Source organism: Eschscholzia californica, unplaced genomic scaffold (assembly GCF_041429995.1).
Source record: "Eschscholzia californica isolate CP2 unplaced genomic scaffold, dmEscCali1.0.p SCAF_1, whole genome shotgun sequence".
In the NCBI taxonomy this organism is placed as follows: domain Eukaryota; kingdom Viridiplantae; phylum Streptophyta; class Magnoliopsida; order Ranunculales; family Papaveraceae; genus Eschscholzia; species Eschscholzia californica.
In genome coordinates this window covers 36,275,920-36,347,239 of record NW_028238198.1, presented here as the reverse complement: position 1 = coordinate 36,347,239, position 71,320 = coordinate 36,275,920, and the positions used below count along the sequence as shown (strand labels likewise).

The following is a 71,320-nucleotide window of genomic DNA, read 5'->3' as shown; positions in this document are numbered from 1 at the left end:
ACGCACCGATTCTACTTAAGTTTAAAGTGGCTGGCCAAGTGTTACAAACCATTACTAGATACGAGGTTTTTTGGTCCAAACATACAAATTACACTGAAACTTTTCGTAAAAGTTGGGAAGAAAGTGCAGGCCCCTTCCGTAAAAGAGTCGGTCAAGTAAAAACCAATCTAGTTATTTGGAGTAAATCAGCATTTGGGGTCCTTAAAGATAGACTACGTATTCTACGTAAGAGACTCCAAGACATTCAATCCCAATCCCCAACCCCTATTTCTCTTTTGATCGAAAGTGATATACAAGAACAACTTCTTTTTTTGGAAGAAGTTTATAGAACCAAAATGGAGCAGCGCTCCTGATGGGCCTAGAAAGGTTACCCTAAATAGGTCTACACCCGCAAGTGCACGGGTGTCAAGTTGTAATATTTCCGGTAAGACCGGTTCGTTCCTCAGAGACTAAGTTAAACTAAATTCTAACCTTAAAACTATAAAGATTTAAAAATTCGATTTTTGATTTTTTAACGATTAAATAGCAAATTATTAAAATAACGTAAATAAGTAATAACGGAGAACGGATGAATGGAGGAAAAGTCTAGGGTTTTGAATCTATTTTAATCATGCATAAACATCGATTTAATTCTATTACCTTTTGGTGACTAAACTAATAATCAATTCTTAAGGATTCTAACTATTATTTATCAACTATCAAGTATCCAATATTAAAGAATTTAATCTAAATATAATGGATCAAGACTAACGAAGTATAAATAATGAAAGACTTAAAAAGAAGTTGAAATATATCTAAGCACCTAAGTTGTCGAAATAATCATAATAATCATGCATAACACAAAAATGTCATCAAAACCCTAAACTAGATGTTTAGCTACTTATCATAATCATGATGGAAGAGATAAAAAATTAATAAAATAAAGGAGAGATAAGGAATCGGCAAAGAAACAACCTTTTTCTCGCAATTTTCCCTCTGCGCAGCCAAACAGACCCTTAGGAAAGGGATTTTCCTTCTGAATTTGCTGAATTCTGCCAAACAGAACCTTAGGGAAAATTATTTTCTCGTCTTCCCGGAATCGGTTTCCTGGTGAGAAAATAATTTTCCTCCTCTGGTTTTTCTCTCTCTCTACTGTTTTCTCCTTCTTTCTTCCCCTAGACTTTCTCTTTATCTTTCTTTAACAATAATAAACTATCTCTTTCTCTCTTTAATCGAACCAGCAAAGGGAGAAGAAGATAAAGAGATGTAAAAATTGATTTTTTTATTAATAAGAAATCTCTCTCTCTCTCTTTACAGTATCTCTCCTGACTCTCTCTTTCTAATCTTATCTCTCTCACAAAGATAATAATCAGAAGAAGAAGAGGAAAAAGAAATAAAACTTCAACTCCCACAAACTCTCTTTCTCTCTCTAGCTCTAGTTCTCGGTTTCTCTCTCTCTAAACTTCCTTGTCTATTCTGTTTTTTTTGTCGAGATGAGATGTCCTCGTTCATGAAGCTTTTTTTTTGTTTCTTATAGCCGAGATAGTTGTACCAAAACCTCTTTTGATTTCTTTCCTTCTTCTCTCTTCTTTCTGTTTATATAAAAAAAACTTCCACAAACTCTTTCTCTCTTTCCAAAATAATATGAGAAGGTGGGAAGTTGCCATTCCCGTGTTGCTGTGTTGGGTGGAGAGATTGGGTGGTCGTCGGTTTGTACCTGTTGCTCGGTTTAAACTCGCGAGCTGCTTGTGTTGGCTGGGAAGATGAGGTGGCCGTCAGATTCCAAGAGGATAGATCTGGACGGTGGACGAGTTGGGGTGCAAGTTATAAACTTGCACACGGGTACATGGGGTCATGCGCTCTGTTGTACTAGGTTAGTGATACGCGGGAAACCCCTACGTACCACCACTGATGACCGAACGTTAGCCCGAAAATCCAGATTACCTGTTAGGTTGGCGCCACGTGTCAACAAGCTGACTTGGTCAAATCGGATTTACTCCCAACTTTGACTTGCTCTAGTTTTGTCGTCTGGACTCCGATTTGACTTCCGTCTTCGCCGTTGGACTCGTCTTGAACTCTACTTTCATCCGAGCATCAAAGTCGACCAGGATCACCAGAACCAACAAATGACCAAAATGCCCTTAGCATGCCTTTCTCCCGATTTTAATCGTTTTTCACACCGAACTCCGTAAATGAGTCCTGAGAAAGAAAACAAACAATTCATCAGAGTAACGGCTCGAACTGGACTAACTAGTCTAAGTTAAAAGACTCAAATGGGACATTTTCATGTCTCATCAGCTCCAAATTAAAATGGACACATAATGGTGATCGGAATTCTAAGGCCTTTCATGTGGCCATGACTCAACGTAAACAGAAAAATAAAATACAACAACTTACTAGCAATTCTGGGTGTTCAATAACTGACGAAAAAGAAATTGCTAACGAATTGGTTTTGTTTTTTCAGAATTTATTCAGTCCAGAGCCTATAGGCCAAGCCCCAATTGAGATCATGGAAGCATATAAATTGATACCGGACACAGAAATGGGCTACATCTCAAGGGTTCCTACTTCGGAAGAGATAAAAGAGGTGGTTATGGAAATGGGTTCTACCAAAAGCCCAGGACCGGATGGCCTTCCATGTCATTTCTATCAACACAACTGGGAAGTAATTGGTTCGGATCTTATCTCTTACATTCAAAATGTTTTTGTAACTGGCAAGATAGACCCTATTATCAATAACACCACTATAGCCCTTATCCCTAAAGTGAGAAACCCGAGTATGACCTCTGATTTCAGGCCAATATCACTATGCACCTCAATTTATAAATTCATCACTAAAATAGTGGCGAATCGAATTCGACCTTATTTGGACCAATGTATCATGTGGACTCAAAGTGCCTTTGTCCCTTCGCGTCAAATCATGGACAATATTATAATTACACAAGAAATCATTCATACCATGACTAAGTCTAAATCCAAAAAAGGAGGATTTTCGCTTAAAATCGATATGGCCAAGGCCTACGATAGGGTCAGTTGGGACTTTTTAACTAGGGTCTTGAGAGCCACAGGGTTTTCAGGTCTTATTTTAGACCTTATAATATCTTGTATCACTACTTCTACTTTCAGTTTACAGATAAATGGTCAACTATATGGGAATATTGTGGCTACTCGAGGTCTCAGGCAGGGGTGTCCTCTATCCCCCTACCTTTTCCTATTAATCTCTCAATCTCTCTCGCTCCTCATGAATCATTATGAAGCAAAAGGTTTGTACAATGGATATCAGATAACTCCATCTAGCCCTAGTATTTCCCATCTTCTTTTCGCGGATGATCTCATCTTGTTTGGGTCGGCTACCATTTCAAATCTCACTGCCATCATAAATATTATTGAAACCTATTCTAACTTCTCTGGCCAACTTGTTAATTTTGATAAATCCTCCATATCTTTTGGTAAAAGAGTACCTTCAGACATCCAAACCCGCTTTTCAGACACACTCCAAGCTCCGAGAATGAATAATCAAGCAAAATATTTGGGCTCCTTTCTCCTTAAACCAGGTAACAGAATTGATAGTTTTTCCTGGTTAACAGACAAATTTCATAAAACTTTAGCAGGATGGAAAAACAAATTCACGTCTCAAGCAGGAAGAACTGTTCTTATTCAAGCTGTTCTTGGTGCCTATTGCACTTACTCATTCAGCTTTCAACAAATACCAAAGCAAGTGATTCAGCAATTGGAAAAAGCAGAGAGATGTTTCTGGTGGGGCCATACAACTTCGGAGAAAAAAATTCATTTCATAAATTGGGATATCATCTGTTCATCTAAAAACCATGGTGGACTAGGAATTAGAGCATTATCAGAAGTCAACAGTTCTCTCATTGGTAAGATGACTTGGAGGTATTTAACTCAACCAAACTCAACATGGGTCAAGCTATTAAATTCAAAATACATTAAGTCTGGCAATTTTTGGAGTGTAAACTCCCCTTCCAATGCTACTCCTTTCTGGAGAGCAATTCTTAAAAGTAGAACCACATTTGAATCCAATATTATTTGGAAGGTGGGTGATGGTAAAAGCATTCGGATCTTGGAAGATCCTTGGTTAGCAGATCAACTAAACTGCAGGCCCACTATCATTGAACCCATTCCTTCTAATATTAAGTTTGTAGCAGACCTAATGAATCATGATAATAATAGTTGGGATCAAGAGATAATTAGTAAGTATTTTGATCATGATACAACAGAAGCTATCAAGTCAATTACCATCAACCATTCATCAGAGTCAGATAAACTCATTTGGAAACCTACTGTCAATGGTAATTTTACCTCCAAATCTTATTATCAGGAGATTAGGGTCAGACCTATCTTAAATCAGAGGGTATTTGATTTCCCTTGGAAAAAGATGTGGAAGCAAACTTCCATTAACCCGAAGGTTCAACTTTTTATATGGAAAATCCTTCATGATGGACTAGCAACTTTTGGTAATTTGTCTAAGTTTATCTCCACAGTGCAACCAACATGTAGGTTATGTGACACAGGCGAGATTGAATCTATCGATCACCTATTTGGGTCTTGCCCTAAATTCAGAGAACTTATCAATATTACGAACAATAATGGTCTAATAAGTTTATGCGAGGATCCCATCCAGAACATGCGTGATATACTAATGAAAGGTAAGAATGGTGAAGAAGAATGGAGAATTTTTACTTATCTTTTATGGTGTTGGTGGAAGGAAAGAAATGCATGGATTTTTCGATCTACAAAACCGGACCCGATTCGTTGCTGGTGGTTAACCAAGAGAGAGGTACAAACACTTCACCCTTTAACTAATATCTCTTCTGATCTGATTGTTGAACAGGATACTCACTGGCTGCCTCCACCTTCTTCAAAAATCAAAATAAATGTCGACGGTGCTTTCAATCCACCGCAAGGAGCTGCTGGAGCTATAGCTAGAAATCACTTGGGAGAAATTTTAGGGACAAAGACGATAAGTTTTCCATCAGTCTCGCCACTTCATAGCGAAATGAAGGCTTTTGAACTAGGGTTTTTGTTAGGTCAAGAACTGAGAATCCGAGCTTATATACTCGAAGGAGACAGCAAATCAATGGTTGAGATGCTTACATATCCATTTGGTCTACCCCCGTGGCGTTTATCTGGTGACATAGAAAAGATACGTGGTCAAGTAACAACGGCGGAGATTGATCTACAACACTGCCCCCGAACTTCTAATATGGAGGCACATAATCTGGCGAAATCTTGCATTACCCCCTGACTAGAGCTTATTTAGCTTCCTGGTCCTTTCAGTTCACTTTTCATCCTAGATTAGTTATATTATTTTTTTATCATTTCGAAATGTAACTAACTTTGGGTTGATTTATCTATTTGAAAGCCTTATTCAAAAAAAAAAAAAAAAAAGATTCGTGTATTTATATTTCATATACTGCTGACTCAATTCTTGATATTTTCTATTTCCTATACGGCCGCCTAATTTTTGTTATTTTCTACTTAGAGTCCGTTTGATACGTGTGCAAACTGTTTTTTTTTTCTGATGGGAAAGAAAACCATTTTTTTTCTAAAAGGAAAGAAAACCAGAAGTTTCATTTTATAGTGTTTGACATGCAATGAGAAAATAAAAGGAGGGTGTCTAAAGGCACAAAAGAGTATTACGATTGACACCTTCTTTTACACTTAAAACGAGCGCCGGTTATGTTAAGGTTGGGCATCTATAGAGAAGATCCCAAAACCCCAAAACTAATCTATCACAAAATCGATTAGATTAACCTCTTCTCCATCCTCCAATTAGGTTTACAGGATGCGAAGACCGATTTCGGTCGATTTTCTTCAACCTAGAAATTGTTTTTTCTAGGATGCGAAGACCGATTTCGGTCGATTTTCTTCAACCTGAAAATTGTTTTTTCTAGGTATTTATCATCTTGGATGAAGGTTATAATTTTTTTCTTTTGTATCTGTTACACCCCAAGAAGAAGATAACAATGAAAAGACAATTTCACTTCTAAAAGAAGGAATACAAATTACTTTCATACATTACTTTCATAAAATTCTGATCCCTTTTCTCATCATGGATAGAATTATTTATAGATACTTATGTAACTGATTTCAAGTATTTGAAATTCAAATTACATAACTACCTTATCTAGATTTAAATACTATAACTACTTGTTACATAACTACCCTAATTATTTTATTTCAAATACATAACTAATATCAAATATTCAAATACATAATTAATATCAAATATCTAGCTGCATAATTGAGGCACGTATCAACTCCCTTCCGCTCAAAAACTTCCTTGTCCTCAAGATCAAATTCAGTAGCGTTCACACAATGTATCATAGAATCCCCATGACCAGTTTTGGTCATTCTTTTTGCATTAATGATACGAACGTTACTATTTGTTGCTCCCCTTAACGTGTGTCTCTGCCCTTTAAATTCAAAGTCTATTTTTAGGTTCTTGAAATCCCAAGTGATGGGACCTAGGGTAGTCAGCCATTCAACGCCCAACCATATCACAACTGCCCAACCTTAATAGTCAAAAATCTGCACTATATGTTGTATTTTGCATCACCCATGAGATTTGTCGACACATTTCTGTACATGTAATTCGTGTTCCATCGGCCACTACAACTGAAAAAGAACTTATTTGCCGAATTAGAAACCCTGAACGTTTGGCTAAGTTGGGGCCGAGAAAGTTATGTGTGCTTCCAGAATCTATTAATATAGTAATCCGTTGTCGTTTTAGGAACCCTTTGATTCTCATAGTTTGATGTGAAACTGATCCAGTTAAAGCATGTACAGAAATAAGGGGTTCTTCTTCCAAGTTATTGGCTTGTTCATTGACAAGATTTTCATTTGCATCATCCTTATCTATATCATCACCCTCTATGAGATAAATATGTCGTTTTTTGCATTTGTGTCCTTGTACATAACGCTCATCACAATAGTAACATAAACCCTTTGCTCTCCGTTCCTCCATTTCTGCATGTGATACCTTTTTAATTGGTGGTATAGGACTACTAGTAGGCTTTGACATGATACCAGATTGCATACCATTATTCTGTATTGGGATTTTGGCTTTTCGAATCATCGGCTCCATAGTTTCTTCTTGTAAACGAGCAAGACCAATTGCTTGCGATAGTGAAGTGGGTGCAAACATCATCACACTGTTGCGAATTTCTTCTTTTAACCCACTAGTAAAACAACTAACAAAAAAGTCATCAGGCAGTCCAACAGTACGACCCATCAAAACTTCAAATTGTTTTTGGTAAATTCTTACTGTACTCAATTGCTTGAGTTTTGTAATTTGTCCAACAACATCAACATATACATCTTGACCGAATCGAACCACAATATCATAAGAAAATTTCTTCCATGTAATATTGCTAATTGATCATATTTAAGGTTAATTGTCGCCAACATTTCCTTAAGTTCGTGAAGAACAGTTGCTTGTGCTGCCGAACTTTCACGCAATTGTTTAATTGCGTCCTCATTACGTCTTCAATCTTGTGATCTAGTTCCCTCCGCCATGTAACTTTGATGTAAGCAGGAAAGGTGCTACGATACCAAATGTTACACCCCAAGAAGAAGATAACAATGAAAAGACAATTTCACTTCTAAAAGAAGGAATACAAATTACTTTCATACATTACTTTCATAAAATTCTGATCCCTTTTCTCGTCATGGATACAATTATTTATGGATACTTATGTAACTGATTTCAAGTATTTGAAATTCAAATTACATAACTACCTTATCTAGATTTAAATACTATAACTACTTGTTACATAACAACCCTAATTATTTTATTTCAAATACATAATTAATATCAAATATTCAAATACATAATTAATATCAAATATCTACCTACATAATTGAGGCACGTATCAGTATCTCAAAATGTTATTTATGGTTTTTAAATGAAGAATGATCAGGTATTGTTTGATTTTCTTCTACAACAAGTTGGAACTCTGGGTTGTTTCAGTTCTTGAAGATAGCATCCTAAATTAAAGGTTTAGACCTAGTTTTGGTGGAAAGGAAATGAGTACAGTTAGAAGAAAGAAGTTGGATTGCAGAAAATGTTATGCATTTACTATTACAAGTCTAGCTAGAAGTCCATTTCAAAATCGACAACAACCCTCCATTCTTCTTTGGTTCAATTTTAAATCTAAGTCAATTGCTCTTCAATTAAGTAGGGATATTCCAATTCACATTCTAAGTTCATAAATTTTGTGTTTGGACAGATCATTTTAGGGTTTGATTTTAGGAATTAGGGTTTGAATGGTTTGATATAGGTAATCTTTGGAGAGAGAGCAACAGAGAAAGAAGAAGCAGTAGCAATTTCAGTCACCATTTTCTTTATTCAATCCCGTTCTTCTCTGGTTCGTTTTGGATTATGAGGGACTGAGTGAGTCGGTTACTTTAGCATGAATGTAGAACTATGATACAACCGAGAAACTAAATCTATGTGGGTTTAGGAGTTTGAATATGGTTTTTGAGAGAGAGAGATGCATGAGAGAAAGAAATTTGTTCATGCTTTACAGAGAGAGAGAGTTGAGAGAGATGAGTGAAAAATCTGTTTGTGGTTTTTAGAGGGAGTGAGGGTCGCGAAAGATGAGAGAGTGGAGTGATGCCGTCATGCGAGAGAAACTTACGGGAGGGGAGAGAGCGTGTTTCCAGGAAAGGGTGGGAAATGGGGTTCCCGCCTTTTTTGTGGTAAAATAAACCAACCTTTTTTCCCACTTTTTTTTTACATCAGAAATCAGTTTTCACACCTTTTTATACGAATCAAACAACGGAAAATTGACTTTCCTACGAAAATGACTTTCTCATCCCTATTTTCCCACGTATCAAACAGACCCTTAGTATTTCCTATATGGTCTGACCCAATTCTTGATATTTTATTTTCTATAAGGCTGGACCAATTCTTCATATTTCTATTTCCTTACGGTCTAAACCAATTCTTGATATTTTTATACGACTAAACCAATTTTTGATATTTTTATTTCTTAGACGACTAAAATGATTCTTCATTTTAGTTTTTAACAAAAAAATGAAAAAAAAATGTGGGTATATCGGGAAACCAGAATAACTTATCTGCATACGAGACTATTTGCGTGGAAAAATCTTGTTCTACAAAATTAATATATTTCTTTGTATTCATTTCAACCCGTGAAGAATACTGCATCTTTTCTTTAAACTTTAAATATAGACTTCCTTAAAAAAATGGTGTTTATAGCAGACCGTGAGGAAAATAGGTTTCTTGTCATGATATTACACGTTTGTTTGAATTCTAACCTAAGTTATATACTTCAGAGATATAGTTTTTTTTGTCTTAGTTGTGTACTTCTATCAAAGCTTCGTCTGTGTGGAACTGAATTCCTAGTTCGAATGTTTTATTCAATTAAATTTAATATATCGCTGACATTGATGCAGGCCACTCAAACTCAAATGCTTCTTGATTACATCAAACAATTGATTTCTAAATCTGTTTCCCCTTTCTCAGTAGCTATACATAATTTAGGCCTGTGAAAAGTGTTTTTTTAGAGCATCTCCAATGCAAAACTCAAAAAAAACTCTAATTGACTTATGTGTCGAGTCTCAATTGAGATTCTCTTTCCTATGTGGCTGACTTGAGTGTCTCTAATTCAAGTCATTCTCCAATGCAACACTCTAAAAAAACTCTAATATATACACATGTCACACATACATTTAATAGGAAAAAGTGGTTGAAAAAGAAAGGCTTTCTATCGGTCCAAATATTAAATTTGATGACTAGGACACTTAAGACTCTCAAAAGAGATCTCAAAAATAGAGTTTGTAATTGAGACATCTCAAAATTAAATGCTTCTACATCATCTTAAGATCTCAACTGAATTTTGCATTGGAGAGCTTTTTCTATCAAAAACTCTAAAGTCCTAGGTAACACTTAAGATTTTAAGATTGAGTCTCGCATTGGAGATGCTCTTAGATTTTGTTGTCATTTACAATTTAAGAGATCTTTGTGTTGAGATATAGTTAGGAAAACTAAATTAAGAGGTTGAACGTTCACTTTGAAAACTTAATAAGCAACATCATAAGCTTGCACCGGTAAAAGTGACAACATATCATTAAAAAAAAATTAAGAGTTAATTTCGTTTTCGCCCCGAATTCGTGAACAACTCATCGTTTTGGCCCGTAATTGTGTCCGACAGTTCGTTTGGACCTTCAATTGTGTCTGCCAGTTCGTTTTGCCCCCAACTTTTGTCAATCATTCCACTTTTGTTCTTGTGGCATTTCTGTAAATTTAGATTTCTTTTATTTCTCTTTTTCTTCTGCTTTATTTTTCCTCTCACCTCTCTTGAACCAACCATTAATGTTTTTTCTCTCATCTTCTCTCTCCTCTTTTACTTCATCACCATCTTCACCCACCACCCCCATCATCTTCACCCGCCACCACCATCATCCGGATCAATGATTAGAGAAGATGATGATTGAGAGTTTCCGAGTTTCACCAACTTTCTAGATCGATGATTAAAGTTTTCGAAGAAGAAAAAACAATTATTTGGATCGTTTTTCGTTATTGGAAAATTTGTTACGCACAGATGATTAGAGTTTTTGGTTAGAGTTTTTTTTCTTTTTTACATTTTCATTATTAGAAATTTTGTTACCATAGATCTGCTCTTGTAATTCTGGTTTCCCCTGATTATATAGGGTTATTTCCCATTTTTGTTTTCACAAATTTTGTTATGAATATATGCAAAGATTTTCGTTTTTGGAATTTTTATGAGTCTATTCCAAAATTGTCGTTACTGGAAAATTTCTCACCGATCAAATCTATCAAAACCGATTTTTAGGGGTTTTTTTTTTTGAGAAAAGGTTTTCCCTTGTTAAAGTCATCCTTTTGACTATATTTTATTGTTCTTGTTCCTTATAGTCAAAAGAAAAATCAAAACAAGAAGGGGTAGGTATCTAACATGGATAACTTAACAATTAATTTCTTGGTTGAAGTGAAGATGATATCATAGATTCAGATATTTGTTCTGGGTGAACAAAAATAGTTTTTTCTAATTTCCGGTGCCCTAATTTGTTTCATTACTTGTGTCCTAATTTGTCTCTTCAAAAAAGTTGTTTTTATTTAATTTTAAGTTTTGAGTTTTCAAAAAATGGAGAAGAAGAACGAACCTCGTTAAATATACTTCCTATCTTGTCCAGTTAATTTGAATCTTGAGAGAGTTGTTTCTTTGAATCATAAACTAAACTTGAATGAGATGAAGAACCGAGTGTGTATCATTTTACGAGAATACAGTATGGTGTGGATCAACCGGAGGAGGTATGCATAAATGTATTTTCCCCAAGGATAAATCCTAGAATTCCTTCGGTTTTTTGGATTTGGAAAAGTGCGGATTTTCAAGAACGGGAATCTTATGATATGTTGGGAATCTCTTATGATAATCATCCACGCCTGAAACGTATTTTGATGCCTGAAAGTTGGATAGGATGGCCCTTACGTAAGGATTATATTGCCCCTAATTTCTATGAATACAAGATGCTCATTGAATGAATGATAAGAAACGAACTTCACTAATGGTCCAATCTTGCTGAGTTTAATTGTAGAGAGAGATAGAAACATTAAAAAAACAGAAGGAATTAGAAAATTAAGAAAAGGAAAGAAAATTTTTTACAAATATACCGTAAGGGAAAAAAATAGATAACTCTAACAATATTGGGGCCAAAACGAGCTGCCGGGCATAATTGGAAACCAAAATGAACTGCCAGAACTTATGAAGATTAAAACAACTCGTTGATCACAAATTAGGGGCCAAAACAGAATTAACCCACAAGTTAAAATGGGCATCAAGAAGAGTCCAAAATGTATGTTGCCCATATTAACACAAGATTGATAACCAACTGCACCCATACACATTAGTTTCTTGGCAGTTTAGAATTATAATACTTTCGTTGCAAAAAAGAAAAGAAAAAGAATTATAGTGCTTTCTTAGAACATAGAAGTCACAACAACATCATTTTTGTTTAATTTAAAGTTGTTATGTCTAAACTTCTCGATGGTAAAATAGAACGGGTTTTTAGGGTGACCATCTATTATGCATTAATATTTGGATCCGTTAGATTGTCATCTCATATTTTAAGACCTCGTGTTGGAATAATTTAACTATTTAATTTAGACACTAAAAGTAATACATATCCGGTCATTCTAAAGATTTTATAATTAATCTAAATATATTTTGTTCATACCTATATTTAATAACTTTTAGATCTGTATTTCTATGAGATCGAACCACTTTTGTGTTCTAGAGTCGGAATCCCACCATTACAAAAAGGGGGGGGGGGGGGGGGGGGGGTGGACTATGACATCGTAATTGACCGAAAGTATCACATTAGTATGGGAATCTAATGGAAGGCAGCTTCGGACACGAATCTTCCACTTCAAATCTTTATAATAGACATTGGCCTATGGTATAGGAAGAACAACTTTAGGTAAAGATAGTGCATTAGATAGGAAAAGCATTCTTTTTAGAATAGGGACAAATAAACACTATTTTCTAAAATATCTTAATTTTAAAATTTGGTCCTTCTCCTCAAACTATTTTCGAACAAAAGATAGAGAAGAGAGAAAAATCATGTTCGACCAAAAATTTGTTCGTCGACCAAAAACAGAGGAGAGATAAACACCCTCAAAACCTGTTCAACCAAAAGAGAGAAAAAACCCTAAACTTGTTTGTTTCGATCAAAGAGAGAGAGATAGAGACGGAAACCTAAACCCTAGATGACTAACACAACCCTCATCTCCATAGAGGGGCTTGTAATTCTTGTTATTGCTTGATTTCTTCATACATTTTGAAGGTTTTAGCACTGATTAAAGTAACTTTTGAAGATTTCAAGTATCAATATTGCAATGAAGAATACAAAGAAAGAAAGGTAAGAGTTCTTCCTCATCTTCTGAACTAATTGATTGTTTTGGTTATAATTTCATCCTGAACAACTAAAAATTTAAACAAATTTCATCCAAAACGGATGAAAAAACAGTATAATTTCAGCTGGCTCGACCGAAATTTATTGTTTTTTTCAGCGGATGCGACCGAAATTTGTTGTCTTTTTCAGCCGGTCCGACCGAAATTTGTTGTTTTTTTCAGTCGACCCAACCGAAAATCCATTACGAAACAAAAACGACCTAAAACCCTAAAACGGTTGTTTAAACATAGAAGAAGACAAGAAAAAGATTTTTCTTTACCTGAGACATATTATCTTCATTATATATGTCTTTGTTTAAGTCAATGTCCTCGTTTAAGTCGATGGTTACATTTAAGTAAAAAGACCCTTCTTTCTTGATGTAGGTTGCTTCCTTCTTCATTAATGGTGGTTCCTCATCCATGAGATCTTGAGGCATCATTAAAAGCTTGAAACTAAGACTAAAGTGATGGTAAACTTTGCAAGTTGTTTGATACTAATGGTGATGTTGATAGTAGTGACGTTGTTTATGTGAGAGAAAACTACAAGTGAATAGAATATTAGATTTATTATTAATTTTTACCAAAGTCTTTATATTTTAACATTATTTATTAAATGATTCTTATAACGCCCTCATTAAACTAATTTGGTAAAGGAAGAGCAAATACATAAATTGACCTTTCTAACGCACTGCCTTTAGGAAACATTGATGTTCTTATTCCAAAGGCCTAGACATTTTAATCAACTAATAATACATGTAATAGTATTTTCCACGTGTAATAAGTGGGTCCCAGTTCCTGCAAAACCCTATTTATTTGCTGTCACCATTGCTTTAAATATTGTCAGTTGCCCCCTGTTGGGTTTCATTTCTAGAGGGAGAAAGATCGTTCAAAAGAGAGAGAGAGAGAGAGAGCGAGTGTTTAATTTCTCCCTTTACATCTTTCATGAATTATTATTAGTAGTAGTAGAGAGATTAGTAGTAATGGAAAGCCAGAGAGTTTGCATCTGTGTTTTTGGGATTTTCTTGAGTAATTTTTCACCTCTTTTTCAACCTTAGAAATCTCTTGTTCTGTTTTTTCTTTCCTCAGATTTCAATTCAATTCCTTTCAGTCTCCTAGAAACTGTGAGACTGTGAAATTGACTCTCAGTTGAATTCTTCTTCTTTAATTTGGACTACATTTTCTCATTTTTAGCTTTTTTTCAGCCCCTCTCTTCTCACCCACCTCATTCACATTTCTGACAATTTGATCTAGTAAAGTATTAGAGCCCATGAGTTTCGAACTGACCGATGAACCTTATTGCTCACTCTCCTGACCTTCGTCATCTCACCATGATAGGACTACAATAGACCTTGGTATTCAGGATGAGGGCTTTATGAGCAAGTTTGGGGATGAAATTATTATGAACTTTCCAATTTTTTACACTTGTGAGGAGGCAGTCTTAGATGCCATATTAGGAAGGAATGGTGTTGTAACCAACTTTGAGGCTCCAGATGCCTTTAAGGACGTCGACGACATAGAAGTTAGCGAGATAATGGATATCTTGTTGGATTATTTACCTAAGGAAACCACGGACCTTGACTTGGTCCCCGAGCATATTGCCTTACCCTTAGAGTTTAGTTCGACCGTACACATGATCTCAGACTCGGTTGTTGACCCCTTCTGGGACACTTCGGACGTCTTTCCTAGCATGTCTAGGGACTTAGTGGATGTTTTATCCACTAAACTTGAGTTTGACCTTTTGTCTTCGACTGACATCTTGACCCTTCACTTATATGTCAATCCTTTTGACGACTTTTTAGTCGTCGTCCCTAGCATTTATGCTAACTTAGTGGACCGTGCATCCACTAAGTTTGGGGATGGCTTCTTTTCATTTTTCGTCTCACTTGCACGTTATAGCTTGTACATACTTGTGAGACGATTAGCTTTTGTATATAGCTTTCTTTGGGTTGACCCCCAAATCTTCTGTCTTTTACTTTTTGATCGTTAGGCCAATTAAGATGGGTCTTGATGTTGGTGGGTAGCATCTCTGGAAACCCTCCGCAAGACATAACTTGTGCTCTTGTGTGAAAACAAGAGAATCAAAGGCTAATTGCATAGCTCAATGCAATCGAGTGATCCCGCGTGAGTGGTCATTTTATATGGTCATGATTCTATGTGCTTCATTCTTATGATATTTTTTGATACTTTAGGACCATTTCTTACGTGTTTTACTTCTAAGGCGTGGTTTGTTCCAAGTTTGGGGATCGCGTAAGCTTGGTATCAACTTGGAACCTCTTTATACATGAGCCTTGGTAGTAAGTATCATCTTTTATCTCCTTAGATTATTGTAATATCTCTCCACTCTTCTCTTTAAATTGATGTGTCTCTTAATCATTCGGTGAGTGTATGCTTAGAACATTGAGGACGATGTTAGTTTTAAGTTTGGGGATGCGGGGATATGACCATAACCAATGCATGACCATGGGGTTCAAAGACAAAAGGGTTCAAATTAGCCAAAATTTGAAAAATTTTGAACATTTTGAGTAGATTTGCATGTGATTATACTGATAGTTTTAAGAATGTTGATGCATATGTGTCGAGTTGATGAGTTTTTTGATTGCTAATGGTCTTTGCATGAAAGTCGAGTCTTTTAGTGTATGTGTTGTACCATAGGAGTGACATCTTAGTGAAGAAGAAACATCTCTAAGAGACCTAGAGTAGTCATTAGTGGAGACTTTACCCATGTGAGAGCTCAAAACCTAAATTGTCCTTCGAGTGTACTCTTCCGCGCTAACTCCGAGTAGAATGAAGAGCTACTCAACCTCGTAACTATTAAAAGAGCTCATTTGATCTCGTGTGCTCAACTTTCTTAGCCACTAGAATTGACATTAGGATAGCGAATTAACCTTGCCCTTGTAGTCCATGAAACCCAATAAGAGTGTCAACTAGAGGGAGGCGGATACTCCATCACCATCCATCATCTTATATCCCGAGAATGAAGACATGAGAAGAAATAATGAAGAATGTCAAAAACAAGTATGAAATAAAAAATTGATTGCAAGAATAGAGTTATGTGTGTTGTATTTTGTTTTGGTTGATTGTATTTTTGATTAAAAAAAAAAGTGATATGAAAAAAAAAAAGTAAAGGAATAAAGTGATTTATATGTATGTTTGAGCATGTGTTAGCTCTTTTGCGTGAGTAATGTGTTTGTACATGTGTTAGTGAATAAGTATTCAAAGCAAGAAACAAAAGTGGAAGTGCTTAAGAGGTTCTATAAAGGAGAAGTCGACATTCTCGAAAATCTTCCATCGTCATCCATCTCTAGTATCCGCTAAACTTTAGAAGACATTTTTAGAGGGTAGAATGGGTGAGAAGGGTGAGTGAGCTTCCCCACTCTGTTTAGTGGTTAATTCCTTTTCGAAGATCTTTCGTTCCAAAATGTTGTCCTCACCCCTTTTTATGTGGTGAGTCCATGTTAGTGATCACACTCACACATACGAGCGAACCATTCTTGAGTGATTTAGTATTTGGAGTGTATGTTTGTGAGGCCGAAGTCGAGGCGAAATTTACTAACTTAAGAACCAAAGTTTTGTGACTTCGAAACATAGATGTTGTTCATTATGGCACGACACTAGCACTTTAGGGTAAGGTCATTAGTGAAGAGGTCTTTAGCTTTTACATGAGCTTATTTACTTGATTCATTATGTGTCGACGTGCTTAAACCCTTTACTATATGAACCTATTTTTAGAGTAGGAGTTGTAAAATGTTGGTTCACAACTAAATGTAGGGTAAATTAATTCGTTCCAATCTCTAAACTTTGTATATTTTTTAGGTCGCCAAGTGATTTTTTCTTACTCCCGCCTTCTAACAATGGTGATGGATTTATTGTCAATGTTTCTGTTCCAATACACATACAACATACCATACTGGACACAAGGCATTACACAACGTATTGATCGTTGTATAATCTACTGCCAGTTTTATAATGTACTGTAAGTTTTGTAGTTGACAACAAAACTTTGTGAAGGGTAAAAACTTGTATAACTTCGACTAAATCATTATGTACAATTTCGACCAAATGACACAATATGTGAAAGGTACACAATTGTTACTTACTATCAAATAACACAATTGTTAGTATTATACTATTTTTAGAGTGGGAGTTGTAAAATGTCTGGTTCACATCTAAATGTAGGGTAAATTAATTCGTTCCTATATCTTAACTTTGTAGCCAAGTGATTTTTTCTTACTCCCGCCTTCTAACCATGGTGATGGATTTATTGTCAATGTTTCTGTTCCAATAAACATACAACATACCATACTGTACATATAGGCATTAACAAACGTACTGCCCGTTTTATAATGTACTGAAAGTTTTACAATGTTCTGTTCCGTAAACTTAACAGTTTACTATAAATAAACACATGTACTGCAAATCATGAAATGTACTCTACATACAACAGTAGACAACAAAAAGAAACTTACATTTTCAAAGGAAGTGCTAACAAAATACTGGGCAGTTGAAGAAGTGCTAACCAAAATCAGATACATAAGTGCTAACCCATCACTATATTGGTTCGTTACAGGATGCACGATTGTGGGTCGTCAGTTGATTACATCTGCCACACACCCTCTGTCCTTTGGAAAAATACCCAGCACTTTCAATTCGAGTGGTGCGAGGTCTACCAGGACGTCTCTTTGTGAGAGGAGGAAGAATCATCGTGTCTGGGTCATATGATTTAGGCTCATCAAACGTAGATACAGGCTTAACGGGATGACTGTACGTCCTACAATAGGCTTCGGTAGTGAAATTAGAATTAAAAAATGATGAGGCATCACCACCGTTCATTTTTATACAAAGAATCGCGTGCTCACATGGTATGCCTTCTACTTTCCACTTGCGACACGAGCAGATCCGTTGGGCCAAGTCAACCGAATGGGTGGGCATAGACAATACCTCGTACTGAGCTTCTCCGGACTGGACGCACGTCTAACTACAGGCCACATTGTAACGCAGTTGCATTTCTTTATCTACCTTCGGGCATAAGAAGGTAGACCAACTAGATGACTCGACTCGCCTCTCGTTCATCATATTCATGATCTTCATGCGCAGCATATCCAACATGACTGTTATCAGCATAACTCTCTCGTCTCGGATCCATGAATTGAAGGACTCAGACAAGGAAGAGCAAATTAAACCGTACCTTTTCCCTTGAAAGAAGGCATCTTCCCAGTAAACAGGGTCGACAGAATTAAAAAAAGGCCGCGGCTTTGGGGAATAAAGAAAATTCTCCGGGGAATAAAGACTTTTCTTAAAACTAGTCAAATAAGATTGACTTTTTATGTTTCTTTTTATTGCTAAGGGGCTTCTAATTTTAGAAGATGCTATAAAAAAGCTCCTCCATCTCATCACCTCTCTCTGCCACTTCATCTTCTCGACACCTCATCATCTTCTCCGGGGAAAGTCGCCGGCCGACCAAATTTCCGGCCGGCGACCTTCAAACATAAAAAAATAAAATAAAATTTTCTCTCTCTCTAAATTTTTTTTTTCTTTTCTCTCTCTCTAGAACAGATCTAGAGAGAGATAGAAGGTCTGTTCGTGAGAACAGACCAGCTCACTGCAGTTTTACAAAAGAAACAATTGCATTAGGGGTCAAATGGTCCAACCCAAATCTCATCTTTTCGATTTATGCATTCCTAGGGTTTTTATTTGTTTTAATTGGCAAATGATGTAAAAACAGTATTTATGCTTAACACTGAATCACTGTGTGGACTAAAATCTCCGCTTATTATCTGATGCCAATTTCTTCATTTTTCTCTTTTTAGGGAAGATTTTGATTAGTGATTTAGGGTTTTGGTGGTTTGATATAGGAAAAGGGCAAGTGATGGAATGATAATCTTATGCTACACACTGAAAATTTCAATGTGGAAATCTATCTCTCTATTAACTTAGAATTATCTGATGCCTTTTGAATTTTGATAAATTTTGATTATAAGAAAGAAGGCTCAATGATGAGAAACAGCGGACGGGCGGTCTGAACTTGATGCCGTGTTGAATGTCTCCAAATCTCTACACTTTTTGTGTGGCCCTGAGGGTTTTCTTCTTCTTCTTCTTTAGAATTAGTATTTCTCTAGTAATTAGTAGTTGAATTGGTTATTAAGAGTGGCAGTGATGAAGTAAGCTAATTAAATATCTATGTCTGGACGTATGAGATTGTCTATGATTTGTTAATGCTTCTAATTCTGAGCTACTAATACTTAATCAATTTAGTTAGTTTTACTTATGTTTAATCATCTTCCTCTTGTAATTAACTAGGGAGTATGAATTTTCAATGGATGGATTGGTGAAAGAAGATGTTGGATGATGAAAGAAAAGACGGATTCCCAATGATTTTTTAATATGATCATTAAAAAAGAGAACATACCTTCTCTCTCTCTCTCTAGAACAGTTCTAGAGAGAGAGAAAAAAAAAAATTAGAGAGAGAGAGAGAGGAGAGAGAAAATTCTATTTTTTTTTTTAATGTTTGAAGGTTGCCAGACGGAAAATTGGCCGGCCGGCGACTTTCGCCGAAGAAGATGATGAGGTGTCGAGAAGATGAAGTGGCAGAGAGAACAGATGAGATGGAGGAGAACTTTCAAAAAAAATGTATTCTATATTCCCCATAAAAATTTATTCCCCGGAGAATTTTCAAAAAAATCTGGATTCCCTCGAGAATTTATTCCCCGGAGAATTTTCTTTATTCCCCAAAGCCGCGGCCTTAAAAAAAGCTTCAGCTTCAGCCCCACCCATTACACAAATCTCCCCAGTGTACTTGGTAAAGTCTGAGGTAGTAATTGCACGACCGCTTTGAACATCAACGACTGGAAATAATCTGACTTCTTGGCACCATTTCTAACTCGTAAATTCAAATTGTTCCGCAAGTGCCACACGCAATAGGAGTGGTTGGCCGATGGGAATACATTCCGAACACCATTTAATATACCATTATGCCTATCAGACATAAAAGTAAGAGATTCACCAATATCTATACATTTCTTCAAATTCCCAAAAAACCAGAGCCAGTTCTGATCGTTCTCTACATCAACAACAGCATAGACAAGAATGAAAAAACCTGCGTACAACACAATGATTGAGTATAAACACTAATGTTTCTTGTAAATATAAATATGTCCCGGGAACTAACAGATGGACAGACAACAATTTAGTTTTCTGCCAATTATATAATGTACGAGGAACAGTTTCAAGGAAAATAATATAATTACCATCGTTTCCATTCTTCGCAACTGCAGCAAGAATACATCCATTATACTTTGTTTTAGCAAACGTACCATCAACAAATATCAGAGGTCTACAATGCTTGTAACCTTCAATGCATGCTCCAAGAGCAATGAAAATTCTTACAAAACGATGCGACTCTTTATCAACTTCCAGATCGATATGACTGTTAGGATTAGATCTTGACAGAGCATCAACATACCAGGAGAGTTTTGCATAGGAATCAGCTTCATCACCAAATCCTATACAAATTGCCGCATTTCGAGCATGATATGAGTAGTAGTAACTCAATTTAATACCATAATCTTTTTTTAAGGAACTAACAATGTCCTTCGTGCTCTTGGTAGGGTTCTCTCTAATGTCCTCTGCAATCAATAAACTAACAGCTTCAGTCAATAGTCGAGGTTTGCGTACACCAGTGATGAAGTCTTCACACGTGTGAACGGGGTTATAGGCTTTCAGGATAAACATAGATCTCGACTTAAGAGGAGCAATCGCGTGTATTTTCCACTTGCATTTTGTACTTTTCTAAACACAGGTTACACGATCGCAGTCATTCTTCACAAACACATAATTGTAACCGTGTTTGATTGAGCATCGACTAAGAGCATGGCGAAATGCAATAACACCGCCAGGAAATTCTTGACCCTCAAGGGTGAATACTTCAGGCCAACTCTCGGACCGGAGAGGTTCTCTTCTGATAAGAGCAGTAGATCCATCACCATGGTTAGAAGGCGGGAGTAAGAAAAAATAACTTGGCGACCTACAAAAATTTACCCTACATTTAGTTGTGAACCAGACATTTTACAACTCCCACTCTAAAAATAGTATAATACACAAATTAATGTACCGATTCAGTTCTTATGAAATCATTGAGGTGTATGATCGAGGCACAATTGACGAATTAGGAATGAAAAAACCACATTCCAACCTGCGTAAGTTAAAGAAAGATATAGATATATAGGGATCGGGAACTGAAAAATGTATAGGGATCGGGAACTAAAAAATGTACTGTAAACTAGTCAACTACGAGGAAATGAACTAACGGATAAAGAACATAAAATTGTACAGTAGAGTTGAACAAGAAAATCGAACATATAAGGAATGAAAATGTACCGATTCGCAGTTAACGTGTTAGGATTAGAGATATAACGTTCCAACCTGCAAAAGTTAACGAAACGAAAAGTATAGACATATTAGAAACGGGAACTGAACAATGTAGTGTCAACCTGTCCACTGTAGGGAAACGGGAGAACAGATGCGAAACACACAAATGTACAGTTAATTTCAAAACGAATAACCGGACGATAGAAGGAATGAAAATGTACCGATTCATTGCTTGTGTACTCATTGAGGGTGATGATCTTGACAAATTTGAAGCATTCGAAGGGAATAATTCAAGTTCAAACCTGAATAATTACATGAATAAGGTGAAGAGGAGAAGGAACATGTACAGAAAACTGACCAAGTACAACACACCTTATATAACTAAGTGGGAACTACAAAATGTACAACCAACTATAAAACAAAACGGGAACGGTATACTGACTAGTAAATATACCGATTCATTGAGGGTGGATTCATTGAGGGTGGTGAACTTGAAGTACTTAATGGGTGGGGACTGAAGAATTCACGTTCTACTTCACCAATCGACTGTGACGCCATTTCTTCTCTGTTCATTCTGCATAAGAGAAGGAATGAACCAGTGTTACAGTAGATAATTTGTTTCGAAGGAGATGTTTAAAGGATCCTAATGTTAAAATATTCATCATTTTGGTGACTTCTGTTGGAAGTATATCCATCATCTTTAAATGATTTCATTCAATGCAAGTAGATGAGTTTAAATGTTTTTGTTTTTGTTTAAGGAGTATTCATGGCAGAAACATGAAAGGGACAGTCAAGCAAAACAAATATGTATGAGTTCTAGAGTCTAACTGTTTGTCTTTAAGGGTCAATCCAACAAAAGAAACATTAAATGATAACATTCAAGGCTAGAAGATGAGTTTTAAGAACATTAAAATGATAACATTAAATGATAACATTCAAGGCTAGAAGATGATTTTTAAATGTTTTTGTTTTTTGTTTAAGGAGCATTTAAGGCAGGAAGATGAGTTTTAAGAACATTAAAATCACTAACCTGAGTTTGAAGAACATTAACATTTTGTCTTTCAGAAGATGATGACCTTTTATCTATAAATAGAGGTAGAAACAGTTGAATAAATTTTGGGCGGGATGGAAAATTTCAACCCAAATTTTTAGACGAAATGTTGGGTGAAAATGGCGCCATTAAAGGAGAGAGAACAGAGGATAGAGAGAGAAAAGAGAAAATCAAGGAGAGATTTGGACGGGAAGATAAGCCAAGGAAATCTGGTTTTTGAGTGATTTTCTCCTCATTTAATGCTAAGATTAGACCCTTTACAGTCATTTAATGCGTCGTCCAATCAACTCATTAAGGCAGGTGAGGGAGAGACGTTAACAAACCAGGCAGGGGCAAAAAGGAAGGAATAAAACGATAATAAGGGAATTGATAGTTTGCTCTGACATTTTGGACCTTAAGCGCAATTCGAAAATGGGCTGGGGCGGAACCTAAATTACCCCCCTTTTTGTGGTCCTCTCCCTCATTTTGGCCTCCAATTGTGTCTGGCAGTTTGTTTTGACTTCCAATTGTGTCTGGCAGTGTTTTGCCCCCAACTTTTGTTAATCATTCTGATTTTGTTCTTATAGCGTTTATGTAAATATCTATTTCTTTTATTTCTCTTTTTCTTCTGCTTTTATTTTTCCTCTCACCTTTCTTGAACCGACCATTAATGTTTTTTTATCTCACATCTTGTCTCTCCTCTTTCGCTTCATCACCATCTTCACCCACCACCGCCATCATATGAATCGATGATTAGAGAAGATGATGATTGAGAGTTTTCGAGTTTCACCAACTTTCTAGATCGATAATTAAAGTTTCCAAAGGAAGAAAAAGAAATTATCTAGATCGTTTTTCGTTATTGGAAAATTTGTTACACACGGATGAATAGAGTTTTTTGTTAGAGTTTTTTTTATATTTTCATTATTGGAAAATTTGTTACCATAAATTTGTTCTGGTAATTCTGACTTCCCCTGATTATATAGGGTTATTTCCCATTTTCGTTTTCGGAATTTTCGTTATGAAATTTTTTTGATCTATGCAAGATTGTCGTTATTGGCAAATTTCTCACCGATCAGATCTATCAAAACTGATTTTTAGGGTTATTTTCTATTTTCCTTTTTTTTTGAGAAAAGGTTTTCCCTTATTATAGTCATGCTTTTGACTATATTTTATTGTTCTTGTTCCACTTTATAGTCAAAAAGAAAAATCAAAACACGAAGGGGTATCTAACAGGGATAGCTTTAACAATTAATTTCTTGGTTGAGGTGAATATGATATCATAGATTCATATATGGTGAACAAGGATAGCTTTTTCTAATTTCCGGTGCCTTAATTTGTTTCATTACTTGTGTCCTAATTTGCCTCTTCAAAAATGTTGTTTTTTCTTCAGCTTTGAGTTTTGAGCTTTCAAAAAATGGAGAAGAAGGACTAACCTTGTTAGATATACTTTGAATCTTGTCCAGTTAATTTGAATCTTGAGGGAGTTGTTCAGTTGAATCATAAGCTAAACTTGAATAAGTTGAAGAACAAAGTTTGCACAAGAAATTGTCCAATCTTGCTGAGTTTAATTGTAGAGATAGAAAGAAACATAAAAAACGGAAGGAATTAGAAAAATAAGAAAAAATATTTACAAAATACTATAAGGGAAAAATAGGTAACTCTAACAAAAATTGAACGTCAAAACGAACTGTCGAACACAATCGAGGACCAAAATGAAAGCATGGGACCAAAACGATCAGTTGGTCATAAATTAAGAACCAAAACAGAATTAACCCAAAAGTTAAAATGAGCAACAAAAAGAGTCCAAAATGTATGTTGCTTGTACCGAGAAATATTAACACAAGATTGATAACCAACTACACCATACACATTTTTCAACAAAAAAAAAAAAAACTACACCATACACATTAGGTTCTTGGCCGTTTAGAATTATAATACTTTTATTGCAACAAGAAAGAAAGAATTATAATACTTTCTTAGAACATGGAAGTCACAACAACATCACTTTTGTTCGATTTGAAGTTATTATCTTTAAACTTTTCTGTGGTAAAATAGAACAGGTTTTTAGGGTGACCATGTTTTTAGGGTGACCATCTGCTTTTTTTTTTTTTGTTGAACAGGTGACCATCTGCTTATCCATTAATATTTTTTTTTTGATGAAATATCCATTAATATTTAAATCCATTAGATTGTCATCTCATATTTTAGGACTCGTGTTGAAATAATTTAACAATCTGATTTAAACTCCAAAAGTAATACATATGAGATTTTGATCTTATAGTTAATCTAAATATACTTTGTTTATAATAAATTTTAGATCTGCATTTCAAAAAAAAAAAAAAAAAACCACATTTGCGCTTTAGAGTCCAGATCCCACCATTACAAAAAGGGGGTGGACTATGACATTGTAATTGACTAAAAGTATCACTAATGTGAGGATCTGGCATGGGAATCTAACGAAAGGTCTCTTCGGACGCGAATCTTCCCCTTTAAATCCTTATAATTGATATTTTAATCAACAAATAATACATGTAATAGTACTAGGCATGACCCGTGCCTCGACACGAGCGATTTTGTATAACTGTCAGAAAATCGTAAAAGAAAAAAAGTAACTCGTGATTATGCTATCAACAACCCTTAGTTGGAGTTGTAAGAGTATTGTTGGTCTTCCACCCTAGAGGATAAGGGTTCGAGGCAAACTGACAATTTCAAAAAAAAAAATTATGATTGTGTCATGCCAAAAGATAATTTCAACAATGAATTGTAGCTCCCATTCGCGTGGTTAGAGTCGATCCACCTTAGTCGTTGTCAGGTAATTTCATTTTTAAGTAAATGGAAGTGATAAAACACAAAACCACAAATCCATCCTACCATAAATAAAAATAATTTGACCTTATTTTAGAATGAGGTTGATTAGCTCAAAATATTACCAACAATTTTATTAGAATATTATTTACATTCACAACAATATAAATATACAAATTTCCTAAAATTTTAACTATATATATGCCTCGATGAATATAAAGTTGAACAACGTAATACTTGAGCGATCAAAAAATGGGATGAAGAAGAGGGGAAAAATCAAGTTGAATATAATACTTGCAAAGAAAGATAGAACCTCACCACCAATTATCTGGTTCGGTTCTAATAATGTTTAGTCCAAACCTAAGACCTTAGCATTTTTTGGAAGTAGTTTCACCAGAAAAGACTGCAAACATACATCTTCTGTTAGAGTGACAAAGATTCCAATTGTTTTTGTCCTTTCAGTTTTTGTTCAAACATCTTGAAACAAAGTGAAAATTGTCAAGTTATGGTCTTTCGAGAAAAGAAAAAATTATATTTTTTAACCTAAATAAGATTGCCCTTGTATTAAAGAGAAATGCAAGTTTCGTCACTAACTTGCCCAAGTTGCTTCTTCCACTTATTTTTCACCTCAATTTTACAATGAGGTTGCGCTTTATTTTCTTTTACTTTTTTCTTTGGTTTTGGTACAACTGATACTTTGATCTTACTTTTGTTTCCAAATTTTATACGTAAGGTTCAAGCTTACGTAAAGACCTGACTTTTGACCTTAATTCTTGTATTGGTTTATCAAGTTTCACGATAATTATGAAAAAGAAAAAATTATACGCTTTAGCAGAAACATAACAAAAATGAAATTCTTATGATATTTAAGACAAAAAGTAAACCTAAATTGTTATTATTAAGTGATAGTCTCACAAAATTGAGCTTTGAAGCAGCTTACCTAAAAGAATCATTTGTCTGTATACAACATTGTAAAAACACCTATTTATCATGAATAAGGCAAGAGGTTAAAAAAAACATAAATGAAATATAGCCATCAAAGAACAATAAAATTTGCAGAAAAAATAACATAGTTGTACTCGTAATAAGATGATCCTCAATAATGTAAGGAGAATAAGGTCCAACTCTTCGGAATAGGTATATATTATTGCGACACTTTTAGATGTGCATTGCTATGTTCCGTAGACGCTTGCATTCTCAATCAACATTAACAACTTCAAGATCATCTTACAACAAATCACGAAGAACTACAGGTACAATGTAGACATGTCTACTTTACTGCATGAACGATATGAGAAGGTTGTTGAGAGAAACTCAATCCAAGGTTGTTGCATGAACGATTCAAATTTTAACCAATTTGGGAATGTCAAGTAATACGATTTCAGAAATTAAATATCCAAATAAAATTTCGTTTTTGCAAAAAAAAATAAGGAAAAATCTTTTTTAACTTCAGAGAATGATCAAAGAAATCGTTCATTATTTGTTGTACCTAAGAAAGAAAAAAAATTATAGAGAGATAGATTGAAGAGAATAAATACGAAATGTTTTGGCATAAGAGGTTTTTTCCTACATCACTTTTTCATGTCGTGTTTAAGAGTGGTCTAGAACAATTAAGAGTGAAGTAGAGAAATTGGACGTTAGGAGAAGAGTTTTTTTTTTTTTTGCTTGTATCACTTTTGCATGCGGTAGTTAAGATAAATTGAGAGTGAATTAGATAAATTGAATGGTCAACATCTATCTAATGTAAAACTAAATGTAAGGTCCAAATTCAGTCTATCTCTTCCTTCTTACTTGTGTGTGATTGTTTAGTTTTATAATTGTTAATTCCCATTTTGTGATTATGTGTTACCATCTTTGAATACTATTAAATCATGGCTCGTTCTTATAACGGTTGGTCATTCGATGTTGATGATGATGAGCTTATTTCGAGGATTCCCCGCACTAACCGACCTGATATGACCTTAAGTGAATACCAACGGATGTGTAGGGATATTTCGATTAGTGAGGGGAATAGACCATTTGAGCCTGACAGATCTCGTATGACCCTAGGAGAATACCGACGGATGTGTAGAGATGGTCGAATTAGTGATGGATATGGTCCGACACTAAATATGTATGAGAGACCTTATAGTCCACATTATTCTGAGACCAATGATTTTCTTTTCTCATTTCCTACGGGATCTTCAACTTCACCATATACAGTCTTTTAATCTTTTACTGATCTTAACTTTATTTATTTACATTAATCAAGTTCTAAAATGAAGGTCACTTTCGCTCTCTACCACATCTATGTGAACAACTACATAGAACATCATCTCTAACTCTCAAAACCCAAAATTTCTCCATGGTTGCATTATAAACCGTCGATATGTGGCAGCAAAAAACTGCAGGATTCCAAAACTGGTAAAACGCACTTGTTATCTTTATTTATTTTGATTGATTCCTTTATAAAGGAGGTCAAATTCTTGGTGTTTGATGTTTCTCCCATATTGAAGTTTTCAATTTTTATTGTTTACTTTCCTACAACACGACTTTCCTTTGTAAAAACCTCTCTAGATTTTTTTAAACTAATCGCAAATTTTGGTTTCCAAGGTTTCTTCGCCTTTAAGGTTTCTACATAGTTTACTTTTCCCCCAATCCATTATTTCTTAACTCTTAGTTTCAAATGAACTATTTTTCTGAACTTTGTTGGTTTCATTGATTGGAGTGAAGAAATCGATGAAGCGAGTAGTCTCCAGTGCTGAAATTGCAAATGGGGGACACAGATGGAGATAATGCGAGGTTGAGAAATACAAATGAAATTGAATAAAATGGGAGATCGGAAACACCATCATCTCCTTGAAAGGGGAGAACTTCGTGTTCGTGATTGAAAATGGTGATAATATGTATTTTGTGAACCATTTCTTTTGAACAAGGTTTCCATTCTTAAACTCTCAAAGTTTAATCTTGATCAAGTTTTAGGTTCTTATTTACGGCAATGGAATTCCATGCAATAAGATATTGTTGATTCTTTTAACTTTATATTTATTTGTTTCATGCCATAAGTTTCTTAATTCATGGCATTTCATAACATATGTTCATTAAAGTTTCAGGATTCCTTTCTTAAAGTTTTAGGGTTCTTTAGTTGAAGTTTAGGGTTGTCTAATTGAAGTTTGATACTATTTAGGTTTTCTTTGTTATTGTAACGAACCCCAATATGATAACATTCATTCTTATACATAGCTGAAATGATTTGATATTTTTTAAAAATTGTCACTCTGATATGTAATTTTTGAAGCTAATAGGAAGTCATCTCAATCTGAACTGGGGGTTGTCGACATTCAAACCTCAGGTGCTAGGATTTTTACTATTTCCTCATTTGACGTTGTTCCCTTCACTATTAATTCCATCTTCACCTATGAAAAGGGTAGCTGGTATAACATTTGGTTATGGATTTGGGTTCTCATTACTTTTCGCAAGGTTAAGTATTGGCATGTCATTGTCATATTTTATTGGTTCATTAAGCATATTTTGTCGTACACCTCTGCATGAATCACAAAACGGTTTGAAAAATATAAAAAACAGGAATGATACATGAAGAATTTCACATTATTCACATGAAATATACGTGTATAAAAAAAATTGTTAATTTTATGAAGACCGAATGATAAATGAACCAATTAAAAAGAAATAACTGGATATGTCTTGATCGAAAAATATTAGAAACAGATGTACTCATATAGATACAACAACTGAAATGTAATTTTACGTAAATCATGTTTGAGAAAATCAAGGGTTTTAATCGCAACATCTACAATTAAGATGACATAACCTAACTAATAAATAGAAATGATAGGAGGAACTTGGTGGAATTAGGATTTAAATTGTTTCATAGGTGGAGAGACAGTAATAGATGTTAAGTTGAATCTTATTATATTTTTGATTGATAATACATGGTTAAAATAAACTACCATATCCCGTCAAACTTTACATACCCAACTCAATGTTTGGGATTATTTTTCATCTCTAGAAGACCTAAAAACTGAGAAACCAAATAGCGTGAAGGGGATACAGAGGAAAACTCATATGATTTGCTCTTCCGAGTTATCTATGTCCATCACTACCTTTTACTTACCTGCATACCGCACATCATTCATTGAACATGAAGCAGTTGAACCAATGAACTGGTTGATAGAAAATAAAGAGAAGTAAGTTTATAGAAAATAAAGAGAACGAAAAGTATGTTTATAGAAAATAAAGAGGAGGAGAAAGATTATACTTGCTTTTTGTCATTATCGAAGAACCCATTATACTGTGGAAGACTGTCTTTGTTCTCAGAGATGAGAACTCGGCCATAGGCCTCTTTAAAATCATCCTTCCACGTAAGTGCTTGGTTTCTTCAATTTTCTTCCTCGCTAGACCTCTCAATCCTACATCCTTCATTTACAAGGAATTTGTATCATGTTATTTGAAGGTACTTGGCAGATAACATAATTCATACCTACAATGTTGAAAAGAATCAAAATTGACCAAGTAATATAAGCTAATCTATAATGCAATGAGTCTATCAAGTTGATTAGTGAGTTAAATTAGTGAGTTAATTATCAAAAACGAAGAGACAAAAGTAACCAAATTTATCAAGTCAGATGAGCTAATCCATAAATGCAAGAAAAAAAATGTAAAGTTCAATTGAAGTTTTGATACGAAATATCAGAACTTACCCCAAGTGCAGTATAGATACTTACACCAAGTGCTTCATATACTACTGCACATCATGAACCGAAAAACTGAAATCAATACAAAAGTAATAACAATACCTTTCTCCACCAATTCCTAGCATTGTTATCATTTAATTTCTAATAATCTTAACACCAGCCCTTCAAAATCAAAACATGGGATAGGAAAGAGGGGAAAAAATCAAATTCAGGATCAAATTTACAAGAAAGACAGAACATAATAAGCAGGCCTCCTAAGCAAATAAGTTTTAAACCAAATCCAAACTTTAGGCCACAAAAATCAAGATCCTCCAAATTCTTAAACCAGTCAGAGACAAAGGTTAAAATTTAAGACTTATAAAGAGACGACAGACAACAACCCTCACTCATGTTAATCCAGAACCCAAGTCAGATTACAGTCCTGACTTAGTATAAAAATCAACTAAAACAAGACTAATCTATATAGATAGTTGATTGATTGCGTGAAATACACAACCATCATATATTAACCTACCACAATTCTTTCAAAACATTAAAGTGCAACCAATATTTGAAATCCCAACTCTGTTATAATAATCCAAACAAAACTTAAGTCTTTTCTCGCTACCAGAACCTATTTTCTCAACAAGTTCAATTACCTGAAGTTTTAGCACTTCACTTCTTCTCTTCCTTCTCGGCCTCAGCGGCTCTCTTCAACCTTGCTCCCACGTGGCACTTGTTGGTACGTTCCAAACGAAGCTTTTGGTAAGCCTTGAGAGACTTCATTTCTTCTGTTACCTTCACAAGCTTGACCTCTAGCTTTTCACAGGTAATGGCCATGAAGTCACCTAGTACTTGAGTAGCTGATGCCAACTCTTCTGCAGTTGAGTCCCCGTTCTGAACAAAACGTGAAGACCCATAAATTAGATGTTGACAAGCTACCTTATATTTCAATTTTTTGAAACGACTAATGAATGCTTTATAAAAGTAAAATCGATCGAATAGATAAAATAGTATGAAAAGAAATTATCATATTCCGACGGAATAATGATTCTGACTATTTTTACCTCGAATTTGCCTGCACGCCTTGGTAAATTGATAAGCTTAGCCTTGTATGTCTTCAGCCTCTGGACATTACCTTAGAGACCTTCCAATGACCAGTTTCTTCTTCTGTTGTCAACAGCAGTACCAATAGTAAGGGCTAGTTTCTTTGGGATCCCAGCTGTCTATAAAATTAAATCATTATAATAAAGAAAGAAATCAAGATCAATTATAACCATAGCCGCAATCTTGGAACACATTGAGCTTCATGAAAACACATTGTGCTGCTTTTCTTTCTTGTTTGTAGTAAAAAACTTTTTCCTGTAGGGTGAATCACAGTTGCAGTGTTAATCCTATATAGAAATATTATTGGTGCAGCTTTTTCATAGACAAAAGAGGAAGATAAATTTCATAGCTAAAACATGAAGATATTAATCATTTAACCATTAGAGATTGAGGTACCGCAAGATGTCGATCGCATTGATTGACGTATAAAAGTAATTGTTGGTGCGTCGAGTGTAATAAATCCACCCTGTACATTAAAATTAGGAAACATGATCAAATATATGCAAGCTAAATTGGACAACCATGAGATCAAAATATCCAAAAATGATATAAACCTAAATCAAATTTAATTGGTTAGGTTCAACCCTTTGATTAGCATATATTCAACAACAAACAAAGTTTCACCAAAATTGAAACCCTTTATATTACCATCAACTAATAACCCCCATGAATCAACAACTCTTTCTCTTTCACACATTTCATCGAACACCATAAACACGAACAATCTGATAACATGGGGCTGGATTTGTAAAATGACTTTTCAAAGAGAAATCCATTAATCAAGAATGAGCAAAACTAACCAAGATGATTATACATGTCCGCCAAAACTTTCCACCCTCAAGAGTCACTACCTTCTCCTTCCTTCCTCACCAACAGTCAATAATTCAGTTCATCTGAATTCACATTAAGTTAGTTATCATGAAGTTAGTTGTCCTGAATTCACAATAATTCTGACGGAAACTGGAGATGATACAGGAATCTCCAAAGATTTGGTAAAGAGGTGATTGTGGGGGGAGATGATACGGGAAAGAACTGAATTTGGTGAAACTTTAATCAAGGCATAAGTTTATGATCTGAATTTACAGATTTGAAAACCTCAGAAGAAAGTCGTAGAGATGGAAGAAAGAAGAAATATCAAATCGAATCCAAACCCAGATGAACATGGGGAAGAAGAAATTGAAGAAAATTGAATTTTTAACCTCCTTTGAGACTGAAGAGTCACCCGAGTGTTAATGAGAGAAGGTGTAAGGTTATGTTCTTGTCAATCGTTAGATCAAAGAATGGAGGGTCAAGAGAAGGTGCCATGTTTCAATCTAGGTGGCATTTTCTTTTTCTTCTTGTCCTAGTCAGCTTGTCCTAGTCACAACTTTTGGGTTTTGTCGTGCCTTCGGCACGGAGCATGTTATTATGAATTGAAGTTTGAAACCGGTATAAAAAGGAAGGAATTTTGGATGAGAATAAGATCAATTTATCTATCATTGAAAAAGGATGTATGTGGCACAAATGTTTGCTTTTTTTTTTTTGTGTAGATACATACGGAGATAGTCTACATAGAGATACTCCTCACCAGTTACCACTCCTTGTGTCAAATTCATTGAAGTGTCAAGAAATAACAACCAAAATCCAACAACTATATTAAAACATCAGTGCTACGAAACTCACAAATTAGTTTTTTTTTTTTTATGGTTTTGGACAACAAACAATAAAATTATTACAATATAGACTCGAGACTATTTAAGAGTAATGATTGAATCATCACTAAACCTTTTTACCCGTCATAATAACTTAACCCCAACAGTTATCCCCTTTCAATTAAAGAAGACTCAAATGGTAGAGATCAAAGAACTCTTGTGTTTGTTGTTGTTGTTGTTAATCTTCTTCTTCTTCCTTTTATTCGTTTGCTTTTGAGATAGTAAACGTATAAGTAGAAAACAATAAGGTGAAAAGCAAAGAGATAGTAAACAATTAAGTTAAAATCAAATTGTCGAATTATTACAAAAGGGGGTTCAAGACAATTTTCAAATTTAAAATCATCAAATACGTTTAGTTCATATTTAAGATATGGGCTCACGATAAATTTCTGTAAGCTACGAATCTTAGCATTCCACGTAAGGGTAAGCCTTCATTTGAGGGTTACATTACAAATAGAATTATATACACTGACACCTAAAATAACCATATCTAACATCATACCTCCACCCTAATCTAACATCATACCTCCACCCTAACGTTGCAAAAAATCAACCTTAATGGTCTTGTTGTCACCACAGGCCACAACACATAGTTGTTTGTTGGGGTGAGAGAATGCAAGATCATTTACCCCACCAGCATGTGCGACAATCTAGAAAGAAAAGGTGAAGTTGGAATTAGGACCATAAAACAGCAAACATGTACATAAAAGAAAATAGTACATTCAATTCATACAAAACTCTACGATATAATCAATATAAGGTAATTAGTAAACGTACCTTCAAGTGTTGTTGGGCATCATCCCCTCCATGATAAGAGTATATCTGCACAATGTGTCTAGAATAGCCACCCCTGCTCAATTGTAAGATACCAAATTAATGAATAATCAGGTGCATTAGAAATAAAATACTGGCGGTCGCAGTTGCTTACCAAATAAAAGGGCTTCAAATATTACGGTTCACAGATACAGTGGGATGCTTAGCAAGAGCTGCCTGAATTTCATCGAATTATATTTTAATTTTGCCTTGACTAAGCGCATGATTAAATTGTCGTTCATTTCTTCTTGAAGAGGAATGAACGACAAAGAGAATTCCAAGTATTTTTTTCGAAGTATAACCCTGTGTGAGGAAGGGAATATACCTGCAGTGTCATTGACCAAGGTCCAAGATCCAAAACCTTGAAGTTTTTCACAAACAATCTCTCGAGAACCAACTTCCCACAATGAATGTCCCCAACATTGGTACCAACTGGAGCATTAATAGCAGATATTAGTCAACTAAAAATTAGAGGGTAATAGCATATTTAAGTTTATCACATCGAATCACTGAACGCTGCAGAAAGGAACATAGAGGGTAAGAGAAACTAACCCAAAAGTAGAGTTTGCTGAGTAGGATGAAAACCCATGCTCTAGGGAGATGAGCCCTGACTAAATGTCATTGCAATAGTCTTGGGTTAATCATACATTACAAGTATTGTAATATACTTCAAATTTAGTTCCAAATCTAAGCAATGAACATATAGAAAAAATATTTCACATCAGCCAAAAATACTTCAATTTTGAGTTGAAAGAACTCCTCCATCTTGGTTTTTTCTTCCCTTCAAATCTTCCATAAGAACTTAAACTGCGAGCTCTAATGGAGGTTGAGTTATCAGGTAATCCCTAAGTAAGGAAACTTGAGATCTTTGTGTTGCTAGAAGAGACAACCCATGGTAGAGAAGATGACCTCTCTCTCTTCAAATCTTCTATTTTACTGAATTCTAAATAGAGATAGACTAAATTATAACTCAACTTAAGAACAGAGTTGAAGAACTTAACAAATCAACATTCAAGTTATCAACAAAATACTAAACCCAAAAAAAACCCTTCAATGAAAGCTGAACCTAATCACAACCCAATTTCCAAAAAGATCTCAAGTAAATGTCTTGTATCCTTGTAACTCTCCCTTGAAAAGAAAATGAAGTGATTATAGCAATTAATATAAACTATAAGGTAATATTACAACTTCAGATTACATTCAAAATCCTAACTTGAGCGTTGAGGAACTTTCTACTTAACAATCTTATCTACTTAAATATCACTAAGTTTAGTTTCAGTTAAGGCAAGAAAGTGAAACTAAAGTTACCAACAATTCTAACCCTAAATTTATTTCAATAATCTGAAGACTGAATTGGATCTCAATATTACTTGGTGAGATTTAGGTGATTCAGAAGAACGTCGAAGAATCTCAATGAGTGGGACAACAAAAGCTAGGGTTTTTTCCGGAACCAGTAGCAACATCAACGAAAACATCTTTGAAGCTGCAAAGAAAAGGTATTGTGGTTTCTTGAACTGGTGTGCAGATTATTAATAAACATCACGAGTTGGATGTCTTCTATCCTTATTTTCAGAGTAGACCTTCACAAAGAACTTACAAGCTACCAAAAGCAGTTCGAGTTTCTTTCTCTCATTCCTTCTTCTTTTTCTCTCTCAGGCTTTATATCAAATACATCATATACGAATTACTAAAAACCAAATAATTTTCTTGCAAATTGATAGTTTCTAATATATAAAAAACAAAAGTTGTTTCTTGCAAGTTGAATGTCTCACAAGTTATTCAATCATTCAAAGATTGCCTGAACTGTTGGCATAAATATTTCAATTTGTTCTTTCAATGTTATTGGTAATTTCTAAACCAAATTCTTTAACCTAACTTAGAATATTATAATGATAGATAACTTTAAGAAGTGATTACCTCTAGTGGAAGATTCAATTTTTCAACCTCGATTCCAAAGATCTGAAAAAACAGATAAACCAAAAGAAGCTAGATTAGCATCAATAACTAATGAAATTGAGACTTCAAATTTACTTACTCATGTGGAAAAATCTTCAATCTATCGGTCACTTACCAAAAAACTCATCACCAAGAAGCTAGATGCATAAAATTGGTTGTTGAATTCAAGTTACCAGATCTTAAGAGAAATTCTAACAGTCGCCATGAAGATTTTTTTTTTCTCAAGTTACCAGATCTTTGATTTATGAAGACCTTATCTGATTTCCTAACTTCTGCTTTGCCCTGGAAGATGAACCAGTTTCTGTAGAGTATTCAGGGTTGAAGTAATCCACTTTTCCATTTAAAAAGTAATTCACTCTTTCTTTTTCATCCTCTGTCGTTTTAAGTTTTGAAGAAGATTAAAGACAGAGAGAGAGAAAAAGAGACACGGGTTTGGAGACGAAGGGTTTGGAGATGAAGGGCTTGTTCATCTTACTCAGTGGTGCCCATAGTCTTATTCAACGGTCCAGTTTAAGTTTTGGGTCATTATTTTGTCCTAATCAGCTTGTCCTAGTCACAACTTTTGTGTTTTTATATATTAGATTGTCCTAGTCAGCTTGTCCTAGTCACAACCTTCCTGTTTTGTTATATAGATTTTCCACGTGTAATAAGTGGGTCCCTGGGCCTGCAAAACCCTACTAATTTGCTGTCATCATTGCTTTAACTATTGTCAGTTGTCTCTCTGTTGGGTTTCACTCCTAGAGAGAGAAAGATCATTCAAAAGAGAGAGTGAGAGCGTGTATGCCCTTGCTTTTCTCCAATCTTGTTTATTATCTCCCTCTACATCTTTCATGAATTATTATGTTAGTAGTAATGGAAACCCACTGAGTCTGATTCTCTTTCTTGGGATTTTCTTGAGTCATTTTTTACCTTAGGAATCAGAATCTCTAGTTCTCTTTTTCTTGTTTTCTCATCAGATTTCAATTCAATTCCTTTCAGTCTCCTAGAAGCAGTGAGACTGATATTGACTCTTTTATTAGTTGAATTCTCTTCTTCTTTAATTTGGACTACATTTTTCAGTCCCTCTCTTCTCACCCACTTCGTCTACATTTCTGACAATTTGATCTAGTAAAGTATTAGACCCCATCAGTTCCGAAATGGGTTTGATGAGAGAGAAACAGATAGATAGAGAGAGGTTTTAAAAACCCTAGGTAGTTTAGAAAAAGTAAAGAAATTTATTATCATCCTCTGCTACTTTCTCTGTTAAAATCACGTGAACTTAACGCCATTTGTCCGTGATGAGAGAGAGAGAAAAAAAAGAACAGTAGTCTCCAACCACCATTAATGATTTACTCTTCAAAGTAGCTTACTTGAAAATCTGGGTTTTTATGAAACTAGGGTTTCCATTTCATTGATTGATCTTCTACTCTACCACCACTGTTTATGAGCTGTCAACAACCAGTGAACAAATCAAGTCGGTTAATTTCTTATGGGTTTTTCTGTTATGAAGATGGTGACATTTTCTTATCAAGTTAATAGTGTTGTTTATGTTTTGTTGAAGAAGCTAAAAAGGAAGTAAAAGAGAATACAGAGAGAAAGAGAATACAGATTTGAAGATTTTCTCTTTTTAAGATCCATGAAATGATGAAGAAAAGGAAGAATTAAAAAGAGAAAAAGTGATAAAGTTTTAAAGATCTCATTTCACTTTGTAAAAGATTGAAATGAAATCCCTAATTTCAATTTCAAGTTCAAGAAGGTATGTTTTAGTATTATTCTACTTTCTCTCTCTACAATTAAATCTTAGTTTAGTAAGATCAGATGATATGAAAGCACTTTTAAATCTCAAATCAAGGATTGATCCTTCAAATAAACTTCAATGGAGTGATAGATCAGATTTCTGTAAATGGGAAGGAATCAGAGAATGTACAGGAGGAAGAGTTACTAAATTAGTTTTAGAACATTTAAACCTAACTGGAACCCTAGATACCAAGAGTTTAAATCAGCTTGATCAACTTCGTGTTTTAAGTTTTAAAGGAAACTCTCTTTCTGGTGAAATCCCTAATCTTTCTGGTTTAGTCAATTTGAAATCCCTCTTCCTAAATGATAATCAATTTACTGGTCATTTTCCCACCTCCATTACTGATCTTCATCGATTAAAAGTCGTAATATTGTCCGGAAACCTAATTTCTGGACTAATTCCTGTTTCTCTGCTCAAACTCCGGCGACTTTATGTTCTTTATTTACAAGATAATCAGTTGGACGGAGAAATTCCACCTCTTAATCAAACAAGTCTTAAATTCTTGAATGTTTCGAATAATCGACTCTCCGGTGAGATTCCCTCGACTCCGGCACTCATGCAATTCAATTCCTCATCATTTTCTAGTAACTTCAATCTATGTGGAGAACAGATTAATAAGGTCTGCAACAATACATTTCCATCAAATAGCCCTAATGGGTCTCCATTTATTGTTCATTCACCTCCATCAAAGCACAAAAGCAAGAGAAAACTTATAATAATTATTGCAGGAAGTGTTGCCGGGTTTGTTTTCGTGTTAATCTGTTTGGTAATCTTGTGGATAGTATATAAGAACACCAAGAAGAAGAAGAGGCCCGTCGACGGATCACGTGATTTGAGGAACAAAGGTGAAACTGCCATTGGAGGAGGTGGTGGAGGTGGAATGGGAGGTGAGGGGTCGGGTACTGGTGGAAACAATGGGGCAAAACAAGGTAAATTTTCATGGGAGAATGAGGGTTTGGGGAGTTTGGTGTTTTGTGGACCTGGTGATCAACAAATGAGTTATAGTTTGGAGGATTTGTTGAAAGCATCAGCAGAAACATTAGGAAGAGGGACAATTGGTAGCACGTATAAAGCCGTAATGGAGTCGGGGTTCATAGTTACAGTGAAAAGGTTGAAAGATTCTATGTATCCGAGGCTTGAGGAATTCAGGAGGCAGATGGATGTGCTAGGGAGACTCAGACACCCTAATTTGGTACCTGTCAGAGCTTATTTTCAAGCTAAGGAAGAACGGCTACTCGTATACGATTACTTCCCTAATGGAAGCTTGTTCTCCCTTATTCACGGTAACATCTCATCCTCCTCAATTCCATTCATTACCATTGTTTATTTTTTTTCGGATTTATAACTTGTATTTGTATTCACCCGTAGATTAGTTAATCATCAACTAAGAGAGGGTCGTGAGGGGTCGCTTATTTTGTCGTGTAGATCATCTTCACAGCAACAAAACACGTAAACTTTTGCTTGAGGATGACATTTAGTTAGTCCTTGACTGATAGATTTGATGAGTAACATATGGGCCCATATGGGCCAATGCATTTTCTTTTGTATAGTAGGCCAATGCATTTGATGTGAATTTTTGAAGATCTCAACCACAAACAGAAATAGAAAAATAATTATTAGTCATATTTTGAGTTTATGACTACCTCATATTTGAAATTGGGTCATTTAATCAGTAGACTTTGTGGGTAGATTGTCCTTGCATGAGGAAACTACAAGATTGAGTCAATTATTTAAATAAAGTGATGTAAAAGGGTCAAGCTTTCTTTAAAGTGAGGAATGTACATGACTAAATATAGCTGTAGCATATATCAAATGTCCTTTGTCTATTCTCATTTGCTTGGGTGCTTCTTTTCTTGCCTTATTGGGAAACCTTTACTAGAGTATTCTATTTGAATTATAATTCCTGATCTCTTTTCCCTCCAAAACCCTAGTTTTTATAGGTAAAACAATAATTCTAGCATGACAGGACACCGGAAATGTGGACAAACTAAAGAATATCTAGCCGATCCTGAATTGAACGCAAGATGATTGAGCCCGCTAGTTGTGATGCTATGACGTGTTGATGCGATCATTTGTATCTTGCTATTTAACCTTGTCAACTTACTCTGCAGGATCAAGAACTTCAGGTGGTGGGAAGCCCCTTCACTGGACATCCTGCTTAAAAATAGCAGAAGATTTGGCAATCGGATTAGTTTACCTCCACCAAACCCCTGGTCTAACCCACGGAAACTTGAAATCATCGAACGTTCTCTTAGGTTCAGATTTTGAGTCCTGTCTTACAGATTATGGCTTAACCTCGTTTCGCGACCCAGACTCACTTGAAGAATCAAGTGCTTCTTCTCTCTTCTATAGAGCTCCTGAATGCAGAGACTTACGGAAGACATTAACACAACAAGCTGATGTTTATAGTTTCGGAGTTCTTCTTTTAGAACTTCTCACTGGTAAGACACCTTTTCAAGACCTTGTTCAAGAGCACGGTGCTGATATTCCTCAGTGGGTCCGATCAGTTCGAGAAGAGGAGAAAGAATTAGGAGAAGATCCCAGCTCAGGTAATGAAGCATCTGAGGAGAAACTTGGATCTCTTTTAAATATTGCAATGGCTTGTGTTTCTCTTTCATCAGAGAGTCGACCAGTTATGAAGGAAGTACTGAGAATGATCAGAGAGGTGAGAGCAGAAGCTCAGGTGTCCTCCAATAGTAGCGATCATTCACCGGGGAGATGGTCGGACACGATTCACAGCTTGCCTAGAGAGGAGCATTTGAGCATCTGAGGTAAGCTCTGAAAGATCAGTATTGAAAGCAACTTGTACCTTTTTTTTTTCTTCTTCCTTTTTTTCCCACTATTTCTTTTTCTTTTATGATTTTTTTTTTATTTGAATCAGAGTTTTTCAATTGGGAGGAGCAGTTCTAATGTCTTAATCTTTTTCGGGGCAGTTGAATGTGTGATTTTTCTTGGTGATAGTTAGGTTGAATTGTTTTCAACAAAAAAAAAAAAAAAAGTTAGGTTGAATTGTTTCACTTGTGTGTATTTGGATGTTGGCCGGATTGGGCTCAGTCCAGCAACCTCACCCGATTTAAACAGATAGAGTTTGGTTCAGAATTTAACTCAGTGTATCTTTTGTTTTCTGTCGAACTGGTAATATTGATTTTGCCAGCTATTTGTAAAGATTTGGTTGTATTTCAAAAAACTAGTAGGTAATTTGCTCTGGACTTTGGTAAGAATGTGAAAGTTAAACAGAAGAAAGCGTTCAGATGGATCAAAAAAGTTTTGAGTTAAAATTTCATGAGTCAGGCCCGCCAGTCAGCTAAACTTTTAGCAAAAAATGTCACAAACATTTTCAGACACTTAACAAAACCTTGATACCAAGTTCAGAATATAAAAATAACATCAATTCAGTCAAATAACTTCAAACACTTAACTAATATCCTTACAGTAAAATAGCACCGATTCTCCGCTTTCGTAACACTTTTTTTTGTTTATTATATAAAAGCACCGAACCCAGGTAACTTTAGGGCCGCCTACATACCAATGAGGGGTCGGACTAAATTGACTTCAACGGGATCAAGTGCAATATAGTTCTTCTAAATACATGAACCCTACTTCTGAACAAACCCTATATCAGTCTTTTATTAATCAGACTTTACATATAATTCTTCAACTGACTACTAAATTAAGAGGACTAGTTTTACACCTAGACTTGCTTTAGTGTTTCGTCCAGCTCCTTCTACATATCAAGATCTTCTGCTTCCTTTTCCTCCTTAGCTTCTTCCATATCAGTATTTTTATTGGCATATTGCTTTAGTGATAATGAGATCTTTGATGAACTATAGTTGTTGATGAGAATTCTGCATACAGCCCATTCATCAAACCAGGAACTAATAGAAAAGTGGCCCCTTGTGGTGGAGGGCCCTGTGCGGGCGCACGGCCCGCACCCCCCACCACACGGCCCTAGAACCAACACCATCCGATTTTTATTTTCATTAATTAATAAATCTATAAAATAAAACAGAAGGGAAAAAACTGATTGTGACAAACATTCTTTTTTAATAAAGGAAATTGTCTAGGAGTCCTTCGCAATTTATATATTTTGAAATGTGAAATCGATGGCTCGGATTACTTTGATATAATATAATAAAACATAGTTGAACTTTAATTTAACGACTCGTATCGTTTTCCTCCCAACTCGTCTTTTTGTTCGACGGGGACTTCTTTCTCATCTTCCTCCTCCTCCTCCTCCGAAACCCTAGTGTCTATCTTGAAGAAGATGCCCGTCGATCAAAGTGGCAATGCACACAATTTGTCGGATAAGACAATCCTTCAATCTAGTTGAAGGGGGGAACCTTGGAACAATTGAGAAGACCAAACCGCTTTCTTTCGAGATCCACTTGTCAATCTATCAATCATCTGGTCTTGAATCTCTTGTCGTACAATCTGATATCGAATCATCTGTCGGCGGCTAAGCAAAAAAAAGATGTTGATGAATTGCTATCGAGACATGCGGCAATTCCTCTTAAGCTGGATCGGCGGCATCGTAGCATCAAGAAGCAGGTTCCCAAAGGAGCTATCTTATCCAAATATTTTCAAAAAAGCCTTCGATGTAGTGATGAAATTGTGATACATAATCAAGCCTATTTGTTTTGTTCATTACAAAAATGAATAGAATCCTATCAAATATTCATATTTTTCCTTTGAATTACTCATATATATCCTATGAATTTCATTTCGCACCGGAAACTATTCTAGGAGAAGTTCGAATCCGTTCCGTTCGGATATTGATCGGTCTTGGTTAGCTACGTCTGACTCATTACCTGATGCCGTGGTCTTCCAGCTCGACAAGGTGGTTTTCTTCCCGTTCTTGCTCCTGTTGTTGACAAAGAAGCGCAGGTCTCAGTCAGGTGGTGCACCAGTTTCGTATACATACGCCCTGGTTGGTAAGGTGATGAGATCGACACACTATATGCGATCTACGTTCATAGGTTCTACCTTGAAGCTCTTCTCAGTGCTCGTACGGCTTGTTTTCATTAAGTAGTTCGCTGGGCGCATAGTTCATAATGAACTTCCCTTCTATGCGATGTGCCGCCGATCTCGATCTGCTAGTTCCACCATATTTTCATTGATCATCAGCCGAGGAGGAGAGAAAGCATTCGTATGGCGGAAAATCTTGTATAGAAGTCAAAGGCAAAGACAGATGGAAAGCGAGTTCCACGAACTACTCTGATCTTAATTATTTGTCCGGTTGTTTCCGTCTTTCAGTGAGGGTAAGCGGTAGATGATAGATTCCCTGTTTCTATCGGCTTTCTGGAGACAAATCCTTGCTTGTTTTTTCTCGTTCCCAATTGAGTAATGGGGAGCTTGAAGTTTGCTTTCGGCGTACAGTTCCAGCTAGAGGGAAGGTCGTATCAAGCCTTGGCCTTGATCAGTTACGGGACTCCAAGGCAAGCGCCTTTGATTAGAGAATCTTAGTCAAGCCTACAAGCGGTAGATCCAAATCTTTCTAGTGACGGGCAAGTAGCTCAGAAAAGAGAGAATCTATTTCCTTCCAAGCAGGTTGTAGTCCATTCATATCTCTTTCATAGCATAGGAGGGTAGTCAATTCATATCTCATAGGCAGTAGGCTCTTTTAAGTAAGCCCTTTCTTGAAACTAAGACCTTCCTTTCCGGGTAGCGAGGTGAAGAAGATCATCAAAGTCCGGACGTTTTAGGAACCGTAATGTTTAGCAAGAAACCAACTGTGATCGTCGAATCATTAGGCGATTCGCGGCTAACTTCGTTCGGATCTTATATCGGTTACACCAAAGAGTGTCGATTTGATCGGAAGATATAACCAGAGGGATGAGACATAAGTATGGGTTAGACCCATGTATATGTCCAAAAGGCCGCAAAGATAGTATAAGCCCAAAAGAAAGGGATAATGGGTCGAGCTTAAGATCTGGCCAAAGGAGGGTTGGCCAAAGCAAAGTCGGCCATACTATGGGGCCGGCCAGGCCCAACCCGAAGGGGTTGATCTGGTCGGCCACCCTATTAGGGTTTCCCTTTTAAAGGATCCCAATCTAAGTGGGACTTAGATGTTTGTTTGTGTGCCCATAGAAGTTTCTTTGTCTAAATGAGATTATAACTTAGGAATTCTATATAAGGGTCTTTATTAGAATAGAAATAAGGGGGAATTACTGAAACCCCCACCTTTTCATAATGCACATTACTGAAACCCCCACCTTTCATTTATAATTACTAAAACCCCCACCTTTTTGTAAATTCCGTTAGATTTCTATCTTTACAACATCAAGAAGAAGGTGTTCTTCGTCTAACTGCTGGGAAGTTCTAGCTAACTTGAAAGGTGGGCGATCAAGTTAATTGCTCGGGTGTCTCAAGTAGAGGAGCTGCAATTGGAGCTCTTAGTCTTCGAGAAAACAATCGTATTAGTCTGTAGGAATTAGCAATTAAGGTAAATCACCAAAAATCTTAGTTCATATTTAGCTTATACATGAGATCCTGGGGATACTACTGTTAGACATTAGATCTTGAGATTCCGCTTAGAACACTAGGAGACACCATAATCCAACATATCTGTCCACCTTTATCCTCAATTTTGTTCAATAAATATTTTAGTTACTAATCTTCTCATTATTCCCTTCATTCAAATCATTATTTCGGCCTTCCAACAACATCCAGAATGGGGACTTCGTCAATCTTTATCATCTGGATCTCGAAGGATACTGATTTTTGTACTTTTTTGTTGTTGTGCACTAAAATTTAAAACAAACCATTATCCGTCCTTAAAATGATGCATGTGCGAGAGTGGTTGTTCCTTATACTAAACTTATTTTAGAGTTACCATTCATCATCAATCATTCGTCTCCAAATTTAGCAAGTCAAGATTTAACAATTATAACAAATTTTTTTAAGGTTACTGGTCATCATGTGAAGAGTGGTCGTTCGTCTTTAACAGATATGGCAAGATTTGAACAGGCAAAGAGCTCAAATCTCATCATCGAGCTAGATATAATGATGTCCTCTAATGAGAGAAAATGAAATCAAAATCTGAGTGTTTTTTTTTCTTGAAACTCTGGTGGTCAAGTGATCTCCCTTGCCTACCTGATTGCGCGGTGTTTCCCCTTTTGATTGTTAGAGCTTCTTCACGAACTGACCTTCTTCGAGCATGATGACGAAGAAGATGATAGCGATATAAATTTGGCGAAGATGATGATGTCGATCACTAACTCAGAGAAAGAAGGAAGAAGCATTGAGAAGAAGAGATCTTTAAATTCCAAGTTTTGAACTTTATATATCAATGCCCATAATACTTTGACAACATTAGTTGATACAAAAACTTACGTTTCTTAATTGTTATGAATAGACCTAAACAACCATTTTCTATAATTTATTTGTTGTTAGAAGAATAAAAGCAAAATTGCAAGTAATAAAAAAACTTAATTATTTTTACCACCAAACTGACTATCTATGGAAGTATGGTATGAGCACTTGCAAAGATTAGAAACTTTCTTCAAACTCAAAAACTTGATCTAAATATATGTTATACTGAACAAGCTTCATGGTGCAATTTTATGACAAAACAGATGGACTGTTATTCTGAACAGGTAGATAAAAATAGTATTTCTGGACGAACAGATAAGAGATTGACCCAACATTCATTATAGATGCGCTTTGCAACTAATTTTTGTTCAGAATTTCACCTCTAACATAATAAACACAAAAAAGAACAACTGAAACCTACTACTATAAACTTCAAAAAGTACGATTTCAAGGAGATAAATAAGAAAAGGAGAGAAAGAGCTTCTTCTAGAAATCTAAGCAGCTGCAGTTTGAGCCTCGTTTGCCGCAGCTTCAAATGTCTCTCCAGCAACAAGCTCAGGAACATCGTCATCGTCATCCTCTTGAGCTACTGCTGCTGTACCTGTACCAGGCATCTGCTTCTGGAACTGCTCCGCGAGCTTCCTCAGGTTGTCCAAGTTATCTGCCCCTGTTCAATAGATAAAATACCAGCTTAACTTACTTTCAAGACTTCCAATTTTTCAACTTAGGATGCAAGCTATTGATAAATTAGATGAAGAAATTGTCAAAAATATGTGGGGAAACAAGTGACAAGAATATCACGTACCCAACTGATTGATGATTCCAGGGAGAATATCTTGCAATTCTGAACCAAATAACAAAATGTTAAACAAAGTGTTTTTTAAATATACAACTATGAGAATACCTCAATGATACATATTAAAATGGCATGCACCAGCCTGAACAAGGTGGTAGTTACCAAGAACACTTTTGACTTCGATTGTAAATAATGCGCTATACTACAATATAAGATAACAAAGTACACATTGTAAATCTTACCAAAGGTATGATATTTACAAATTAGACAACGGCCTACAAACTGAATGGTTACTGACACACTGAAATAGAAAAGATTAGCAGCGGTCTGGGCTATGCTAGCCGTATATAGTAGAAATATGATGCATAATTATAGTGGTGGACGGTTCTTGTTTTTCAAATTCAGGTCAGAAACCTAACTGGAGATCTTAGTAGACAAGTATCAAATTTCAAAATGTTTTTTTTATATCCGACTCGAGCTGATTTGGAGCTATTGAAGTCAAACATAAAATAATTTAATTAAGAGTCTGTTGCTTAAAATAACCTTAAAAGAGTATTGTGCGGCCTCTACCCAAAACAAGATAGACAAATTCAGATCCCAACCAATGAAACTTACGCGAGTCAAATTTGTACAATAAAAAAGAACACCACTTCACAGCATAAAAATGTTTACAACATATAGGAAGGTAATGAAAAACGTACTTTTCGTTTGGGGAGATCCACTAACAACCCAAGTGTTGGCAGCAATTGAAGCTTGAACTGAAACATAAGAACAAGTACCAAATGACTTAGAAAGGGAACAGAACAACCACATCAAGATAGGTCAATCCAAATAAAAGTATACATGTGATGCTTTCCGTGAAGTTTACCTTTTGGGTTTAAGAATTGTATGACTACATCATCCTTAAAGATGTTAACTTCCTCGATGGATGGAATTGCATTCACACCTACTCTCTTAAGAGTGCTTTGGAGTCTTTTGTCATCTGTGGTGGTTGTTTTGTGAACTGCCTTCTTCTTTCTGTCATTAAGAGAATAAGCAAAATACAACTAATGAGCTTAAATGTGGTATAATGAATAGTGGAAATGAAGCATCTTCGAACTAAATGGCTGGAAAAGAAATTTTTAAGCCAACTTTAATTTGCCCCATGAATCTGTAATAAAGAGAAAACTCACTACAATTCCTAAAAAACATAAAATTAAGCAACTTCAGCCTAAAACTAACAAAAAGTACATTTTTCAGAAATTGGAACATATATTGAGGAGAAACTCAGCTAACCTTCTTACACTACCCTTTCCACCAGTGCGAACAGCACCAGCCATCTTTATAAGCTTGTCCCTATTCATCTGTAGTAGTAGAAGCAAAATAGACAATTGCAGATGAAATTAGTTGATAACTGAAACTGCAAACTACATCCCAAGCAAATAGGGATGGACAGTCGAATGTAAAGACTAAGCTGAAATTTTTGATAATATTTATCGAATATTCACTGTCAAAGCTATAATTTGGATCTTGATTTCAGCAAAGATATAAACCAATTTAGATGAGTCCAAAAGAGGTGCCCCATAGCTAACGAAAGCAATGGGTCTACAAATTTGCTCGCCTCGCCTTATTGGAATCACACAATTTATGACAGAACAATGTTCCATTCATGTCAATAGTATCACTCATAAATATATAAAAAATGCACTACACGGGAAAATAAAACCGATACTGTTATCCTCAATTCCCAGATCTAGGTTCTCCTAGACATTGTGAGGTCCATATATTGTTTCATTCATGTCGACATTTTATTGAATGTGAGCAAAAGAAGAAAATGCACAAAAAACACCATTAATAAGAAAAAAATATTAATTTTATTAGAAAGAAGAAAAACCCACAAAAATGCAGTAAAAACAGGTTAGAGTGAAGAAGAAAACCCACCAAAATGGAGTAAAACCAGACAAGATGAAAACCCTATACAGGAATCCTCAGCTAACAAACTAAAATCAGATAACTAGAACCCTAGTAAAACAAAAATCTAATGCTTGAGGTAAATAAAGAAGATTAGATTATTGGGTAACCTAATATGATTTAAAATATTAGAAAAAAGATTGAATAAGGTGTCTTTAATGAGATGAAATGAAAAAACTAGAGTAGGAAGAAATAGAAGGGAATAATACCTTGCTAGGGTTTTCGGAGGGGAGAAGAAGGGGGGTTAGATAGAGATTAGATTATGGACGCCGCAACCGCGCGAGCTTGCTCTGGGAAGGGGTAGTATGGCTCACGAGAATATAAATACCATCTGGCTGTTTCCACAATTACCCTCATAAGGTTGTCAAAATTACAATTTAGACATGGGAAATTTTAAAGGCGCCTTCCATAAGTGTTATTTAAAGCCCCACAATTTGACTTGGTAAATCCAGTTTGACCGAATTTGGTCGTAGGCTCCTCCGGTCGATGTTTTCGGGTCAAATTTTGTTACAAAAATTCGGGTCAAGATCTACCGATGAGTTAAAAATCGGTGGATTTAACCAATTTTTGGTGCAAAATTTTGTTCTAGTTCCACAAAATTCAACTCCAACTTCTTAAAGTTGAAATTTACAGTTGAATTTGACGGTCAGAGCCGAATTTCCTAACAAATTTATCCCAAATCCACCAATTTGAGTTGTATTCAATAGTTATCGACCCCTTTGGGATTGGTGAACTTGAGCGGATTTTGTAACCACATTGCCTCGACTCCAACAAATTAAAATTGAAATAAAAATGGGAGGAGTGCCTAGAGGAATGCTTTTAGCCATTTCTTAAGACATGGGGGCGCCAGTAACTGGAAGGCCCCAATAACATTGACAGGGCCGCCAATTATCCTCGGGAGGTTGTCAAAATTATAATTTAAACACGGGAAATTTAAAGCCGCCTTCCATAAGTGTTACAGGTGCCCCCACTGACAGGGGGGCCAATTACTCCTTTGACTCGGTTAATTTGGTTTGACCGAATTTGGTTGTAGGTGCCTCTAAACCGGTGGTCCCAAACCGAATTTTGTTACCGAAGTCTGTTCAAGATCTATCGAATTTAACTCTAATGTTCTGTGTCAAAATCGGTGGACTTGACTAAATTTTGGTACAAATTCAACTCAAAGTCTACCAAATTCAACTCTCCAAATTCAACTCCAACGTTTAAGTTGATATTACAACTGAATTCGGCGGACTTGAGCCGAATTTCATTACAAATTTAACCCGAGGCCACCAATTTAGTTGTATTCAATGGTTATCGAACCCTTTGGGATTGGTGAACTTGAGTCGAATTCCACTCATTTGAAATTTGGAAAAAAAAATGAAGAGTGTCTATTTTGAGACGAGCCCTTTTAGTCATTTTCTAAGACATGGGGGCACCAGTTACTGGAAGGTCCCGATACATTAGGGATGGGTAGTAATCCTTTTTTTCTGTTGCAAAGATGGGTAGTTAATCCTAGAATGGGTACTATTGTTAATCTTCTAATCTCTCTTTTCCTCAATTTATATCTCTTGCATTGTGATGAAGATTAAAGGCAATTTGTGTTTACAAGGAGAAATTTTTTGTTTTGCCGGCTCTGAGTCCACCCGCTAAGATACTAGTCTCTGAAATAAGTTAACAGGAATGTCTGATCTCAGACCAGAGGGACTTATGAGCGTCCGAATCGGGCGTGATTCCCACCCTTGCGTGTACACCTCAATCAAGAGTACCTTTATGGATGACAAAATGAATGCCGCATCGTTATGTTTCCCGAACTCTTTGCGATATTTACATACAAGCGTACCAAAAATTGCGTATAAACAGTATTAGTTTTTTTTTTCTAATTACATTTATTGTAGGAGATACACTAATGTGTATTTTCCGTCCTCATAAGTTCAATGTGATGTGGCCATATAGAAGTGACAACTTCTTGCCTGCCTACTAAATTCTCTTTCTTCCTCTAGGCTATTTGGCACAAGTCTATTCCTATGGTGGATTTTCTTAGACAAAGAGTACCAATAATAGATGCATTGTTTGTCTTAGTGAGGAAGAATCACCAAATCATATATTTTTTTGGATAGTTTTTGTGTAATTTATCTTTTGTTTTTAGGGATTGTATCTCTGATTTGATAACTCTTTGTCATCCTTCAATGAAATTTCCTTGTTCAAAAAAGTATAAAAATGACAACAATTCCATTATAGATTTGATAACTAGGTATCATTATAGTGTCAGATTACAGTGTCATCTAGAGTTTCAAGTAGTAAATCTCTTATTTTAGCCCCAACCCAACCAATAGAAAAAGGAAATATGAATCTTGCAAAATAGTTTTGATATATTATGACATCTGTAGATAATGATCCGAAAACAACAAAAAATATTATATTAAATTAAAATAATAACGAGAGAAATACGCATATGGTAGGAATGGACACAGAGTCAATAATCAATAATGACCTGCCCGGTGACATAGATCCATGAGAGTCTGCGGGGAAGGGAGTTTTTTCGGCCAGTAACTTGCAAAGCAATCCCTGTCGATACGAAGAAATGACATGCAGCAACTGGACAGACTTACGTATTTACGAGTGAAGAGAGAAATGATCATATTCTTCACGCACTTTGAGACAACAAAACTACCAATTGCCTTTCCGCAACTCCAAAGCCCTTGTGTTGTCGTTGAGGATTTTTCAATGTCTATGATTGCTGCGTTGGAATTTGTCTTGGTTCTGCTAGTTTCTAGACTGGAAGCCGATACCATCGAATTTGAGATTGACACTAGTACTAGTACACATATTGAGAGAGATAGTACATGACCAAACTTTGGTTGCCCACTAAAGAGCCCATTATTTTTCAGTCCCATGATCTTGTTCTTATAGTTATCTATATCTGATAGAAAAGAAGAAGAAGAAGAAGAAGGCTTGGAGATAGAAGAAGTGTATGGTATTTATACAATAACTAGAGTTCTTAAAACATACACTATAAACAAATGTAACAGTCTACAAACGTTTCTTTTAAATTAGATTTTATGAAATAATAATAGCCAGGGAGTGCATGTGTAAGGGCATGCAGTGAGAGCTTAACTGCAATTATTTAATTGCAAGTACATTTATTCTACATTGAACATATATCACTAAATGAAAATAATTCTCCTTTTCGATGATGCGTGTGCAAGTGTATTAAATACTATTAAGGTAGTATGTGATGTATTTGTACAACTAGATTATTACTGTAAAAAACAGGGTTGTGGCTGACAAATTAGGAGTCCAGTACCAAATTTTAGTCGAATCTCTTTTATACGAGGTCAAAAGAAGAAAAAAATATACTCTTATGTTTAGAGTAATAAGAAAAAATTGATGTAATTTAACAATAAAAGATAGTCGGTGACGAATCTAAGTTTAATATATGATGTTATATCGCCTTTCTAATATTTTTTTCCCCTAGTAAAGCTTATATGATCTCTAGAAGCTTTTTAATCCACAAAGTATTACTTTAAAATGAGAGAAAATTAAACTCTTGGGACAAAATATGTTGACCAACGCAGAAAAAAAGAAAGATTTGTGACAGATAGCGATAGAAAAGTTACAGAGATAGAGATTTGTGAGAGAAAGGGATAGAAGAAACGAAGAGAGGAATTTGCATCCTCGATTTCTTGTTTGTTATATACATATTATACCAAATGAGTTGTTAGACTATCAAAATTAACTATTAAAGTATATATATGTACAAGGTAAATACGACTCAGCATACATTGTCGGCTCTTACGAAAAATAAAAGTAGTTAGCCAATAATAAGAATCAAACTTGGGACCATTCACACAAGATCAAGAGAGCCAACCAACTAAGCTGCTATCATTTTGTTGTCATGATTCGACCTTACTCATAATATATTAAATTTAAGTTATTACATTGAGGAACTTCCGAAAGAAAGGTCCCTTGTGGTGGCTCTACATAAAATCAACTACTGGTTTGCTGACATCCTTGTTAGTTCTCTATTCTTGTTTGTTTCGGTTTTAACGGGTGGGGTCAGGGGGTGCGCGGCTCCCCCTTGGATCCGCCCTTGCAACCATGAATGCACACAAGAGACATGACTAAAAGCAATATGATTGAGGGAAGAAGGAAAGAAGTGGACTGACGAATGTAAATTAACAAATGCGTATCACGATAAGTTCTCACCCTCCTTGTTGGAAGAACAAAAACAGTGGAAAGAAAAGTTAACCACAATTCGTATTCAGCAAGCCAAAGATCAAGGATGAGTCCAAAATTGAACCAATTCCCAGTATAGATGCTCCAATGAATGTCCGGTGGAAAATATCCTTGGTATGTTAAATTCTAGCGCTCGAATACAGGACTGACCAGGTGTGAAGTAGCTGGCCAAATAGTCTAATGGCAGAGGTACTTATCCTAGGATATGCATTGGAACTCCAATAGGGAGCTCAAGACAATGGCTGGCCATTTTGGCAAGAAGAGCAAAGTTATTTTGAGATTTTGAAGTTCCAAACCATAAAATGGTACTCTGGTTTACTAAATGTAACTTACGAAGACGAAGTTAATAATGATAGAGAAAGTTTCTATGAAACTTATCAAACGCCCCTCCGCATAGTGAAAGAGAGTTTCAAAGCAGAAGCTAAGTGAATAAGTGACTCAACGTTTGGTCCCTAAAAGGTCGAATCTGTTGGGAAAAACGGGCACTTAGGCGCAGCGGAAATATAAGAGTTTTTCCCTTTGTGCTAGTTACGAGGATAATATAGAAGAATATGTGGGAGCAATAAACAAAGAACTGAAAGTAAATAAGACAACGATTTTTAACGTGGGAAACCTCCTCAACGTGAGAAGTAAAAACCACGGGACTCGTAGTCCAACCAAATCAACTATGATAGCAAAATAGTTACAGACTACGTCCAACCGAGACTCAGACCCTTCCCAAAAGAATCAATCTCAAACACGAAGAAACACGGAGAAACCCTCACAAGAAAGAACAAAACAGTCCAGAAATCTGCAGCCCAAAACGACCCTAAATTCACTAGGATTTCGGCGACCAATCAACGATCCCTCCGTACAAATACTAGATGAATATGTCAAGAACAGTTCTGCCAAATTTCAGCTCAATCGGAGAAGAACTCACCGTCGGATTTTCCGAACAACGAAGACTGCGCGTGCTGAAAAAGTTCTGCCCCGCTCTTCTCGGCAACCTCCTTCTCTCCCTTCTTCTCTTGTGCGTTTCTAATTGTGTTCTCCCCTTTGGTGCTTCACACACACATCTTAATTAGGTTAAGGTAGTATTTATAGACTCCCCCTTAATCCTAATTCCACCGTCATAAGTAACCGACCCAAAGAAACTGACTCGGGTCCGGGTTTGGTTTCCTAATCCAAACCCAACTAGGTTTCCCCACTAGGAGGAAAACCCAACAAACTCCCCCTCCGACTAGGTGGGAGAAACAGCCAGCCCTGTTGTCCCCTTGACAGCCCTGGAAACAGCCAGCTCCGCTTTTCCTCGACAACCCTGAACAACCAGCCCTGCTTCTTCTTGACAGCCCTGGAAACATCCAGCCTTGCTATCCTTGACAATCCTGTAATCAGCCAGCCCTGTTGTTTCTTCCTGAACAACCAGCCCCGCTATCCCTTCCTTGGAAGCAACATTAATGACATCACTCTCGCAAAGAATAAGAAACTCATCTTCAGTAACAGTCACTCTCTCTTTACTATCTTCTTGCTCCTTTCCTTGCTTACTCTCTTTCTGCAACAACCAGCAATTCTTCTTTAAGTGCCCTTTCTTATGACAATAATGACACTCCACATTCGCAAATTTGTTAGATTTGCTCCTGCTCTTGTTCTTCGTGGACTCTCTATTTGAACTTCTCCCCCTCGACTCAGTAACCAACAAATCTGAATGCGAAAAATTAGGATTTGTCTGCCTTCTAGTTTCCTCATTCAAAACACTGTTCTTCACTAAGTCTATTGATATAACTCCTTCGGAAGTAGAGTTACAAAGAGACATCCTGAACACCTCCCAAGAATCTAGTAATGTACCAAGAAGCCATAAACTATGAATTTCCTCATCAAAGTTTATTCCCATATCAGATAGTTTATTGAGTAACCCCTGAAATGTATTCAAGTGATCCGCCATCGGAGTTCCCTCCTGATATCTCAACTCAAGCAATTTTTTCATCATATACATCTTATTGTTTCCTGTCTTTCGAGCAAATAACTGCTCCAGCTTCAACCACAACGAACGAGCATTAGTCTCATTCTTAATATGATGCAACACATTATCATCCACCCATTGCCTCATCAAACCACAAACTTGTCGATGTAACAATTTCCACTGATCATCAGTTTTCTCATCGGGTTTCTTCTCCTGAAACACCGGAACGTGAAGTTCCTTCACAAAGAGCAAGTCTTCCATCTTACTCTTCCATAGATGATAATTAGCACCATTCAAACTTATCATTCTACCCATATTTTCCATCACTAACACAACCAAACCAATAACCGAAGTTATCACAATCCAAAGAACTCTCTAACCTGGAGCTCTGATACCACTTGTTGGGAAAAACGGGCACTTAGGCTATTTCTCTATCCCTCTTTCTCAAAATAAAACCCTAATTCCTTTCTCCAGGTAACCCTAATTCCTGCCTCCTAAGAAAACCCTAATTCCTGCCTCCTTTCTCACTCGTTCTAGCCCTAATTCCTGCCCCCTCTCTCACTCAATCGTTTTCCTTCTCTCTCACTCAATCGTTTTCAAGACAAAGGGCTAAACAATAACTTCAACAACCAGCCAAATATGAAGACAACATATCTCGAACTGAAGAAAAAAAACCATCCATAACCAAAGATTGCTGCTAGTTGAAGACTTTGATGGGCCATCTTCAACCACACAAACAAAATCCCTTACATCTTACTCGAGTCTACTTCTCCGATTGATGGTCTATTATGTGATTGTGGTGGTTGTCTAGGAGGTGGTGGTTCGGTTGGTGGTGGCGTACTCTGAGGTGGTTCGGTTGGTGGTGGTGTCTCTGAGGTGGTTTGGTTGGTGGTGGTGATGTACTGTGGTTTGTGGTGGTTTGGTTGGTGGTGGTGGTGATGTACTGTGGTTTGTGGTGGTGGTGGTGGTGGTGATGTACTGTGATGGTGGCGGTGGTGGTGATGAGCTTTGTTCGGTGGTGGTGGTTGGTTTGCCGATGGTGGTGGTGTCGTCTGTGGGTGGTGGCTTTGGTGGGTTGAGAAAAAAAAAATTCTAAAATGAAGGGGCAGAAATGTCCTTTGACATATTTCAGAAATTATTTCACTTTTTCAGACTTGTTTTGAAGTCTGAAACATTTGAGGGTTTTTTCAGCCAATTCAGACCTTGGTCAAATTCAGACAAATTTTCAGATTTTCTTAAATTCAAAAACAAACATCTGAAATCTGAATTGAGTTCCAATTCAGATTTCAGATCTGAAAAAAGAAAAAAACAAACAGCACCTAAGGCAGTTAAAGAAGTAGCCTGCAAAAATCAAGTGTATCGCCAGCAATTGATCATACTTATTAAATGAATAGTGATTCAAATCTCTATTTGCCTCAATTGTATATCTCTTGCTTTGTAATGAAGAATAAATGGGTGCCGCTCAGTATTTACAAAGTCAAGAAATTTTTTGTTTTGTCTGGCCCGAACCTGCCTCTAAGTCCACGGGTCTTTCAAATAGGCTACTCGGAACGCTTGACCCCAGACTAGTGTACCTATGGATGCTTGAGTACGGCCTGCTTCTAACACCTTCGTGCTTTGTACATTGTTATCCTCAATCAATAGTACCTTTGTGGATGAAGAAGTGAACGACCAATAGTTTGTATTGTTTTTCCATAATCTTTCGTGTTAGGGGTTCTATCTCTGTCTTGATAACTCCTTGTCATCCTTTAACGAAATTACCTTATTCAAAAAATAATAAAAGTAACGGCAATTTCATTATAGATTTGGCAGAAATTAGGTATCATTATCGTATGATGTTCACACTAAATTTATGTGCACAAGAGGGTCAACTAGAGTTTAATTAAAGTAGTATCTCTTATTTCATCCCAAACCAACACAAAGAAAAAGGAAATATGAATCTTGCAGAATATTTTTGATATACTATGACATGGTAGATAATTATCCGTACACACACAAAAAAAAACATTAAAATAAATTAATAACGAGAGTAGCACTCCTAAAGTAGGAATAGACACAAAGTCAACAATCAATGATGAGGTATGTGCTGACATAGTTGGGTGATCGTTTTCGGGTCAGGGAGATGTTTCGGCCAGTAAGTAAAACAATTTTTGTCCAGATGAAGAAAGGTAATGCAGCAATTGTAGTGATTTCCATGACTTCTGACTTGATGAGTTAAAAGATAAACGAGCAAATCCTTCATGCACTTTGAGACAACAAAACTACCAATTGCCTTTCCGCAACTCCAAAGGCCTTGTGTTGTCGTCGAGGATTTTGCAATGCTTATGATTGCGGAATTGGAATCTGTCTTGGTTCTACTTGTTTCTAGACTTGAAGCCGATACCATCGAACTTGAGATTGACACTAGTATTAATGCATATATTGAGAGAGATAGTGCATGACCAAACTTTGGTTTTCCACTAAAAAGCCCATTAGTTTTCAGTCCCATGTTCTTGTTCTACTATTCTATAGTTATCTAGGTCTAATAGAAAAGAAGAATAAGAAGACATGGAGATAGAAGAGGAAGAGTGTATGGTATTTATACATTAACTAGAGTGCTATAAACATATACTATGAACAAATGTAACCGTCTACAAACGTTTCTTTTAAATTAGATTTTATGAAATTAAACGCAATCGTTTAATTTCATGTACATTTATTCTTATATGAACATATATCACTAAATTAAAATAATACTCATTTTTGTGTCTGCATGTGTATTAAATATTATCTAGTACGTTATGTATTTGTACGACCAGATTATAGGTGTAAAAAATGGCATTCGTACCGCATCATTTTACATGAAATCAAACTATTTTTGGATCATCTCTTTAGTGTGGTGGCCTATCGACTGGAAGAACGGATTAAACATAGGGTTTTCCCATGGTAGATGTTTATATTGATAATCACCAATTTTTAATTGGTAATTGAAGGAAGTGCTACAAATTAAATCAATCTAACCAATAAATTACACTTCAGATAGTCTGTGAATCACCATTACAAAAATGAGTAGAAAATGGATCTGATAAATTAGAATGAACAACAAATATTACCAAGGATGGCAGAAGAATCTCTTGAAATCCATCATTGTTGAGGTAATTTCTTCACCTTTCGACCTCGCAACCCATTCCAAAACGCAGTTGCACTCACTGGTTTCTTGCCAGGAAGCTGGAGTTCCAGTACCTGATTCCCGAAATTTGAGAGAGATTTTTGAAAACATATACTACTAAAATAACAAAATCAAATACAAAGATCATACCTCAAGTGTGGAGTTTCCACTGCATGGAAACATCAAAGCACCACCGACGAAACTTACGTCGTCATCCTCCTCACCATGAATATTCTTATGACTGCAAACTCCGGTAGTCAGAACTTTAATCTCTAGAATGCTAGATTGACCATTGTTTGAGTCAACTACATTAATTTTGGCTCGAGTCCCTGGCCAACCTGCAAAAGCCCGAACCTAGGGAGGTTGTTTTTCACTGATTCATCAATAAATGAAGGAAAACAATGCCGCAAACCGGAATACCTTGTTGTGAAGGACAAGAGCTTCTTCATCAAAGGACAGCCAGGATTCCCCTGGTGTCAGCTGCAACAAAAAGGTGGACTCTGTTCGAGTTATTCTACATGTACATCAAAGTTAACTGGCAAATAATTGAATAAAACCTTAACAGTAAGAAGTTCCAACGATGTGCTCTAATGTTTGTGACATTTGCTGAACCATTAGCTTACCATATTCATTATTCATCTTCACATGCCTTAGCCGGGTCGTGCTGCGTGATAGCTTTTACCATAGAGAGGAATAGAGGATTGAGTTATTCAAGGACATACCTTGATGTGCTTGAGTTGCGCATATGGAAACTAAGATACCTTGTGCAAAATGGGATGCTCCTATGCCCAATGTCCGGGTGGTAGCCGAGATGCGTATAGGGTGGAAGCTTGAGACTAAATGACAGTATCCACATAGGGCTTGGTGTGTTTGGCATTATGGTCGGTACCCTTTATGATGCAGTCTATGACTCAAGGAAGCATTGTATGGGACGGCATGAGCGTTACTCGTATGATGGGCACTCAGGTGTCGTGTCGCATTATTGGCAAGGCCAAGATGACTTCAAGGTCGCAAGTAGCTACGAGATGTTCGGGAATGCTGGCTATGTACGTACTAGGAGTGAGTTCATAGGGCCGCATACTTGGTCAAACTAACGGTCCGTGACACTAGGCTATGTGTGCCAACTGCCAAGCCTTAGTTCATGATGAGGCTTAGTGTCTAAGTGAGAACAATATTGTGCATGGGATAGCTTGGAGCTTCACAATTTTTCTAAGAATTCATGTAAAAAAGCAATGCAAGTGATCCACTAACAAACCCGTCGATATGATATCAGCACATGAAATGAAAATAATACCTTATGAGCATGAGTTGCTTTAGAATCATCCTGTGCTTGAGCTTTTAGCTTAGCCGACCCATCAAATATTGAGGGAAGTTCATGGAGTAGAAGCTCAGATCCTATGGAACCCATGAAAATCTTTCATTATAAATAAAGTCTGAACAAAGAAGAGAAAAAAGTTTAACATGGAAACACTTCGCATTTTGTTACAAGGACATTTGCGAAGAAATACAAAATGATGGTGAGCCGAATAAGGCGTCGGTAAAATGAAGTAAGCAATGACTCAACTATACTCTATTATCTTCTTAATTATCTCGGTATGTCAGTCATATTGATTATGCTCCTTGGCTGATATGACCCGGCATTCAATATCAACTACGACGTGTCAATTATTTGACGATATTAGTAAACAAGGTAAAGTGATGATCGTGATCGTCTATGAATGCAATTTGATGAAAGATTTTCCCAAGGTTCGACTTCTTAGGAATACCAAATGTATTTCAATGCTCCGGCCTACTTGTAGGAATTATATTATATACTTCTCGTCCATAAAAGACACAGATAGGGTATATATGTAGCTGCGGTCGTTTGTCTTTATGTGGATATATGTGTGGACTAAGTTCTATTTCTGCCATTTTTAGATAGAACCAAAATATAATTCCTCAGAAAACTCCGACTTCAAAGCATGAAGATATAAAGCAAGTAGTTGAGTCAAAGACATTATACTCGAACCTCGGAGAAATAGTACTGAAATTAACTCCGGCGCCTGCATATAAATCAAGCATAAACATAAATTAATTTGCAAACAATTATATCAATGATCACAAAAATATATCACCATCAAATAGGTTCTTAGATTTTGGGCCACTTAGCACTAGAATTATTGTAAACATGATATAATATCGGGTAAACTTTCTTCAAGACTTAGCAAGTAATTTAACTATATAAGTAACACGAAACAACATGTAACAAGATATTGCAATTAGTATGGCACGTGGAATGAAGATTAGCAGAATTTTGGTAGTCCCTTGTCTGATTAGACAAAGCATGAGTTGAGGAAAATATAGCGTAGGAGTTCATGACAAGTATCAGCTAAGTATTTAGAGAAAAATATCAAGGTTGATTAGTAGCTAGACGTGCAAAGTAGTATATCAAGTCCCATGCTTGTTGAGCCAAGGCCATGGTGAGCAATCGCATACCTCGCATACCGTCAAAAAGATTAGTAAGGATCTAAGCCGGCAAACTCAGGCTTGGCTTACAACCGGCCAATGGCATACCCCAAGTCGCGCCGATTAACTCTGCGAGTCAACCCTCCCTCATCTATATATTAGTAGTTTACTTAGTATGTATTAGTTTTGCCTTCTGAAGTTTTTTAACCTTTTTAAGTAATAGTTGACTACAAAGATGTTGTAAAGTTACAGGACGATCAAACTTTCGTTCAAGGGGAAGAAATAGCTTTACAGCTGTTTAATAGCTGCCTATTCCTTTAAATGATTAACGTTCCTTTTAAATTTAATAAAGACAAATAAAAATAGGAAAAAAGCTGATGAAATAAGAGGAAAGGTTGAAACTAGAAGAAGATGAAGAAGGAAAAAAACAACGTACAGTCATCCTTGTTGGACGAGAAGAGAGACGAAAAATGGAGAACATATCCTATTTTCTCTCTCAACAAAAATAATCCACCAGTGAACATCTTCAAAGAAAAAACTACTGAAGGTGAAGATAATTTGAAACTTAATCAACTTAATGGATTATGAACTAGATGAGTCATTTTCACCTCAATCTTCCCTTTCTTCTAACAAATTCTCTTTTTTCAAAACCAAACCTATTTCTGAAAGAAACCGAGTCACTTACTCACTGGCCAAGTCAGTAGGGCTTGGGACCTTAGAGGACTCAGCCGAGTTACTGGGCGAAACCCTAGACTCGGGACTCCGCCAGGATTGGCTCTGGTTACCCCAAATTCCGAATTGAGTTCGACTGACTCGGTCGAGTCAGCCGAATCAGATTTCTGAGGTAAATATCTAGTTTAGAAGTTACAGACAATACATTCTCTTTCACATAGCTAATTAGCTTGTTAGAACCTTCTCTAATTTCAATTTGATAAAATAACGAATACTTTGTATTCTCAATAAATAGGACTAGAAAATGTACTACATGATTTTTCATTATATTTCAGTATACTGTTTATTTAAAATAGTTAATACGTAATACTTTCAATTAGTTAGAAACTAAGAATACATCTTCACAACGAGATGGTGTACTTTATGTTAGTGTCTTGTATCTCAGTAAAAATAGTATTATATGGATTATTCCAACCAAAATATAAAGATGCATCATGCATAATAACACAAGAAGACCACGGCCATTGTTTCCAGTTCACGCTGAATATGAACTTAAGAGCAAGAGAATCATGCTATAGTCACCACATTATGAATAGTATCCAAATAAGGTAATCGTTATATACCTTAATATGATCATCCACTTTTAACTTTTCACAGGCAATAACTGGTCCAGCGTCAAGTGCACGAACTGTGTATGCAAGTGAAACTCCTGTTTCTTTAACGCCATCCTAGTCGAAAAATTGGACAATTACACAAAAGCACAGAAATATACTATTTGCTAGAAAAAAGAAATTTAATTGAACCTGCAGTGCCCTTTGAACAGGGGCAGCACCACGATACAGAGGCAGCAAACTAGGATGTATATTGACTGTCCCTGAAAATTACCATTTGAATAAGAAAATTTTCAATAATCCAATATGAGAACTATAGGTAGTTAATAATATCAAAAACTTACAGCAGACAATTTAGTGAACTTGAACATTTCCTTGACTTTATCAATAAGGACACAATCAATGTAGTCTAATCAGATCATAGATGCATTTATAGTGAAAGGAAATAGTGGAAAGGCAGCACTCACACAGATGTCCCGTCTTACCTTCTTCATAAGGAAAGTGAGACTGACAACAAAAATTAAACAGTATAAAGCAAACTAGAGTAGGTGAGTAACCTAAATACATAATTACGTAAACTAAGATAAACTTATACTTCCAATCTTTATTCTTCTTAAGCTGTTCATGGTTTTTATGCTCTGACTAGAAAAAATCATCATATGATACTAGAAAATCTGGCTGAATAGGTGACCGAGTCTTCTACATAGAACAATAAAATATGATTTGCAGCGCTTGAAACAATTACTAGCAAGCACATCATTTAGGAACCCACTTACTCCACAGTTTAAACTTGAAAGAACTGTGATGTTAAGGTGTTGGGAAGACACGTGTACATTTTATAGGTGAGTAGATGCCTTAGGTGACAAAAGAATCCTCACTTAAGTTGAGGATATTGTAATGAAAAAAGGGCACATATTAAGACACAAATTATTTTCCTCTTGAAGTTAGAAAACTTGGGATCGATACAGTCAGTGAGAGAATGTGAACTTTGGACTTATCGTGTGGCCTCAGGGCACATGGTACAAGGACCCATTAAGAAAAACTTAATAGCTTTTTTGCTTTATCTTCTTAAGGTACGAAGCAATAAAACACTTACCTACCTAATTTTGGAATTTTTAGAAACTTGCTGGGCAAAATATTTCCATATGCAGCTGTAATACACAGCTCAGGCTGCAAACCTCTCAAGTCAGACAAGAAAGTTTCCTGCATGACAAGTAAAGCACATTAATGATGGATCTTCATTATAAAATCTCTTCAGTAACCGCCATTTCACGATGCTAGAAATTAATACGCCATTTCCTCTTTCATATTCCAACTCCACCTTGAATGACTTTATGGAAGTTGTTGGGCAAGCGATGTAAAACTAAAACAGAGGAGAAAATCAAGTGTTTTGACTTGGTTAAATAAAAGCATTTTTCACCATGTAAATACAAAACTGAAAGGTTAAAGTAAACCAAGTGTTTTATCTCAATCAACGCACTGCATAGCTATTGGGGTTTGCAAGATTCAACCTTTGCAGAGAGTCTGTGCTACTCACAAACTACAATCCAAATCATCGGTTATTGGTGTTATGATCAGATAATGTACAAAAGTAGCATTCTTGATACATAACTATGAAACATGCCAATACAGAATTGTGTTTTATGTCGTGTTGCTAATGATTTGGACAAACAGTGAAATTATGTGAAAGAAAAGTTCTAACCCTAGTCCCAAACGATGAAATTTAACGCCTACCACCTTTGGTATGCAAAATTGCTAGAGACTTAACTATTTATTATAACTAAGCAATATGATAGACCAATATGTGAACACATAGTCAATATTACTTTACATAACGATCATATCAGATAAGATAACTGGGTCAACAATTACTATTATTGGCTATTACCTAAATTTTTTTATAGTAGATCCATTGGCACGAGTACCCAGACAAACCCTGATAACAGTCCAAGCAAAATGAATACCAAGAAAGTATATGACAGCGGAACAAGGCTGCCTTAAAAAATTAAATGAGTTGCTTAAGTGACAACTAAGATAATCATTGCTGAGAAAATTGATTCCTATTATACATTAGACAATAGAGAGAAAAATCGTCCACATTATGTAACTAAAGCAAGAGGTAAACCTAAAATATTAGATCTCAATACCTCCCCGGCTTTTTCAGGCGTGAAGATGAGATCAGGGGGGAAACCACTATCTATAGCATGTTGCGCAACTGGAGAAGGCATCACCTTTCTCCCTCTATCTCTTCCGGAAGGAGGTTGTGTGACAATTGCTGCAACCTGAAGCACATGAAGTAGTAGCCAACTCTTACTCTCTCATGGTGACATTAAAGCTTACAAATTTACAAGGAAATATAAAAATGAAAAAACCACTACTACAACTGAAAAACCTTAAATAGAATATCTCAACTTCGAAGTCTAATGTTTTGCAACCATAACCTACATAACACAGACGGCCCCTTGATGGGCAATGTGAGTACGCGTAAATGTGCCAAGAGAGTGCTACAATCACTTAAATTCTGAGAGTTTTACTCAATGCACTGATGTCACAATATGTACCTTTGGTTTTTATTTATTAAGATTTTCAAATTTATTGGATGAAAGTATGAGGTCAAGAAGATGCTACATCAGCTTCAGAGCCAAACTCAGAGAAAGACTCTAAGGGAAATAAGCATTTCTCACAAGTTCAGAATTCTAGCTCTTGGAGGAGTATTCTTTTTCATAGCCTATAAACTCCGAGTTTTTCTAAAGAAAGTATTTTTCGTAATTATTAAAAAAAGGAACTACGAATATCCAGTAACTGGAAATAACCAATAAGGCTTATATGTAGATCAACAAAAGTGTTGCAAATTCGTAGACCGTAGTAGGATTGTTTACTTTTGCATTAACCAAACTGAACTTTGTGTACATCCTAAACAAAAAATCCATACTATTGGAAAGTTAGGTGTTCATTAAGTACCCTTCAGTAGTAATGGAATTGGGGAAAAACGCATTTTACCCATGCAAGTAATAAGACAATTTTACCTGGAAAGGTGAATCAGGGGCCGCAGACGCATTCAGCAAGGCATCTAGAACAGATACAGAGACCTGGAATGTTAACGAATGTGATTTGAGAAGGATTTAAGTATGCATCTGTCTGTGTGTGCGTGTGTGTATGATTGTGAGCGAGAGAGATAAAAGAGAGTGAGGGTAAACCTGGGGAGAGCCCATAAAGACGAGTTGCTTTCTCTTGATTACTGGATGGTTGATGGAAAAGGTGGAAGAAGCTTCGCAGAAGCGTCGAAGCATCAGAGATGAATTCATGTTCTTCAAGCTTCCTTGTATCTATCCACACTCTTCCTTCGGACTTGCCTAACCAAAAAATGTACTTCATTAAACCGAGGATTTCAAGTACCTAAGGAGATCCAAAATAGTTAGCAGAAGCCTAGTACAAGCCGCTAGCAACGTTTGAGAAACGGTCCGGCATAGACCATCATGAGACATTCTAGGCCTGGATTTCAAGATTTCATAACCCCCCTGACACGAAACGGAATGGGTTGTGCCAAGGCTGTGACACGACATAGCACAGTCCCTGTCAAATCTGCAGTGATGACACGTTCCGTGGCACATAACATGCCAGTCCAATCCCTTTACCAAAAAACTTTTTAGCTCTTTAATGGGTGGTGGGGGTATTTTGGATGAGGAGTGCTAGAAAATGCTACAAGTCAAAGCCTACCCCAAACCTAAACAAAATCAACGATCTTCATTTCCTGGTCAGCTCTTTCCCTCTCTTGATGGACTTTTTCACTCTCCTGATGGACGGTTGATTCCTGTTTAGGTCTGGAATAGGTAAATTGCATGGCCTCTTCTATCATTTTTCTTTTGGTATATACCCTCTATTGGATCTAAATACCCCCCCCCAACAACCATAAAATGGCTAATAAGGAGGTATTTTCCTCCTTTAATTTTTAAAGAATCCTAAAAAAGAATCTTGAAAAACTGTAATCCATTTTTTTTAATAAATATCAAACTTCTCTCATCCAAATTTCTCCCAATCTAATCTCTTTTCCTATTACTACACATTATAACCTATCAATGTATCATCATTTCTACAAATTCTCTCCATCTTCTACATTTAATCAAGATTCAAGATACTTCAACAGTTTCAGATGTTTTTAAGATCAAGAATTCAAGGTACTTAAAGAACTAAGAATTGTTTAAGATCAAACTCAATAAGTATTTATATTTAATACTTTATAATCAAGAATAAAAATTAAAAGGTGTTTATATCTCGAACTCTCTATTCTCTACATTCTTCTACATGGATCACTCTCAATCTCAATATTTTGTCCCTAATACTCCTAATGTTGGGTAATACTAGTGCACCTCGAAAAAACTATATGGTTAGGAATATTTTGATATGAAAACTACGAGTATAGATTAGGTTTGATACAAAAGAAAAAACATGTTATCATCATTGTCCACAATTTATACTTCTAGTGTTGCAAAAAATGGTAATAAGTAGTATGCCAAATACTTGAAATTGTGTCAAAGAATGAATAAAATATCTGACCTTTTTCAATCACAATTAGTAAGATGCATGAAGATTAAGACGTGTGGGGAAACTATAAGATGCATGGAGACTAGGATGTATGAAAAATCATGTGATGTGTGGAAAAACCATGGATACAAGGAGAAACAATGCGATGCGTGGAGATTCCTTGATGAGCCTAGCCTTGGGTGTACTAACTGACTACTTAAACATCCGACTCTGATGTGGTGGCAACTGAGGAGTGTGGTTGGGTTGTGAGATTAACAGCCCATAAAGACATTCTTGACCTGGACCGAAGTAAAAACAATTGGTTGGACCAAGTTGATGTTATATTTAGATAACCGCGTAGTCGAGGAGTCCTCTTAATTGATAATCAACATATATTTAATAACCAAATTTATAGCAAATTCTAATATGTAATAATAAATTTTGGTATAAAATTTTAATATCTTGATCATCTCTCTCCTATTAATAAGGCTCTGATAAAATAATTAATATTTCTGAAAGAAGCATACATTTTTTATAGATACCTTTTCAGATGCTTATATAATAGAACTGGAACCAGAGCAATTGGGGAGAAGAATCGTAACTTTCCATAGGTTATGATTTTGTATGACGAAATATAACAACTGGAACAAATCGGTTGACACCCTATGTTTGAAGCGAAGATAATGATAGAAAGTGAAGTAGCGTGCAAATTTTAGAGTTGGTAAGCTATAGGGTAAGGGTTGGTGACGATGTGGGAGTGAAATAGGAACCAACCAAGGTTTATAGTCGCATCCTCAATCTCATATCTCTTCCGTCTTCACCACTTCTCGTCTCTCCAATGAGAAACCCTTGGAAGGTATTCGTCAAAAATCTTGGTCCCTCAATTTTCCTCATATGTTGTTGACTCGTTTTCTTTTAATTTCATCACATCTCTTGTCATCGACGACAGTTCTTTCAAGCTTCAGTAAAGTTTAAAGTCATATTAAGTAACTTAGCGATCTAGTTTTCTTTAGGATGGGTGGTGAACACTGTAAGGTTGTATTTGGTCGATGTGATATTAACAGTTAGTTGCGACAGACGTTTTTAACTTGTCTATTTTATTTGCATTTTGGTTGGTTTCTCCTCTTCTTCCGGACTCTTTTAATTTCCAATTGATCATAATTTGCTTAATATATGTTCAAAAGCATAAATTATATGATCACTACTTTCCTATGTGTTTTTTTTCCTACGAGTAGGGTTTTACCTTTGATACATGTAAAGGTGTTAAAGGTAATTTTTAGTGATAACAATACATTCTTACGTAACAACCATAATTCATAAATCATAACCATCAATCGACAAGCGAACATTCGACTAATTAAAAAAAAGTTGAACTTATCTAAGATTTATAACTTAGGAAAAGGTAAGAATCATAATTTACCAATCATAACCATGACTCTGACAAATGAATATCGACTAATTAACAAAATTTGAACTTATCTACGATTCATAACTTATAAGAAAGTAGGAAACATAGTTCATAACTCATAATCATCTATTGAAGTATTTAATTAGCAATTTCTAACCTCAAGTGGTCTTCAGACAAACAATTAAAGGAGGAATTTCATCAAACAGTTGGGCTACAAGCCTACAACCTGAATCATCTCTACACTTCTCAAAGAGATTCATAGACTTCTTGATGAATTTCTTAAAAGGGAAAGCAAAATTATATCTAAAACCTGAGGAATAAGGACCAAATCTCCATGAGACAGAACATTCAGATCTTAGAATCTTTTACAAATTACACATTGAAGTGGTTAGAATCAAATCAAGTATCCAGTACTCACCAGAAAACTGATTATCCCCAACTTTGGAGTATTCCAAAATTGAAAGTTCAACACAACGGAATCCTTGAGAGAGAATGTGAAGATTTAGGACGAGGCTAGTTGCTCGGCAGCTCGGCTCCTTGCTGTGGTTAGAACCAAACCACCGAATCCTTGAGAGAGAAATTTCAAAGTGAAAAACTCACCAGAAATCCTTGAGAGAGAAAGTGGAGATTGAACTCTAAAGATAAACCCAAGAACTAGTTGCTATCTGCTCCTCTTTGCTGGTGTTTTGCTGAGAAAATTACAGCAGGTGAAATAATCTATGGGCCCTACTCTTGTAAAAAAATATCACGAAGACACCCGGCGTATAGCCTTCCGTTATACTTATATCTATATAATAGAACAGATGGAAAAAAAATTGATTTTTCTACTAAAAGATGTTGTCTACGGAGCCCTTAAGTTTTTTGCTTTTAGCTCCCTAAAAAGTCAAACTCTTAATTATATTCACATCTCTTGTTTGTTTCTTTTCGTCTTTTTTTATTGAAAGGTCGTTTCTTTCTCATTACTCCGCTCATGAATGAGAGAATTTCGGTTATTTTCTGCGGTCACTACTTCATCTCTCCTCTTCTCACAGCACAACCAGACATGGTTTTGTAGTAGTTTGAAGCTTTTTTTCTTTTCCGTTGATATTCCATCAAATTATCTTTCTCAAATTTTCAAAGATTTTGTTATAAAATTGAATCTTCATGTAGGTGAGTTATTGATTTTGACGAATTAGAGATATATCGTATTGTTTACGTTCCATTTGCCACCGAGTTGATGAGTTTGTATTAGCTTAAAGTTTGTATCATATTGATCTAATATACAAATTTGAAACTTTCTTATTTTGTTTTATTTTGGCGAATTTCAACTCATCAAGGAGAATCAGAGATTGAATAGATGATTTTTTAGGCTTAGAAATTGTAAACCAGAATTTGCTATCAAAGTGTTTGATAAAACCTCAACTAGAATGCGGGAAAGAAGATGTTTGAAGGAAAGAGAATGATAGTAGTATTATGAAGATGATCAAGATGTATTTGAAGATAATAAGAGGGGAATCTATGCAAACCCTAAATAACATAGATTTTAATTTTTGGTTATAAAGACTTTTTGTTTATAGTTTTGTTTGTTTAATATTTATGGTGCTAATGAGTAAGAGGGTTTAAGATGCTATTATTTAAAGGAGTTTCATGGTTGCCAACCGTTTCGGGGTGATCTCGTGTGGGTAAACAAGAATGAACGGTTTCTATAAAAATTAGATTTTTTTTGTTGAAGTACAAAGAAGATAAATTGTTTACGTCAGCTCAAATATTATGATCAACATCTGAAAAAGAATGACATATTAAAGGAGTTCAGTGTTCTGCAATTTTTTAGTATGAAACTTTACATGATATTTTTTATGTACAGTATATGACAATATGTATTGTACTATACAAATGATTATGTCATATCTACTTTTCAACTTTCATTCACTTTCTGAGAAGAAAGTAGAGGACATTTTGTTATGTACTGTACATATTTAAATGTATTGTACATATGATTATGTCTTATACACTTTTCAAAATTTGTACACTTTCTGGGGAGAAAGTATAAGACATTTTGTTGTGTAAAATAATACATAATCAAATGTCTAGCACTGTGCATATAATTATGTCATGCATACTCCTCTAATTTTTTTTTACAGATTTAACAAAATTTTCATCAAATTTGTTAACATCAACTAATAATGAACACAAAACAATCCCCCTTTATTGATCATCATCAACAACATCTTACAAAAAAATACATAATCCTTCCCAATATCATCATCATCCTCATACACATAAGAAGAGAAAAAATAATCTCATATTTAGGATTTCAATTCTAAAATTTATTAAATCGATCCAGTACAAAAAAATCTAGATCTAACAATGAAGATTTGTAAGCTGAAGAAATGTAGAAAGAGAAGAAGATAAGATTAAGAAGAGAGCATGATGAAGAAATTTGTTAGATCAGATCTTCCCAATATCATGACCAACTAATTTAATTTAATAACGAATAAATGAATATATAGTACTCGTCATCTTTCTTCCATGGAGGTCTAGCAAGAAACTTCGGAAATTCTAATTCTTATGAGGATTTGAAATATTTTTGTCATTAATATTTTAGATTCAAATTAGATAGTTGAAATTTCTATAAAAGTGAATAGCGATTTGATTAAAGATGTAATGGACAATTGCCTCCGTGAAAAAAAACGACAAAATATCATTTTCTTACTTACTCCGTTGTTATAGTCGTTCTCATTTTGAAGAAATTAGTATTCATATTAATAATTAATATAATTATTTATATCATAATTAATAAATATATTATTAATTAGTATTTTAATTAATTAAATAATATTATTTAATTAATAAGGTTATTCAACTAATAATATTATTTAAACAAATATTTTTAGTATTTTAATTAATAAATAATATTAATATATCATATTATTAATTAGTATATTAATTAATAGATAATACTGTTTAATTGACAATATTAATTGTTATAAATTAAATAAATAATATATTATTTATATAATATAATATATTTATTTGTTTAATTGGAGTAACAAGATTATAATATTAGGACTTATTAATGAATAGAGCTATATTTTGGTATACGACACTACGAATTACATAAAAAGCAGTTTTGAGACGGAAAACGTTTTTTAACGTGGAAAACTTTCTTAATATGAGAAGGAAAAATCACGGGACAAGTAGTCCACTTCAAATTCACTATAATAAACAATTGAATTACAGACTACACCCTCCTTGTCCAATAGAACAAAACTTTTCGAATCAGACTCTAAAAAGAATCAATCTCCTGTTGAGTCCGAACTTGATTCATTATACTAAACCCAACTAGGTTTCCCCACTAAGAGGAAAATCCAAATGGTCTAATCTTATTATTATAAGGTTTAAGGTTGTTAGTAGTTTGATCGAGATGTACATTTTCCCGACTAGTCTTCAGGAAACTATCAAAATTATTAACCGATTAAAAGTTATCAACCAATTATTGTATAAGGCTGAACTATCAAAATTATTAACCAATTAAAAATTATCAACCAATTAATGTATAAGGCTGACAAGACAAACATAGCTACAGCGGTCTTAATAAATAAAATTATAAACTATTATTCTAATTATTAGATAATAATATTAATTATCATTCTATTTAACTTATAATATTATTTAGTTAATAATATTATTTAATAAATAATGTTATTTAATTAGTATTCTTACTAAAAAGAAATAATTTAATTTAATTTCTAATATTATTATTTAGTATTTTAATAAATTAGTATTATGTTTGGATCATCGATTTATCTTATAAGTTTATATTTTTTTCTCATCCTACTTGTATTGCAGTTAACATTTAATATTATTAATTAAAATCTTAATCAACAGATAATATTATGTAATCAATAATATTATTGGTTATAAATTGATATAAATAATATATTTATTTTATAATCAAATACATTTGGTTTTTATTTTATTTTATATATTAAATATTAAACTCTTCGAAAACCACCAACGTTGTCAGTCATGAACTTATTAGCATTTTAAGCTTCCTTATGACGGGCAATCATGAATTTATTAGCTTTTAAGTGCTTCCTTATGACGGGAAAGTTATTTAAAACGTTTCTTATGGCGGTAAATTTTAATGAAAACCTACTTATTTATTTCTTTAATCATCGTTTGTACTTGTGGTGCACTGTCCTTCTACATTTTAGTGATTGTTTGGATGGTAGATCTTGCTAGAGGGTTGCTATCTCGCTCCCCTATTAAATGTGAATGCATGTCTTACTATTTCGTCAAACACGAAGTGAAAATACTTACAATTGCGTCTAAGACGCCTAAAGGATTAGACAGATTCATGTTGATACATTTCACTAGTGGATGCTTTGGACGATCAACTCTTGTTCTTGATTTTTTTTTCATTAAGATGATTTCATAAAATTCTTTATCATATACATGGCAGGCCCTGATATAATTAGAAACCATTCATTGAGATAAAATATGGTAGATGTATTGAATTGCTAGATAACCTAAAAAGTTTGTATCAGTAACGAAATCAATTGGGACTAAGAGGGGCCGATATATAAAAATAATTTGGTTCTTTAATAACTTTTGTTACATTCTTGCGTTTTTTTTTTTTACTTTGTTATATTGAATTTCGGAACTATATAAAGAAAACCAAAAAAAAGTTGATTTCTATAATATCTTTCTAATATAACCATTCAATGTCAAATAGTCAAACAATTTTAGGATGGATAACTGATACCAAATTTTCAAACTTTTCAAATATTTAGTTTTACAATGTATAAAGAAAAGCTCATTTGTTAGTAATAAGTGACAAATGTGTTTTCCTCAATTTTTGGTGGGAAATGTGATTTTTTTTTACGTGAGCATGAATTTTAGGGATGTTCATCGGTTGGATAACCGATTTTTTCGGCCTATCCATAGACCGAACCGAAAGTCTCGGTTATTGTGAAGTTCTAACCGAGCCAAACCATCGGTGGATCGGTTCGGTTATCTAACCGAAATCTACATGGCCGGTTTGGTTCGGTTGGGTAACCGAACCAAATCTCTCTCTCTTTCATAATTTCCATTAACAAATTCAGGGAGATGGTGGTATTGATCGGATGGGAGGGAGAGCAAAAAGCTAGGGTTTGTTTGTTTTA

At 35.4% G+C, this 71,320-nt stretch overlaps 3 protein-coding genes, 3 long non-coding RNA genes and 2 other non-coding genes across 23 annotated transcripts; 4 read left to right on the top strand and 4 right to left on the bottom strand.

The window, feature by feature from the left end:
• The first annotated feature begins 18,637 nt into the window (after positions 1-18,637).
• Positions 18,638-18,723, top strand: LOC147566468 (small nucleolar RNA R16). The gene has a single exon (XR_015231623.1). It is a non-coding gene; the product is annotated as a small nucleolar RNA R16 (small nucleolar RNA).
• A 70-nt stretch (positions 18,724-18,793) lies between these two features.
• Positions 18,794-18,889, top strand: LOC147566467 (small nucleolar RNA R16). Its single transcript, XR_015231625.1, has one exon. It is a non-coding gene; the product is annotated as a small nucleolar RNA R16 (small nucleolar RNA).
• Positions 18,890-27,298: 8,409 nt separating this feature from the next.
• Positions 27,299-28,174, top strand: LOC147566466 (uncharacterized). Its single transcript, XR_015237436.1, has 2 exons — positions 27,299-27,540; positions 27,850-28,174. It is a non-coding gene; the product is annotated as an uncharacterized LOC147566466 (long non-coding RNA).
• An 854-nt stretch (positions 28,175-29,028) lies between these two features.
• LOC147566465 (uncharacterized) lies at positions 29,029-32,180 on the bottom strand. Of its 4 annotated transcripts, none has more exons than XR_015230469.1 (7): positions 31,718-32,180; positions 31,314-31,383; positions 30,878-31,036; positions 30,470-30,707; positions 29,838-29,881; positions 29,396-29,617; positions 29,029-29,300 (listed from the first exon to the last, which is right to left on the bottom strand). It is a non-coding gene; the product is annotated as an uncharacterized LOC147566465 (long non-coding RNA). The 4 variants fall into 4 exon arrangements; XR_015230467.1 differs by having other exon boundaries at positions 29,400-29,553; XR_015230468.1 differs by having other exon boundaries at positions 29,396-29,553; positions 30,878-31,172; positions 31,718-32,123.
• A 1,355-nt stretch (positions 32,181-33,535) lies between these two features.
• On the bottom strand, positions 33,536-35,807 carry LOC147566464 (uncharacterized). 2 transcript variants are annotated; one of them, XR_015237435.1, is made up of 5 exons: positions 35,493-35,807; positions 35,339-35,380; positions 33,974-34,904; positions 33,747-33,853; positions 33,536-33,598 (listed from the first exon to the last, which is right to left on the bottom strand). It is a non-coding gene; the product is annotated as an uncharacterized LOC147566464 (long non-coding RNA). The 2 variants fall into 2 exon arrangements; XR_015237433.1 differs by lacking the exons at positions 35,339-35,380; positions 35,493-35,807 and having other exon boundaries at positions 33,974-35,125.
• Positions 35,808-36,081: 274 nt separating this feature from the next.
• Positions 36,082-40,359, top strand: LOC147566463 (inactive leucine-rich repeat receptor-like serine/threonine-protein kinase At1g60630). Of its 3 annotated transcripts, XM_086652971.1 has the most exons (5): positions 36,104-36,931; positions 37,016-38,437; positions 39,266-39,925; positions 40,036-40,119; positions 40,158-40,359. In XM_086652971.1, the coding sequence occupies exons 2-3, from the start codon at positions 37,078-37,080 to the stop codon at positions 39,922-39,924; spliced, it is 2,019 nt and encodes a 672-aa protein (XP_086509097.1). In that variant the 5' UTR covers positions 36,104-36,931; positions 37,016-37,077; the 3' UTR covers position 39,925; positions 40,036-40,119; positions 40,158-40,359. The 3 variants fall into 3 exon arrangements, with proteins under 3 accessions (XP_086509098.1, XP_086509096.1, XP_086509097.1); XM_086652972.1 differs by having other exon boundaries at positions 36,082-38,437; positions 40,088-40,119; XM_086652970.1 differs by having other exon boundaries at positions 36,083-38,437.
• Positions 40,360-44,712: 4,353 nt separating this feature from the next.
• Positions 44,713-47,480, bottom strand: LOC147566462 (nascent polypeptide-associated complex subunit beta-like). Its single transcript, XM_086652969.1, has 6 exons — positions 47,421-47,480; positions 46,537-46,604; positions 46,130-46,278; positions 45,963-46,019; positions 45,271-45,309; positions 44,713-45,132 (listed from the first exon to the last, which is right to left on the bottom strand). The coding sequence occupies exons 2-6, from the start codon at positions 46,602-46,604 to the stop codon at positions 44,960-44,962; spliced, it is 486 nt and encodes a 161-aa protein (XP_086509095.1). The 5' UTR covers positions 47,421-47,480; the 3' UTR covers positions 44,713-44,959.
• Positions 47,481-56,283: 8,803 nt separating this feature from the next.
• On the bottom strand, positions 56,284-66,935 carry PDE194 (formyltransferase). 10 transcript variants are annotated; one of them, XR_015230462.1, is made up of 13 exons: positions 66,592-66,878; positions 66,331-66,483; positions 63,442-63,597; positions 63,271-63,333; positions 62,392-62,526; positions 61,345-61,447; positions 60,437-60,507; positions 60,257-60,361; positions 58,525-58,558; positions 57,811-57,911; positions 56,937-56,996; positions 56,667-56,854; positions 56,284-56,590 (listed from the first exon to the last, which is right to left on the bottom strand). XR_015230462.1 is itself a non-coding variant. In XM_086652964.1 (13 exons), exons 3-13 carry the CDS (start codon positions 63,547-63,549, stop codon positions 56,492-56,494), a joined length of 1,083 nt encoding a protein of 360 aa, XP_086509090.1. In that variant the 5' UTR covers positions 63,550-63,597; positions 66,331-66,483; positions 66,592-66,878; the 3' UTR covers positions 56,284-56,491. The 10 variants fall into 10 exon arrangements, 6 of the variants coding, with proteins under 6 accessions (XP_086509090.1, XP_086509089.1, XP_086509087.1 ...); XM_086652964.1 differs by having other exon boundaries at positions 56,667-56,870; XM_086652963.1 differs by having other exon boundaries at positions 56,667-56,870; positions 63,442-63,640; positions 66,592-66,829.
• Between the last annotated feature and the right edge of the window lie 4,385 nt (positions 66,936-71,320).

Excerpts from the sequence above, each read along its gene's own strand:
- PDE194 (XM_086652960.1), bottom strand. The coding sequence starts at position 63,619 with ATGAAGTACATTTTTTGGTTAGGCAAGTCCGAAGGAAGAGTGTGGATA. Across the intron at positions 63,315-63,441 it reads TCTTTATGGGCTCTCCCCAG|ATGCCTTGCTGAATGCGTCT; the intron begins GTTTACCCTCAC and ends TATCTGTTCTAG. Across the intron at positions 61,448-62,391 it reads CGCCTGAAAAAGCCGGGGAG|GAAACTTTCTTGTCTGACTT; the intron begins GTATTGAGATCT and ends CTTGTCATGCAG.
- LOC147566463 (XM_086652972.1), top strand. The coding sequence starts at position 37,078 with ATGAAATCCCTAATTTCAATTTCAAGTTCAAGAAGGTATGTTTTAGTA. Across the intron at positions 38,438-39,265 it reads CTTGTTCTCCCTTATTCACG|GATCAAGAACTTCAGGTGGT; the intron begins GTAACATCTCAT and ends CTTACTCTGCAG.
- LOC147566462 (XM_086652969.1), bottom strand. The coding sequence starts at position 46,604 with ATGAATAGGGACAAGCTTATAAAGATGGCTGGTGCTGTTCGCACTGGT. Across the intron at positions 46,279-46,536 it reads GGAAAGGGTAGTGTAAGAAG|AAAGAAGAAGGCAGTTCACA; the intron begins GTTAGCTGAGTT and ends TCTTAATGACAG. Across the intron at positions 46,020-46,129 it reads ACAATTCTTAAACCCAAAAG|TTCAAGCTTCAATTGCTGCC; the intron begins GTAAACTTCACG and ends CTTATGTTTCAG.